The sequence below is a fragment of the Phragmites australis genome, chromosome 7 (genome assembly GCF_958298935.1).
Source record: "Phragmites australis chromosome 7, lpPhrAust1.1, whole genome shotgun sequence".
Taxonomy (NCBI): Eukaryota; Viridiplantae; Streptophyta; class Magnoliopsida; order Poales; family Poaceae; genus Phragmites; species Phragmites australis.
This window is the reverse complement of record NC_084927.1, coordinates 25,912,028-25,971,016: the sequence shown is the minus strand read 5'-3', so window position 1 is coordinate 25,971,016 and position 58,989 is coordinate 25,912,028. Positions and strand designations below refer to the sequence as shown.

The 58,989-nt window shown below is 44.6% G+C and overlaps 4 protein-coding genes and 1 non-coding gene across 5 annotated transcripts; 3 read left to right on the top strand and 2 right to left on the bottom strand.

The window, feature by feature from the left end:
- Window positions 1-19,240: 19,240 nt before the first annotated feature.
- LOC133923541 (cytochrome P450 724B1-like) lies at window positions 19,241-23,656 on the top strand. The gene is made up of 9 exons (XM_062368824.1): window positions 19,241-19,486; window positions 19,754-20,111; window positions 20,761-20,913; window positions 21,016-21,252; window positions 21,379-21,465; window positions 21,679-21,757; window positions 21,949-22,055; window positions 22,528-22,652; window positions 23,267-23,656. Exons 1-9 carry the CDS (start codon window positions 19,278-19,280, stop codon window positions 23,364-23,366), a joined length of 1,455 nt encoding a protein of 484 aa, XP_062224808.1. The 5' UTR covers window positions 19,241-19,277; the 3' UTR covers window positions 23,367-23,656.
- Window positions 23,657-23,953: 297 nt separating this feature from the next.
- On the bottom strand, window positions 23,954-24,027 carry TRNAI-AAU (transfer RNA isoleucine (anticodon AAU)). The gene has a single exon. It is a non-coding gene; the product is annotated as a tRNA-Ile (tRNA).
- Window positions 24,028-24,135: 108 nt separating this feature from the next.
- LOC133924396 (ATP-dependent 6-phosphofructokinase 2-like) lies at window positions 24,136-26,280 on the bottom strand. The gene is made up of 2 exons (XM_062369901.1): window positions 25,603-26,280; window positions 24,136-25,220 (listed from the first exon to the last, which is right to left on the bottom strand). Exons 1-2 carry the CDS (start codon window positions 26,197-26,199, stop codon window positions 24,393-24,395), a joined length of 1,425 nt encoding a protein of 474 aa, XP_062225885.1. The 5' UTR covers window positions 26,200-26,280; the 3' UTR covers window positions 24,136-24,392.
- A 4,711-nt stretch (window positions 26,281-30,991) lies between these two features.
- LOC133924394 (pentatricopeptide repeat-containing protein At3g63370, chloroplastic-like) lies at window positions 30,992-34,438 on the top strand. Its single transcript, XM_062369900.1, has one exon. It carries the CDS (start codon window positions 31,020-31,022, stop codon window positions 33,873-33,875), a length of 2,856 nt encoding a protein of 951 aa, XP_062225884.1. The 5' UTR covers window positions 30,992-31,019; the 3' UTR covers window positions 33,876-34,438.
- Window positions 34,439-49,019: 14,581 nt separating this feature from the next.
- LOC133924393 (heavy metal-associated isoprenylated plant protein 16-like) lies at window positions 49,020-49,857 on the top strand. The gene is made up of 3 exons (XM_062369899.1): window positions 49,020-49,188; window positions 49,297-49,375; window positions 49,488-49,857. Exons 1-3 carry the CDS (start codon window positions 49,183-49,185, stop codon window positions 49,742-49,744), a joined length of 342 nt encoding a protein of 113 aa, XP_062225883.1. The 5' UTR covers window positions 49,020-49,182; the 3' UTR covers window positions 49,745-49,857.
- Window positions 49,858-58,989: the final 9,132 nt, after the last annotated feature.

Here is a 58,989-nt window from a genome sequence, read left to right as displayed (position 1 = left end):
TGATCATTTATCTTTCACATTAATACTTGTATTCAACTTTAAAATATCATCTATTTTGAGATAGATGAAGTATTATTTTTTAGAAAATTACCACTACTGTAGAAACTGTCGGTGACACAAGAGCTAGGGTCCCCGAGTCCCGAGATCAGATCAGCAGTTTGCCACATGACGCCCTCCTGCGGAATCACCTCTGCAAGGTACAAGAAGACTAAGTCTCGGGAGAGGGTGCTCGTGGCCATGAACAGTGGTCCCTGAGTACCCGAGTTCCCCGATGATCCGAGAAGACCAAGTGCCGGGAAGGGGTACTCCGGGTTGCGAACAGTGGCCCCCCGAGCACCCGAGTACCCCGAGGACCCATGAGAAGTCAGTTCCGGGAGAGAGTGCTCGAGGCCGTGAACAGTGGCCCCTGAGCACTCGGTTCCTCGAGGACCAAGAAAGGGCATATCCGGGAGAGAGTGCTCGGGGCTGTGAACAGTGGCCCCCCGAACACTCGGTTCCTCGACGACCTCAGAAGTCCTTCGCCGGTGGCCCTACAGAGGTCCAGCGGTGAGGTGTCAACCAGTGAAAGGTCCGATGCTGCATTTAAGAGGGCGCGTGGCCTGTCACCTTCAACTGCTCCTCCACGCTTGCTGTCAGTCCCTGCCACGGCCTGGCAGGGAGGCATGGGGATATTTAATGCACGTGTCCCATCGCGGGACATCCGGCGCGCCTCGGGATAACATCGCGAGGCCCAAGGTGCCCCGCCTGCCGCCCTGCTGTGTCAGACTCGCTCTGACCGGGCCGGCATGCCGGGCTGCTCAGTGGCTGCCCGGTGGGCCCTCCTCGCGGCGCCTGTTGAAGAACGGCATGATGATGAACAAGACCAGACGGGGACGCATTTTTAACCTTCTCCGTCAGTTCGCACAGCAGCCTATGATGGTTGTTTTTCATTTATGGTGCATCGGAACTCGCGCCCTCCCTTTCTGGGCACGCTACCGCCCCGGCGGGTATTTAAGGAGGGGCGGGCTCCCCGGAGAAGACGGGTGAGAAAGGTGAAGACTAGTAGAGACAAGTTAGTTGAAGTACGGCTGAAGACCCGATTGAACCTTCGGTAGCCGGCGACTAGCACAGAAGCTCAGATCACCGAAGAACAAGGAGCCCGAAGCTCTAGGCTAGACAAATATTCTTGTAACCGAACAGAACCTCTGAGAGACATTCTCAGAGCATTTATAGCATATACACAGGAGTAGGGTGTTACGCTCAGTACGGCCCGAACCTGTCTAAAAACCTCCTGTGCATTTACTACTTCTACATCCGATCATTCCATTCCACCTTGCATCGCATTTACGCCCATTTATTTCACCCGCAAAACAGATTCAGAATCATCCCCGGTCGAATCTTAAAGGGGTCCCTCTGGATCTCTGCTTGAGAAGTTTATCCTCTGACAGAAACCTTAGTACAAATGGTACGAAAACCCTGGGCACATGACTTTTTTTAACCGTCTATACCAAAGAATATGTACAAATCATGATATATACAAATGGCTCGTGACCAGAGCCGTATGTGATATTAGATTAGTACAAACAACTTTAGATTGGAGTGACTGTTTAATTAGTATAGACTCGAGTCGTCTGTGATATTTGATTAGCATAGATGAAAATATTAAACTAGTACTTATGACTTTATTTTTAGAACCGTCTATACTGATAATTAGATAATATTAAATTTATATATATTGAATTTACACAGCCATACACAGACAATAGATTAAATATCTTCATTCATCAAGCGATGCAGCATATACAGGAGTCATATACGTAAAACTATGAACTATATAGGCCTTAATTTCATCAATGTTTTTGGCCACACTCCTCGCTGCTCCAGCTCCACCCTCCAACGTGTAGTAATCATGCAAATAAGTACAAGAAAGCAAATGAGTAGTGGTTTCTAGAGAAAGTGTAGAAGCTAGCATGAACTGCCCAAATATTTCTTTCTACACACGTCTCCGGATCACAGAAAACCTCAATATATTAAGCTTATACTTAGATCTAAAAAAATAAAGGAGCGTGCATTATCAGCTAAAATGAGCTCAAATTACTAGCACCTTTTTGCTAGAAACATCTCAATTATGAACACAACCAAGATCCAAAGGAATATGTTTCCCACATGCACTCAAAAACACAAACACAGCAGTGACAGAGCATAGTGTCGTAAACAAATCCCATCGATTACAATAATTAAACAGAAACTCGTCGAATGGAACTCTGCCACGTTGCCTTGCTGGGCTCAGGAAGCTGCCGCAGCTTTCTAGCCAGAGGCTAGGGCCATCACGTCGCACGTGCACCAAGGATTATTGGAGAGCAAATAGTAGTATACGTGATCTTTGATAGTTGAGGTCTGGTACAGTTGTAAGTAGTTTCCGGTTTAAATCAGGTGAGTTCTGTTAAATTACAGCTTTTAATTTTTAATTTTTTAAGTAAAATTTGTGAGAGTGGTTAAAATGAATTAGGAGTTGTAGAACTGAAAAAAAAAAAACAGTTTTCTCTAACTCACTTTCTGTACAGAATCACTTTCTTCATATATTTTATTTTAGAAAATCACTAAAAAATCATTTTCAGTCACATCATCACTTCCTCCAAAAAATCATTTCTCACAAAAAATATTTGGATCAGAAAAAATTCTACCAAACAGACCCTGAAACATACTTCATCATCGATCAAACACCAAAAGCAAAGATGACCATATGATTAAAATATATATAGTTGTAGCAATGCAAAAATGGTAGTTTTGCTGGCGGTTGTTGCATGGCGAGCCGATGCTAGCCTTGGATGACCACACACAGGACAAGCATAATTTCACTCTCTTTTGTCAAATTGGCGTGTCTTTTTGGTAGGTTTGAATGGACAACATGGTTGCCCGTACCACAATATTCCAGCAGCTAGGGGATTGTAAGATGGCATCTTTGATCGACCCATGCATCGATCGTATCCATACACATTGTTTTTTGGTGGTCCTTGACCTTCTTTTGCACCCTGATCAGAGAAGATATCCCTTTGGAAAAAGAGCTAAAACTTAGTAAGACCACTCACAATGTCTTGCCTCTTTGATGATACGACGAGAAAGTAAAAATTTGTTCTTAAGAAACAAGCTTATGATGTATGTATATGTATTATTAGTTTTTTAAGGATTACTTAGGTAATTTATTGTCTTATAATCATCTAGGATTAATAAAAGAGCTAGTTTACTTTCTTTTATAAGAAACAAATTTATTTTCTCACATCTTTAAATTACTTAGTATATCATCTTTTTACTTAGATGAATATCTAATTAATATTAAAAACTAGCATTGGTAGTGGCTAAGTAGCCATAGCACGTTAGAGACACAAGTGCTGGGTTAATCTACTTGTGTTGCAAATCAGATGTCCATACATACATGGTTGGTGACATGTCCAGCCACGATCGATCTACTCTTTACGTGTGGTGCAGTGGTAGTGGCGTTTGCTTGCCTTACACCATTTGTACGTGAGTGGGTTGACAATCATTTCTCCGTTGCTCGTAGAGAGGGAAGACGAGTCAAAATATTGAAATACCCCTGCCAGATAATCCGGGCCCCTCTTGATTAGGGATAGCAATCGGGTATGACGGATATATGACGGATATAAATAGTACTCATTCATATTCGTATTTGTTAATTTTTGCTTTGTCGTAGGTATATCTATGAACGTCCGCAGGCGAAGAGCGGGGACTAAACCCGTCTCCCACGGGTACCCATTGCTTATGGGTATACCCATTTACCCGCTGGCACAGGACAACGCTGGGGCGATGATGGTGTGGCTCGGGGTTGAGGCGGCGCTGCGCAACAGCATGGGACGGGGCTTGTGGTGGCAGCGGCATGGGGGTGGGGCTCGCAGCAGCACGGCTCGATTGGCTCATCTGACGGTCACTGGCCTCGTGGTGGATCTGATGCCACCTGCACGTAGGGCGTTGCAGACCGTGCAATTCCTTGCGGGGTGGCACCTTCTTGAATTGATCTGCCTCGACGGTCAATGCGGACGGGGAGATAAGCGTTGATGGCAAGGAGAAGGAAGAGGAGGAGGTGTTCTACAAGTTGCGGGATTGCATGCTCTCCTCCTCTTGCTCCTCCACCTCCACCTCGTACGACGACGACCACCCGCGATAGCATCGGGACGGGGCCACCTCCGCCGCCGCCGCTGCTGAGACAGCGGTGCTCGACATGTGGACGATCGAACTAACACTCGTGTAGGAGCCGGCAATAGCGACAACGTGGGGTGGGGCTCGTAGCAGTGTAGCTCGGGATGATGCTAGGCGGTGGCGATGCTCGAACAACAACAAACAGGCACATGGTGGTGCTCGGCGGTGGACAGTTGGCTTGGCGAGGCGCACGAAGAAGCAGCAGACGGGCGTGCAAATATATGAATGGCGGCGTAAGGGGTTGGAGTCAGAGTGCTGGTGCTTATGTCTTACCCATTTTCGTGTCCGTATACTAATCGGATAGTGATTTACGCCTATAAATATATCCACGAATAGAAAATAAGAAATGAACATGACCTTATTAAAATATTTATAAGTAAACAGATACATAGGTAAAACTAAAATCCCCGCTCTTGATCATTGGATGAGCTCGTCCTCTGCGTGGAAAGAAACATGCATAGACGCTAGATAACTAGTTCGCTCCTTCGTGTTGTTTTATAAATGTGGTCCTAGATAAGATCTACGCAGGTGGCACGTACGTGCTGTTTATTACAACATAGAGACAACAGACAAGGTTGCTATATACTCTATAGGTTCAACAATGTGACGTATTTTGCTTTGAAAAAATCAACTTTATAAGTTTTATTTGACAATTAGCTAAATTTTATGCATATTTAATATATAAAATTTGTTTAAATAGATTTATATTTTAAAATAATTTTAATATTATGTTGATTTTATAGTAATTGACAACACATTATAAAAGAAATTAATGATTAATGTTTATTTTTGATGGCTTTTTTAAAATAAAATATGTCTTATATTTTTAGATAGGAGGAGTAGCATATACTCTCTCCAATTGTAAATGTAAGTCGTTTTAGACTTGTGCACAAGAATTAAGAAAGTAGATCAAATAATTTTGCTGGCTTTCATTTATTTTGCATTGAAAAAAATAACTCATTTATTTGTAAGAGTTGTAGCATTTATTAAACAAGAGTAAAACGAAAATAAAAAAGAAAAAATAGTATAGAAGTCCAAGAATGACTTATATTTAAAGAAAAGTTGAAAAGGCTAAACCAACTTATATTTATAATTAGATGGAATAGCAATGTGGATGGCAAGTGATCGCCGATCTCCATAGATCCGATCCCGCTCACATGCATCATGGTCCCTTCCGTCGAATCATGTAAGTGGTGCGTGCATGTATATGCATAATTAATTATCTTAATGTGATGATAAGAATTAATAAAATATTTTTATAAAAAAGTATAAGTACAGTACACCCGCGTACGACACTCCGAATTGGAAGCCCGTACATTTCACAAACCAGGTTTATTGTCCTATATCATATCGGACTCGATATCTCGGGCGCCAATAAATGAGATTCATTTGCATCGATCGAGATTACACTCCTATTTGTCGGATTAGTCTAGACCTGACACGCGGATGAAAATATGGAATGGAAATGAACAGTTTCGCTATTTGACGGGAGAAAGTGACGTGGGATCGGTGCAGCGAGGACATGAGCACGATGGCTGAATCATGTGCTACGTACAGAGTAGTAACAGAGCTAGAATACATCCAAAAGCCACACTATATAGGAGCGGTGTGAAAGCAGTCGGACAAAATAAGAGCATTTCTGATAGACTAATTAAATTTCATTCTCTATATCTTATTTAACTATTTACTTAAAAAAATCTCTCTATATTTCTTTATACTCTAGTAGACTAATCAAATCCTATTTTACATATCTTATTGACCTATACTTTAGTCGTAACGGCTAGTTTTTTTGAACGACTATTTTTTTTAATGACTATTTTTTTGTAACGGCTATATACTAACGCAAATTTTTTCTAACGGCTATTTTTTTACAACGGCTATATTTCAAGAACTAATTTTTTGCAATAGCTATATTATAACGGCTATATTTCTCCTCTATATATGCACAACCAATTGGTCTGCCTCTACTGTATCATTCTTACTCTTCCTCTCTGGTTGCTCCTCCCACATCAAATTAGAAATGACTCATCGCGGATTAGGCATGCAATGTGTGTTGGATTCCTCGTCATCAAATGATGACGATGAAGCCATTCTTGTTGCCACGCACCTAGTTCACTGACAATACTAGCTCGGTAATGCTCGACGCCATGGAGGTTACATGCCTGGACGGTATGAACTTAATCGCGATAGAGTTGGAGGGAATGCAAAACTGTACCGAGACTATTTTTCAGATAACCCGACCTACAACCTAACTATCTTTCAGCGCAGGTTTGGACTTTGTCCATTTAGTTTTGTTCGCCTTGTTTGTTGATCCTCTTGTGCTCATTCTTCTTTTTCCCGCAGGTTTAGAATGTTGCAGCCTCTGTTTTTGCGCATTGTACAAGTCATAGAAGCACACTACCCATATTTTGTATAGAAAAGAAATGCTACTGGAAAACTTAGGTTATCTTATTTGCAGAAGATTAATGCAGCATTTATTTGGGTAACTTATGGAGTATCAGCGGATGATACGGATCAATATGTTTATATTGGAGAAAGTACTGCTATAGAGAGTTTTAAAATATTTGTCAAAACTATTGTTGAAGTCTTTGGAGATAAGTAACTGAGATCTTCAAATGAGAATGATACAGCTAGATTAGTTGCAATTGGAGAGCAGAGAGGTTTTCTTGGAATGCTAGGGAGCATAGATTGTAAGCACTGGAAGTGGAAACCACCTTTCAGCATGGTAAGATATGTATACTTAGCCATGTGCACAAGCCAACAATTATTCTTGAAGTTGTTGCTTTAGAAGATCTTTGGATGTGACATGTTTTCTTTGGTTTACTAGGGTCTCATAATAATATCAATGTTTGATTGTTCCCCACTCTTTGCAAAGCTAGATGAAGGGCAAGTTCCATAAGTGAATTATACTATATAGTGGTTGTAACGTGAAGACTAGAAAAGATGTCACACTAACTCGGTCCTTAATCGAGTCAAAGCAAACATCTCTACACTAAGCTTACCACACAGGCAACACTTAAACTCCCAAAGAATTTTCGGTAGGAATCCTGATTTGCCCCAGTTCTAACAGGTTACCTCTTATTAATATTATCCGATAAGCCTTCCTATCCCAACAACTCAGACAACACAAAGTACCGAGTTTCACTCATTTCGTGAAGCTAATTATGATTTAGCATGAAATGACAGTAAGACACACAGTCCTAAGCATACTGGTATCAAGGCATTGGTCCTAGCGTATTTAATATTTCCGTGAGGGAAATCCTAGGGATATAAAGGTTATATATGAAATGATAACAATCAGACTGGCTAATATACAATAGGACATAACTAGCTCAACAATTCAAATTATATCGATAAGTAATACTTCATGCAATTATTTGGTGTAAACGGCTACTACAAGTTGTGGTGATAAAATTGGGTTCAATATGATCAACGGGGGAAACTGTAGCGAAAATGACCATATTAGGTCATGATTGTGATTTTGGTGATTAATAATAACATAGTCATTGGGACTAACATGTTTGTCATGAATATATGTTAGTAGATCTTATGTATACAATATATGAAGAAGCCACTAAAACCGGGACAAAGTTTGGTTAAGTTAGAAAAAGTTCTAGGAGAAATGACTACACCGGATGGTCTGATGCTCCAGGTATTTGCACTCACCGGAGCATCTCTGTCAAAGGGGGACAGAGGCATAAAAGCCTCACCGGGCAACACACCAGACAATGAACAATGTAAAGATGATAAGAAGCAGAAGACCTCACCGGATAATCCGGTGATTGATTTGAACACACCGGAGGAATGCATTAGAGCATTATTGATAAAGGGGAGAATGCAGTGACCTCACCGGAAGGTCCGGTGCTTTGAAGATGTGTACACCGGAGCATATTTTTCAGATAGGGTTGCATTGGCTCGGCTGGCTGAGGATAACGTACCGGATGGTCCAGTGATGAAGTGATGAGCACCAAAGAATACACCAGAGCAATATACACAGAGAAGATGTTAGTTCAGATGACTAAGGTATACTCACCGAAAAGTCTGGTGATGAAGATGGAGTATACATCGGAGTATCCGGTATTCACAGAGGCTTGAGTTGGATTCCAACGGCTTGTTTGTGAGAGTGTACTCACCAGATGACCTGGTGTTAGTACTACTGTTCTCACCGAATTATCCGGTGTTAACAGACTTTTAGAGTTATTGGGTTAACAGCTACTGCACAAGTTTGAGGCTATAAATACCCCTCCACTTAGCCATTTGAGGGTGCTGGAATCCGGAGAAGTTCATATACAACTGAGAAGACATCTAAGCCACCAAAGTGCTTAAAGTGATCATCCAAGGCGATTAAGCATAAGATTAGTGAGTGATTAGTGCTTATAGGCCTAGAGAATGAGTTGCTAGGTGATTGCTGCCTAGAGAGTGCATCAAGAAGTGATCCAACAGTGTAACTCTTGGTACGCTGGTACCTTGGAGTCTTGGTGACTCGCCGGCTATCTTGTTGACCATCCGACTTGGTGTGGAGCGACGACAAGACGATTGTGCGGGGACACGGAGACCCTTGCCTTTGTGGCTCAAACCCCGAAATGATCACGGTGGCGAGAAACCAGAAGAGAGACTAGTGGTGAGATCTTGCCTTGGTAGCTTGGTGGCTCATCCGGGTGGAGGTCTTGTCTTTGTGACTCGATGGCTCAAAGGCCGTGACCGGGTGTCGACTGTAAGCATATCCTTTGTGGAGCTCCAACGTGGACTAGGGGTGGCATTCATTCCCTCGATACCACAGGAAAAATCCTTATGCTGAGTTTGCTCTCTCTACCTGATTTATGTTTCCGCATTACTTGAAATTTACCTTCTTAGATAGATTACAAGCGTTTTGATCGGTAGAGTAAACACACTAGATAAACCTAAAACACATTTAGATAGAAATTGAAATAGGTTTATCTTGTGTTATTTTTGGAGCTAAAATATTTTCAAGTGTCCTAATTCACCCCCCTCTTAGGATGTCACCGATCCCATCAGAAACAGATTGATACTTACCTCTGCTGAAGTCCTTGAGGGGGTCCTGCTCAAAGTCTTGCGCTCTTGGCTCCTTCTCATCCTCCTCAAACTCTCTAGTCTCTAAAACGCGGGTACACAGATTGTAACATCCTGAATTTTAGCTTTTTTTAGAATATAGCAAAATTCACTCTAATTTAAAAAATTGAAATTAATTAAACAAATATAAATCAGGGAAATATACATTTGAATACATATACTTATATGTGTATATTCAAATGTATTATTTTGGTATATTTATTTTTATGGCTCTTTGAGTGGAGATTTGAATTTGAATGTCTCTCAAATTCAAATCTATTCTTAGTTTTCCCTTCAGCTCAAATATATTGAATTCAAAACTTTTGAATTCAAATCCTCCCCCAAATCTCAAGGTCCAAATCCAAATCATAATTCAAGTATACTTACTTGAATTAATGTCAAGTCTAAAGTCAAATCCAAATTCCAATACTCCAATTGAATTTACCCCAACCAAATCCCAATTCATTTCCTTTCTCTCGTGCCACCTCCTTTCTTTTCTCTCTCAGTGCAGCCCGTCACCGCAACCCATACACCAGCCTAGCATGCTCTTTTCCCTCTCCTTGGGCGTGCGGGTTGCAACGCCGTTCTGACCCAGTAGTCTGCTCGCTCACTCAGGCCAGCCCACACGCACGAGCGCTAGCGCAGCCACCTCCCAGCTCTTTCCCCTCTCTGACAATGCAGCCCGCCGCTCACTGCTTCTAATCGCTACCGATTCCGGTGCCATTAAGATGCCAATGACTCTCTTCCCATCTCTCTCGCTCTCTCTCCCCTCTCTCAGCTCCCTCACACACTGCCCGAGGTGCCTGACACCCCGCGACTTCGTTTCCCGTCCCACGTGCGTGGCTGGTGCAGAGCGGCCATGCCACACGGTTTAAGGTGGGCGCCGCCTCGCCATCGTCCTACTCACCAGGGACAAGGCGAAGCCACACCGCACCGCCTCTCTCTCTCTCTCTCCCCCTGCTATAAATGGAGCGGTCGGCCACCCTTACTTTCTTTCTCCTTTCCCCCCCAAAACTCACCGTCTTCACCAAAATTCGACAAGCACAAGCACGATTCGACCGAGCCTGAGCTACGTGGAGCAAGGAAGGAGTCGTGCACAACTTCCCTGGCTGAATTGGCACATCTCCTGCACCGGGTTGAAGCTCGTGCTGCCTTCTTCCTCGTCTTCAGCCACCACCCAAACCAGACGCACGTCGTGCCACTGCTGCAGCACCCCTTCCAGCTAGACAAACACGTGGTCTGCTTCCCCTCACCCTTCTCCTTCTTTGCGCGCTTTACTTTTCCTTCGGTCCGACGCTGGGACAAGTCTCCGTAGTAACCGCACTCCATCGTGCCATGGCTGCAATCCACTAGTCAGGCCATGGCAGGCCATCAACCCCTAAACCCCCTGGCTAGACTTCACACATCGTGCCGCACCTGTAGGGGCCCTTAGACGGCCGAATCCCCCTCCCTTTCCTCTCCTCTGCTAACAACCAAGTAGTCGCCACCATGGCTGTCTTTGATTGTCGACTGGACCCGCTTTGGTGGCTGCTTGCCGTCATCACTCTGCCCTACCGGTGAGCTTGCACGCACACAAGCGCTTGGTTGGAGCCCGGCCTCGCCTGCATAGCCTGGCCGAGTAGGCCGTGGTTCGGCTCGCGCGTCACCAGCCTACAAGGCCTGCATAGCAGCCACGAGTTGTGTCCCAGTGGCGCGACCCAGCTTCCGTAGCCCATGACACTAGGCGATCCGACTCCAATGGGCCGGCTACTGCTCAACCCAAACCCAGACCCAAATTCAAAAACCCATCTCAACCCAATCCAAGTACTATGCAGTGGACCCCACCTGGTTACTGTTCAGTGGGCCCCACAATACTGTTCAGTGGGTACCAGCTATGTGCCCCATCCATGAACAATATAATTTCATAATTTCTCGATTTAATTTTAGATTAAATCTTTTATGAGCCCTAACTTCTCTGTTCTGACTCCGATTTTGGCAATTCTTTCGTCTAAATTCATCTAAATTTGAGATCTACCTTTCCATAACTATGTAATATACATTAGGGTTCTTTTGGTATTTCATTTGGTATTAACTGATCTTCTTTAGTGTAGGTCATCGTAATAGTGTTTGCAGAACCGAATAATTTTGCGATGAACCCGGAGGACCCTGACTTCGATCAAGGCTTAGATGAAGACTTCGGAGAAGGCAAGTCTTATCTCTTTAATCATATTGAACCCATATTTTTAATAATTTAATTGATTCACTTAAAATATGACTTATTATCGTATGTGCTATGTATTGTGCTATTTTCAAAACTACTTGCAGTAGTTAAATCGTATAAAAAAATTTGCCATGCCTTAAATGTCTTATATAGAATATATATCATCTTAGGATTAACCTATTATTAGCTATATTAACATCGGATGATTTCGTGATATCTAGCACGCTTATGATGGAATATACTCTCTTCAGAGATGTCGCTAGTGGAATACATCTCCTTAGAGATGTCGCTTCACTGTTTAATCTTTTCAACTCATATATTATGAATCCTTGATGATCCCAGAATCCTTGATATGGTGTGGGATATGACATGTGATGTGTAAAATGGTTACCTTTATGGTATTCATTGCCAATGGTAGATGTCTTCCCTAGCTGTATAAGCACCAAATCATTACGCTGTTATGCTAAACCACCCTGTGCAACCATGCATTCTGAATAGGCAGGACTTGACTTTTCTTCTCCCAACCGCGTTGGGCATCATACTTGGTGGCTGAGAGCAACATGGAGTCAAGTGACTATCTGATCCTCTATTTGGATATTCAAGGACCAGTAAAAGCTTAAAAATGGAGCTAACATTCATTACAAGACCTCTAGTACTTAGGGTGTCTCATAGAAAAGCCCGGTAAGGAAATGTGTTTGAAGGGTCTCAGTATGATTCGCTACTCTGCTTGCAACGGTTGGAGGCTGAGCATATCACATGGATACAGTGTACAACCTCTGTAGAGTTTAATTTATTCGAATAGTCGTGTCCACGGTCATGGACATACGAAAGCTGTAACCACATTACATAGACTCGGGATATGTGGATCCTTGATAAGTGAGTGCATAGAATAAATATCAGTGTGATAAGGTTGCTGGCTCAATCCGTCAGGAACTGCATGGTACTAGAGGTACACCAAACACAATGACAGAGACTGCAGAGCGATGTGTAGCCCCTCCCAGGACCGAAAAAACCTTTGATATACCTTGTTACCTTATCGATCAATTTCAAACTTTACAATATATAATACAATCAGATACTTGTGTAAAAATACTTTATGCTTAAAACTAAATCGTAAAGCCTTGTCATTGAGAAATATTTTATGCATCTATCAATATCTTGAAGTAGTATAACACTTGTTAAGTATCTTCCGTACTCACTCTTGCTATCATTCAGATGAGGAAGCAAGAGGGACGAGATGAAGGCACAGATGAGGAGTAGATGTAGTAGTCACGTTCGCACCCTAGCTACTTGTGGTTTTGGGTAGTCTTTCTGATGTGCTTTCGGTAGTCGTTAGGCCAGGTATGTAATATACAGTATGGTTTGAAGATCTTTTTGTACTCTATAGCCATAATACTTTTATGTTTGAGATATGACTGTAATATCATAATTATTTCTATACGTATTAGCTACTTAATCTAAGGACTGATATGGGAGGCATAGGAGATCCCGGGAATGGGGTCTTACATAAACACACAAATAAATACAAACAGAATAAAATTCAAATTCCAAAATTTATGAAACTGATGAGAGTTGATAGAATTTGAATTTAGATGAATATCAGTGAAAGAATCGTCAAAATTGGAGTTGAAACGAAGAAGATATGGGCTTCCAAAGTTGGTCGGCAAAATAAATTTAGGAAACAGAAAATGGGAGAATACTCTTCAAAAAGTTTTTAAGAATAAAAGAAAAGTTTTACGATTCTATAGACTAGGTTCATGGGCATGTGGGCCGGAGGGACTCTAGTTGATGGTCTATGGTGCTCCGGGGGTGTGGCCGGGTAACATGACGACTACCTAGATTAAGGGGTGGGGCTGATGTTTATGTGGTGTTGAGGTGGCGGCCAACATGGAGGGACACGTGTTAGCATGTGGTGGTAGCCAGGGTGACGTTGGGACGGTGGTGGTGGAGAGCTCGCGGCGGGGCTCACTGGAGAACACGCCATTGGTGGCTCCTGGCCTCGAATTGTACTGAGAGCCGGTCCACGAGGGCGAACACAGCACGACGAAGCCGATGGCGGGCACCTCGACGGTGGTCGGCGGCCGGAATGGCGTTAGCAGCATGTTGAAGCTAGGGAAGGTGGCAACCGAAAGGGGAAACAGGCGGGGAGGCGTTGGGCAAGGGTTAGGGCATCAGGAGCTTGCTTGGGGTGTGAGGGAGTGTATTTCGTGCTTGGCTTGGCCGATGGGGCATCAATGGCGCCTAGTGATAGAGACAAAGGCGGATGGCCACTACAGTTTGATGGAGGCTCGGAAGAGAGGGGTCAGGCCAGGGAGGTGGTGTAGGGTCGGTTGAAGCTCGCCACAGTGTCTAATTAGCTTGCGGCGGCTTTGGGCGTTAGATCGATGGTGGCAGCTATCAGAGAGGAAGACATTGAGAGAGGGAGGGGGGAATAGCGTCGGAGCTTGCCTTAGCATGCTTGGTGGAAGGTGGTGAGGAGCGGAAGAGCGAGCGACTAGGCTTTTATAGCCAGATTGATTGGGTAACAGTGCCGGCGGTGGGTGTCCAACGGTTGAGCTCCATGTGCGGTACGATGTGTGCGTTTGTCAACGACAACATAATGCTAGCAGTGTAGTGGCTTGGACGCATGTGGCAGTCGAGGTGGTGTTGCTCTTTTCTTCGCGTGCGCTTGCACGAGCGAGGTTCCCGTGCGTGGGCCGCGGTGTGCGATGACCACGAGAGAGGAGCGACGGAGTAGTGGATGTGTGAACGGTGACTCCGTTGGCGGTATGGTGTGGCGGAGGCGGAGTTAGGCAGGCGGCGGTGTCGTGACTAGGCAGCGGGGTCTAGTGGCTGGCGAGCTCGACACACACATGAGTGTCGGGAGCGCGAGGAAGAAGAAGGGGAAAGGCGACATGCCGACTGGGCTGCAGAAAAAAGAAAAAGATAAGGTGAAGAGAAAGATGGGTTACAAGATATGAGCCGAGGGCTGAGATTGAGCCCGAGGTGAGGGATGGAAGGGAAAAGGTTTTAAATCTTTGTTTTCTTTTGAAATGATTTTTGATTTCGAATTTTCCTGAAATTAGGATGTTACAACAAGTGAGTTTACACATAGTCCGAAACTAAAGGACACACTACCTACGGTGATTCAGGTATACATGACAATCCTCCTCGATATAAATAAAATGCAAAGGAGCGAACGGCTCGTTGCCTGGGTGGTTGTGGCACTCGATAGCTATTGAAGAAACTCGAGTTCGAGTCTGTTGGCAGGGCGTGAGTGGCAGCGCCTCCACCCGCCCTGGGTGCGAGTTTTAGTAACTCAGGGTTTGCACTAAAAATAAAATGCAAGGGAAGGGGTGCACGTACGTCTCCACCACTCCACGTACATACGCTTTGACCCGTAGCTCTGCTCTGCTGCTCTCTATACGGACACTGGATGAGCCGAGGACATATCATTGCATAGACAGATACGGGGGCACTGGATCTCTACTGCAGCAGGCAGGCTTGGGTGCGAATGTGCGATCGATGAACGATGGAGATTTCGATGCTATCTGTCCCCACCTGTCAGTGACCTAGGCGAAAAATGTCTTGCATTCAGAGCTGGGACGGGGAGGGAAAACTGGCGTTGGTCCGACCGAGAAGATGAGACGAAATGAATGCGGCCCTCGTGCGGGTGCACGCACGGGTGGTCACTGGTCAAAGGGCGCTTCTGCGCGGCGCGAATCCCTGCGCACCGATCACAGCCACGCGCGCGCGGGCACGGCCTCCGAGGCGCCTCGTGCGAGACCGAGACCACGCATGCAGGTCGGGGCGGAGAGACAGGGGGGGTCAGGGAGCATGCTGCCCGTGAGGAGAGGGCGCGCACGTCTCGAGCTCGCGACCGCCGACCGACGGTTGATTGGTTCGGCGCCGCTGCATGCAGGTGCCTACCTCGTCAATCAAACTGCAAAGGCCAGCCATGGCGCCATCGCCGCTTGCCTCTCTTCTCTTCTCTTCTCTTTCTGTACAAGTATCATTTTATCTGTGGTTTCGGAGTTGGCAGGTAGATGGCAACATGAGGTTTCGAAGTAAGTGGAGATTTGGCCTGCCATCAGCAACAATACAATTCCACCTAATTCCTTCCCAAAAAACTATAGACACTGACGTCCAAGGAACCTACGTCAGGGCAAACTCAAGGTCTCAAGGACAAGAGCATGCATGAGGCGGCAGAATATAACGAGGCGAGACGGTCCAATGGAGGCTCGCCGCTGCAAATCCACAGGAAGATACGGGGCAGGGGCAAAAGGACAAGGGGGCGCACGAGGGGGCATCTCGCTTGGGCGGCGAGGGAAGACGGGTTGGCCTATGGGGCTACAGTTCGTCAACAATGCCCTAGCTAGCAGCTAGCCGCCCCCACATGCAATCGATCGATCGCTTCACTTCCGATCTGGTAGCTCCCGTGCTCGTGCCTTACAGTCCAGCAGATAAACATTTCATGATTTTTTTAAAAAAAAACTGAGCTCGCTCCCGCTTTGGAAGATCTCTCTCTCTCTCTCTCTCTCTCTCTCTCTCTCTCTCTCTCTCTCTCTCTCTCTCTCTCTCTCTCTCTCTCTCTCTCTCTCTTGCCAGTCATCTGCTAATAGTGAACACGATCTGTGCCTGGTGGTTGGATAGATCGAACAACAGATACATGACAGCAATAATACTAGTAACGTGATACGACATAGTAGTATGTTTACGTGAACAGCCTGGGATCGACAGATTAGGGTTTAACAGTGACCATGCAAAAGTGAAAGGAATGTGCAACAGAGCACCACTGTGTATAGTGTATATATGACAGGATCCAAGGCTAATATATAATCTTTCCCTAGTCGAATTAGGCCAGCCGCCATTCCCAGCAGCGAAGAAGTGGAGAATAACACTGCACAGAATACATTCTGGGCAGATCACAAACAAACTCGTCTCCATTACTCCAGGCTACGTAATAATCAGACACCCGAGCATCAACAGGTCCAGGGCCTAGCCCAATCGCAATTCTGAAGCAAACAGAGGCCTTTGGTTGCTGCATCAACAGAGGCTTCAGCAGAATTCACCCCAAATTTGGCGAATAGTATATATTTAAGATTAATTGCACGCACTTCGTCATCGCCCACTGTTTTGGACAAATTAAAGCGCCATCTCTTTGCCAGTTAAGCAAAGCAGATCACGATCGGAACCGAACCGAGCAAAGCGAAAAGGTGTAGTGACTAGCAGTGTAACACGAGGGAAGGCGATCTCACATTCTGACCCATCCGTATAGGAACGAAAAGAAGAAAAAGAGAGGGAAACAAAAGGGTAAATACGGGATTAACCATTCTATACAACGGCGCTACAAACGTTTTCTTCTGCAACTATCACATACCTCCAATATAGATCTTAAAACAATAGATCTTATCAAAATAGAAAATTATTATACATGTTCATTACTACTTACATACTAAATCTATCTCAAAATAGATGACACTTTAGTCTCTTTTACAATGTTTAAAATACATAATATTCTACAATTTTGATGTAATTTTAGATCAAATTTTTTAATCTTACCCCTCCATTAAGTTACTTTTCTTCCTAATGCAACGCTTATTTTCTACACAATAAATAATATTAAAAAGATAAGATGATCATTTTATTGTCCCTTTTAATATTGTGTACAGCTTTAAAGGGTCGTCTATTTTGAAAAAAAAAAGTGTCCACCGATTTTTTCCGTAGGCACCCCTATCGATGAGGCCAAAATGGACCTATCTGTACTGCAAGCGCTGCCGCTCGTGCGGCTCCTTAAATATGCCACCCACCACCTCTCGCTCTCATCAGGGAATATTTTTTCCTGCACAGCACAGTTGCTCGTGTCTTGCTTGGTCTCCTTCGGGTCAAGTGCGACAAGTACATCCAGTAGATGTGCTCGTGCGACTGTACAGCCCGGTGAAAGATCACGGAAACTTTGCTTTGACTTGGGTTATTTTGCATGCAACTTAAATTGCGCGTTTGCCTAGTTCTCGTACTCCAAATTTATATTTGAATATGCACAGGGACCGTTCTCCAAGTTCCGTGGTACTCTTCAGTAAAAAATGCATAATCTTTAGACATGAGACGGTATGTGATGTGTAGCTGAATAAAATAAGTAGTAAAAAAAACCCTGAAACTAGCAGAGAGACGTACATTTACCATCCTAACATCACTATGTAACAAGTGAGAATCCAACCCTGACAAGTTAGGAGACAGCCATCCTATTTGGCTGGTTGAGTACCTCTACGTGTAAATACATTTGGTGCTTTTACAGAGACGTGGAATTGTTTGATGTTTATATACGTGCAATTAATGTTTGGGTTATACAATATTTACGTGACTGTTTGGGTTATACAACGCCGTATTCTGGTAAGATTTTAAATTTAAGAAAATGATTCAATTTGTGAGGCCCCGATTTGCCTTTCCAGGGCTAAGATTCACGAAAGTGCAGGTTATTATTGGTGCTTGGTTGGGTACATTTGGGCGGCCATTGTCGGAGTAGGTCAAATAATTGCCAAACACCGGCAGGTTACTCAGGATGAGCCTGGGCATTAGTGATTGTCGGAGTTTCAGTGATACCAAAAACACTTGACCCTCTCTGTTTTTTTTTCCTTCCCTGTGAAATGTAATCTTAGGTAAAGTTACAATAATGAGAATAATTTACTTTTATACGCTTTTTAGATATTTGTTTACATAAAAATTCCGTAAAGGATATGTCCAAGTGGTTAGCCAGTTGGACTACCATTTCTCTCGATGCTCCCATGGCTGACAGTTTTAGAAAGCAAGTATGTAAAGTCAACTACAGTCAATTGTAAATAAGATAAATTATTATTTTTCTCCTGGTAGATGATTACCAGCAACGGAGAGGTACACGTTGACCTAGGATGATGGGTTTGTACTTGCACAAGGTGTGGTTTGACCGTCATACTGACATAATAGGGGGAATAAGGTAATCAAAAGAAAAAAAAATATTTTCTAAAAAAGTACTTTAGGAACAGTCCCTGCGTCCCTGCCGACGCGTCCAATTTGACAACGATTAAGGCAGGCCATCGCCCCGATGTCTGTACTGTAGCGCCAAGGATTAGAAGTCACCGATCATAATTTTTAACAGCGGCTTACGTGCTGCGCCTCCTGAGATTACTAGTTGTAAATCTCTTCACGTTTGCTTAACCTTGTTCAGAGGTCACGAGGACATACGCCTTATCATGATCGTTGTACATTATAATTTATATTAAAAATATAAGTAAACAATTATAAATTTAATTTAAAAATTAACAAATATATAAATATTAGATCAAAGGTAGAAAATCAAAAAAAATTATATGTACACAGAGCTGCATTTACCCACTACAGCCCTATGCACTGCACTTGGCTGCATGGACCCCGATACATTTTCTCTCTCTACCTGCGTGTTTGACTGCACCTTGAGCACAGCAGCAGCTGCTGCAGCCTAGATGCTACTCTACTCTACACAGGACCATCTTCTTAATCCTAGCTCTACCCCTCCTTGATAAAAGCTACACTTATGTTACTGTACTGTGCTACATCATGGAGGTAATTTCACTGCAGTAAAAACAGAGATTATACAAGTATACTACTCCATGGGAAGAACACGAAATAAATAAAAAGTAATATAAAAAGAAAGCCAAAGCAAGGAAACAAAAGGCAGCCTTATTTCTCCCTCTCCTTTTCCCTCTCTCCCTTTGCCAAGATCCTTACTGCCTTGCTTCGGCTATTATATATAGCCTCCCTTCGCCTTCCATTCTAGAGAGGCAGGCAGGCTCCATGCTTGTGAGATGAAACTAGGAGGTGTGGTATGATGGTGGCGGAGCTTGTGCTGGCCGCTCTGGTCATCCTGGTCGCCTCGCTCCTAGCCCTGGTGCTGAGCCACTTCCTGCCCGTGCTCCTGAATCCCAAGGCCCCCAGGGGCAGCTTCGGATGGCCGCTCCTCGGTGAGACCCTGAGGTTCCTCAGCCCTCATGCTTCCAACATGCTGGGCAGCTTCTTGGAGGATCGCTGCTCCAGGTAATCCAGCGTTTTCTTTTTTTTTACCACCGTGCATGCACAGCAGGCACAGATCTTCATACCGCACAATTAACTATTGCGTCATTATTTCATGTGGCTGCAAAAGGTGCTGCTGCTGTCCTGTCGAACCAGCTTTATCATTCATGTTTTTTTTGCCCCTCTTGTTCTGAGAATAGTGTTGCTTCTGGTTGTGGAGAGAGAGAGAGAGGTGAGACGCTGATTAACACTGTGGTAAATGGTAAGAACATTGTTGTCTGTGATTTGCAGGTATGGGAGGGTGTTCAAGTCCCACCTGTTCTGCACCCCCACGGTGGTGTCCTGCGATCAGGACCTGAACCACTTCATCCTGCAGAACGAGGAGCGGCTGTTCCAGTGCAGCTACCCCAGGTCCATCCATGGCATCCTGGGCAAGTCCTCCATGCTGGTGGTCCTCGGCGAGGACCACAAGCGGCTCAGGAACCTGTCCCTCGCCCTCGTCACCTCCACCAAGCTCAAGTCCAGCTACCTCGGCGACGTTGAGAAGATCGCGCTGCACGTCGTCGGCGCATGGCGCCACGGCAAGAGCAATGACGACGGGAGCGGCGCCAGGGTCAAGGTAGTCGCCTTCTGTGAGGAGGCAAGAAAGGTTAGCAACTGTACTGACTGTTTGAACCAGAGTCATCTATCACTAGAGGGGCTTGGACATGAGTCCTTGAAACACGGAGAGAAAACTCTGCACATGTTACCTACACTACAGTACTACACGCATCATCATGTTGTTACTTGACTAGTTAATAGTACTTGCTGCTGCATGAATCTTTTTCCAAGGTGGCTTTGACTTACCAGGGTCAAGGAAAAATTTATCGATAAAATTTTTTTATCGGAGATTAGCGATAACCAGGATTATCGGATTTATCGGAATTCTATCAACGATAGACAAAATATTTCAGACAAAATTTGAAAAAAAAAGCTTAATTTATCTAGAAAATCACATAGATTGCATCCAAATCATTTGACTAAATAATAACACATAAATAAATTAGAATTGAAGGGGGTGGTCTAGCGGCCTGCGGACCCACGTTTTTTTGCTCGCGTGTTGGATTCGGAAATCAAAAGATACCAAATTCAAAAATTACCGATATTTTTGGCCGATAAGTAAATTTACCGGCCCTCGCCGATAAACAGGATTATCGGGTTTATCGATTTTTTTTCGGCGATAATTTTTTCACTGACCAGGGTCTTTTTCTCTTTCTTTATTTTTTTTGGGGTGTGTTCTCTTTCCTTGAGAAGCATAGTTTGCATTCAGTGTGATAGTGAAGCAGGTGCTGGGGCTGTCAACAGAGGAGCCGGTCACTGCCAGTATACTGGAGGACTTCCTTGCCTTCATGAAGGGGCTCATCTCCTTCCCTCTCTACATCCCAGGGACCTCATACGCCAAGGCTGTCCAGGTAATTAATTCAACATCTCTTTCAGTATACTTAATATGCTTGCACTAAAGATGTGTTATGAACATAACAGTGCTTCTTTTGTCTGCTGCTCCTCACTCACAGGCCAGAGAGAGGATATCAAACACTGTGAAGGGCATCATTGAGGAGAGGAGGAGTGCTGGCTCATGCAAGAAGGGTGATTTCCTTGATGTGCTCCTGGCAAGCAATGAGCTCTCTGATGAGGAGAAAGTGAGCTTTGTGCTGGACTCCCTGCTCGGAGGATACGAGACCACCTCGCTCTTGATCTCCATGGTTGTGTATTTCCTTGGGCAGTCAGCTAAAGATCTGGACCTGGTGAAGGTAACATACATCAACATGCTTTTCACTGTGATGGCACAGGGTGATTGGTACTTGGTAGTCTGGTGGACATCACTAGACTATATCTGAACATTCACTAGACTATATCTGAACATGCTATGCATGCAGAGGGAGCACGACATCATAAGATCCAGCAAAGGGAAGGAGGAATGCTTGACTTCTGACGACTACAAGAAGATGGAATATACCCAACAGGTAAGATGATCATTCAATGCATGCTATAGGATTTGTTAGTAAATATGAATGAGATTTTATTAATATTCAGACATACTTGTGTATGTGCTTGGCTATATGCGGAATTTTGAGCAGACAAAAAACTCTCTACAAATCAGTGCAAAGGGGGAAATGACCTGTGCTGTAATAATGTATGGAAATGGTGCAGTGACGCTTATGTGCATGTCCTTTCAGGTTATCAACGAGGCGCTGAGATGCGGCAACATTGTCAAGTTTGTCCACAGGAAGGCTCTCAAAGATGTCAGATACAAAGGTAACTAACCCTCCTGCACTGAGGCCTTCGTTGCAGATTCCATTTGTGCTCATCACATGATAATGGATCAGGAAGAGGGGATGGTCGCACCTTTAAACTTGATTTTTAAGCACTGTTATTCCTAGAATACATAACTTTTGATAGGCGAAGATGCTCAAAAGCAAGTGGCTCTTTCTTTTGTTCTGTTGCAGAGTATCTGATTCCATCTGGTTGGAAGGTCCTACCTGTTTTTAGTGCTGTTCATTTGAACCCCTCGCTTCATGGAAATGCCCAACAATTTCAGCCTTGTAGATGGGAGGTATGCTCTTTTCTTTTTTTCATAGAGACTCCTCAGTACTTTTGTACTTGCCATCTATATTGCTAATGGACCAATGATTCATATTTCATACCAATCAGGACATAAGGTTAGCTTTGCGATAATATGCTACTTAATTCTAAACTGAAATATACAATTACAAGTATAGAGCACCTATCAAAGGAGCTTATCTAGGAGCATTTAGAGAATCTTCTTTAAAGTATGTTCTCTAACTAATTGCTACCTTTAATTAGTGAGTGTCCACCTGTGACATAATTACTCGCAACTATTCTGGTATCTTCAGATGTCAAGCAAAGCTACCTGAGCCTGTAGTACTTGTTGTCAATGGTCCTAACCATGATTCCTCTAATTCAAAGCCAGCATTCCTGGCTTTGTTTCATTTTCTAAATTTATTTGATAATGTTGATGGCTTGATTCATGCGCATGCCTTTGCCTTATGTGATTGATGTACCAGGGCTCAAGCCAAGGGACAAGCAAGAAGTTTACGCCGTTCGGCGGTGGCCCTCGTCTCTGCCCTGGATCAGAGCTTGCCAAAGTAGAGGCTGCTTTCTTCCTCCATCACCTTGTGCTCAATTATAGGTAAAGCAAAGGAGAATATCTGTCCTACCTGAGTTGGAGATGCGTACATAAACCACTGAGCAACAAAATTGACAGCTCAAAAAAGCACATGAACATTATACAAATTTTTATAACCAACATAAGAAACTAATGCAGTGGGCACAGCGTTAAATATGGGAATCGATGAGGCAAACATGAACATGAAAGCAGAATAATGCAGCTATCAGTGCATTGATACTAGTAACACAAACTAGTGAGTAATGGCAAGAAGGTTATGACAACAACTGGCTTCTCTTATTTATGTTTTTATCGACAGGGACCACAAGTCTTAAATTAAATCTTATGTATTTCGGATCTGGAACTCTAGATCATAGCATCAGCCGACAAAACACTGTACAAACATGGTAGCATGAAGTTTTCGACAAGTAGGCTATGCAAGTTGAGTGGTACCATACAAGATAAAGAACACTGTTGTGTGATCAATGCCAAATCCGGTCTATATTAATCTTGAACCATCTCTGAATGTGACAGAAAGACTTGCCATTATTTTTCCAGAGTACTAGAATTACTAAAGTTACCGAAGAACTGTTAACTGATCATTCATTTTCGTTTCCTGAAAATTTGGCTCCTTGCAGATGGAGAATCGATGGCGATGACATTCCGATGGCATACCCGTATGTGGAGTTCCAGAGAGGTCTGCCAATAGAAATCGAGCCACTCTGCCCTGAATCTTGACTGTTCTGAAGTTCCAGTCATGGTGAGTTCATCAGTTAGAGCCCAAGAGAGGGGAAGGTGCACGGGGCATCCGTGAATAGTCAGTCAGCGAGAAATTTCATGGCGTGAGGAAACACTGAGCACTCGCTAGTAGCTAGCACGAGGCAACTGAGACTGTAATTTGCTGTACATGGTGTAGATATATTTTGTCCATGGCGATTGCTTGAGGTGGTTGGTTCACTTCACCCTGTAACATTCTCCACTGGTCCAACTACTATTCTATACGAAAACTGGGCTCCTGGGATTCAGAATGCTTTTATCATCTAAGTTTCTAAAACTCGATCAGATATCTTTAGCAACTGAGCATATTGAACTTCAAAGAGCACTGCTGTTCTCAACGCCTGTTCTTGTTCCGAACTGGGTTAGAAACTTTCACAATAGGTCGATATAGAGCAAAGGACGCCAAGATTTGTGGCGAAATTGTAAGACTTCGCATACTGGAAAGCAAAATTAACAGATTCAGAGTCCAGAGATGCCTGAAGGTTTTTGGAGAGAAAAGGTCTCTCTGGCAATCCAGAAATGAAAAAAAAAACTCAAAAAACATCATTTGGCCCATGCAGGTCTCGAACCTGCGACCTTCGCGTTATTAGCACGACGCTCTAACCAACTGAGCTAATAGGCCGTTTTGAATGTTGTCTATTATACTATTTTTCATTGTCTTGATGTGCAGATGACATAACATTCCGCTGCTTAGGGAAAACAATCTTTCATTCGAATCAAGAGCATAGTTAATATCATTTCATCCTAGTATATCATTTATTCATGGGAATGCTAATGTCAACATATGTACAAGTACACCAATTGCTGCCGACATACTCAGAGGTGTTCCACAACCACAAGCACACAAACTGGAGAGTACAGCTGCAACCATCTTATTGAACAGAAAAATAACTAAAGGAACATCCGTATCAGAGGAATTCCATTTTAACATTGTCTAGAGCGGAGCAAGTCATCTAGCCATCCGGTGACACCACTGAACTTAATGTCTTATTCTTGTGACTTCAGGAAATCCGGCTGATTTGTGACTGATCTAACCCATGCCCATTTGTGATCATTCACATCAACAGGGTTCTTCGCCACAGCAACATCTTCCAACGGTATGTAACTGTAGGTCCCATTTATTGGACCAGGTACAAAGCCAGTAAACCCAGCCATGACCCCATGGATTGCTGAATGCGCCAGCAAGGTGCAATACACATTATCGGTAGCATTTGCCGGAACCGCTCGAATCATGTATGTAGGATCAATGTATTTCACAGTGAACAGTTCATTGGGGTGTTCTCTCTTCCACCATTTACCAAACTCAGACTTCAGCCAGAGGCCTACATCAAGGGACACAATGTTGCCTGACTCATCCTGCTCTTGCTTCTGATCATCAGTCCGGGGAATCAATTCCTGACCAGCACCTTCAGCAACCACAACGACAGCATGCCCCTTCTGTTTTATCCTTTCATATAGAAACTCAAACAGGCCCCCGTTACCTTCCAGGTTGAAATAAACCTCTGGAATCAAGCAGCAGTCAACATCACGGCTGCTCAGAGTGGCATGAAGGGCAATGTGGCCCGTGCTCCTGCCCATAAGTTTGACAAGACCTATGCCATTGACGGCGCTAACAGCCTCCACATGTGCTGCGTTGATCGCCTGCTGAGCAATATCCACCGCAGTTTGGAAACCAAATGACCTGTCTATGATGCCAATGTCATTGTCCACAGTTTTCGGGATACCAGCAATGGATATGTTCAAACCACGGCGTTTGAACTCTTGAGAGATTGCCACGGCTCCTCTCATGGTTCCATCCCCGCCGATTGCATATATCTTTGGTAAAAAGAAAGATTTGAATGTGATCAGTTTATGACAAGCCCAGACATTTGCATGTAAGAAGAAAAACAATTGGCATGCTGAACCAACACTATTTGACCCCATTGTGAATAAAAAGTATAATAACGCGTAGCATACTTACTCTGAAGTATCGAACTAATAGGACTACTACTGATCCACATCAGATTTGTTCCGTAAGACCCGAGGACTGCTAACTAAGATTCAGAATAGATACCCATCTCAAGGAATTTTAGCATTTAAACTGTAAACAGATTGGAATAAGTCTACATGATTCCAATTTTACATTGCTTAGACCATGTTCGTAGCACCTAAAAAATGGCTACCAAATCTCACCATATATTCCTAGTTTTGTTCTTACCTGCGTATACCCGCGAGCGACGATGCCGTCGACGATCTTACTCAGATCGAAGCCGCCCCGCGTGGTCTTGAGCATGGAGCCGCCCTTCTTGTGCCAGTCGTCGACGGCGGTCGGGTCCAGCCGCAGGTGGTCCGCGTCGGCGCCGTAGAACCCTCGGTACCCCGCGGCGATGCCGAAGACGTCGCGGACGCCGTAGAGCCCGTGGAGCCCGACGACGAGCTCCCGCAGCACGGTGTTGAGCCCCGGGCAGAGCCCCCCGCAGGTGACGAGCGCGGCGCGCGCGCGCGCCGGGTCGACGGCGAGGTCCTTCCGCGGGCCCGCGCGGCGGTAGGCGACTAGCGGGGACGGCGAGGCGGATGCGAGGTCGAAGAAGGCGTAGCGGAGGGAGACGTCCCCCGGGGAGATGTAGAAGGTGGACGGCGGGTGGAAGTCGGGGCGGCTGGAGATGGGGTTCGGGATCGCCGGGGGCGGGGAGGCGAGCGCGGCGTGGAGGCGGGGCACGTCGCGGAGGGTGAGCGGCGGGAGGGTCACGGTGGTGTTGGTCGGGGCGGTGGCGTCGGCGTGGTCGCCGCCGGAGTTGGGGGCGGTGGGGTCCATGTGTCGGTGAGCGCGGTGGGTGGGGCTGCGCGGAATGGAGTGAGACGCGGGGGTTTTAATTGGGCGACGAGTGGCGGTTTCAGCGGACAGCTTGAGCTACCAGAAGCTGTGGAGGCGCGGTGTCGAGGTCCACCTCATCGGCATCGGCCGTGACTTCAAAAAAAGGGCCACGTAAACAGTGTCACGACGCGGCCTAGAACCGGGACACGGGTCGACACGTCGTGTATCCTTTTCTCTTATGCTCTCGAGCAGGGTTAACAAATACGAAGAAAATCGTTTGACATACGTGGTTTTTGATTGATTTGGTTTGGTTTGTATTTAGAAACTGAGCGTGTTTCGATCAAATATAATTTAAAATTCGAAAATTTGATGAAATTCGATTAAATTTGATAGAATTTTGACTGAATTCTTCAGTTTTCGAAGAATGCGCTGGGGTTGGTTTTCGGTCCTAGGTCCCATTTGTTAACCCGGTTTTGATGTGCCGAACTTTTTTAACGGGTGATTGGTTTAATTTTTTTTAAATATTACTTCAAATGCTCTAAAATTCAAAGTATCTTCTACACTATATATTTTTTTAAAAATTTGTCATAGCTATTTCGATAGTGATTTGAATTTTGAGAGCATTAATTTTTTTTTTCTATTTGCCAAAATAGACACAAATATTTGCAATTTTTTATTTAAAAGTATAAAAATAAATTTTGTTGAGGTGTTTGCGCCACGAAAAGTTGGTGCACGGTAGCCATGAATGCATCGACACCGCGCTCCACTTAGAGTTTTTTTTTACATTTTTTAACTTAAAAAATTAAATAAATAGCTTCCAGATGAAAAAATTTATAGGAATAGACGCCTGCCGCACTCTCAAATACTGCAGCTACTCTCATCCGCGATGAACAGTACTCAGCGCTCAATTTTCTCTCTTCATCTCATCTGTTCAAAATAGTGGTCTTCTGTTGCTGCAAAAATCTTATTTTTTTTATATGTTCCATAATCCATGTGCAACCTATTTTAATTGTATTCACTTAAAAATCATGTGTATAATTTAAACTAAAATTCTCAAAAAAAAATACTTTTATAACTTCTAAAAATTGTTAGGACATCAAATAAATTACCAAAAATTTAAAAAAATTCACTAATATTTTTCTTATATGATAGATTAATTTCTAAAATTCACCATCGATATGCTTCTATCATCGAGCATCCTCAAATTTGGCTGAACCTCCTTCACATGCACAACACAACCAAATGTACGGAAGAAATGGACTAGTGGAGTCTTGTCATACCATGCTTCGTACGATGTTTTGTCAGGGACGCTCTTGGTCACCGCATGATTCAAGATGAAGTTGGCAGTGGTCACCGCCTCACCCCATAAGCACCCTGGCATTGCCTTGGCCTTCATCATGCACTGCACCGTGGCAAACACAGTCTCATTTTGGCATTCCACCACGCCATTCTATCGCAGATAATACGACATGATGAGTTGATGATGAATACCCTCACCCACGCAGTACTCATCAAACTCCTTCACCGTGAACTCACCATCACAGTTCGTGCGGAGAGCGCCGAGCTTCTGGCCAAATCCTGCTTTTGCACGAGCTTGGAATTGCTTGATTGTTGTTGACACTTGGTCCTTCGTGGTGAGCAAGGTGAACCACTAGTAGTGACTCAAATCATCAACTAGGAGAAGAAAATATCGTTTCTCGCTTGGTGTCGGTGGCATAATGGGACCACACAAATCCCCATGTACAAACTATGGAACATGCTTGTCTCGGTAGTGTGCTTTGCTTGGGAACTTGGTGCGGCATTGCTTCCCTGTGAGGCAGTTGTCGCACATCTGCTCAACATGTTTGATGTGTGGCAGCCCACAAACCAAGTTCTTCTGAGCCAACTCCTAGAGTCCCCTGAAGCTTAGGTGACCAAATCTTGCATGCCAGCGCCAAGCAACATCTTCGTATCGCGCCAATAAGCAAATAGATCACACGATTTGCAATGTGAGTATATACAGCCTGGAGGGGGATCTCTTCACCTTCGCCAAGAGTCGATGTTGCTCATCACGAACCCCGTAGAATCCCGTCCTCGATCATGACTTGATACCTCGGCTCATCGAGTTGGCCGAGGCTAATATTGTTGGTTGTCAACCGCATATAAAGTAGACTCCTGATAGTGCACGGTGTTCACCATCCTTGTAGGCGCACAAGACGATGCCACACCATTCAATGTTCACCGTCGAGCCATCTCCGAACTGCACGATCCCCTGGATGCCGGTGTCCAGCTCAGAGAAGGCATCACGGGAGCCTAACATGTGATTTATGGCTGCAGTGTCCAGCACCCATCTTTTGTTATCATGGTCCTCCTCTTGTCCTAGCTAGGCAAAAATCAAGGCTTCATTCAGTCGAAGTGGCTCAAGGCTGCTTGGAGCATGAACTGATGCAAATTGATCAATGGTTGCCGACGCCATCAACAGGGATGTCTCATCGTTGTTGGTTTGAGTCACGTGCGGTTGCTCATGGTTTCGAGCTTGCTTCGACACTCCTTGGACCAATGACCATACTTACCGCAATTGCGACACTTGTCGGTGGGGGCTTCCTCTGGTTTTGGCGTCACGTGTTCCAGCTACATGGCCGTGCCCTATGCCCTGGCACTTGCCATGCCTGCCATTTCTCGAGCCACCTTGATCGCCACCTTGCTAGCGACAATTCATGCACGCGAGCCATTCTTCTTCAGTGAGTAGGAGACAATCGCCTTTTTGCCGTTGCCTCCAAGTTGGTAGTGCTCCTCAACAGCCCTCAGTCACCCGGTGACCTCCTCCGCTAACAGCGTGTTGAGATCTAGCAGCGTTTCGATAGAGATGGCCACTTGTGAGAGGCGATCTTGGACAACCTACAAAAACTTTCAGACGAGCTCACCATCCGTGATGTTGTCGCCAAGCACACGCAGGTTGCTTGCAAGCCCGATGATGCGCATGGAGAAGGCATCAACAGACTCACCCGGTTTGAAGGTGATTTCACCAAACTCGTGATGAAGCTTTTGCGTGTTGGCCCCCGCACGCGTTGGACACCCATACATATTGTCTTCATGGCCTCCCACGCTTCCTTCATCGTGGTCTTGACCGCTAAGGATGGCAGCATCTCCTGCGACATAGCACGAAGAATTGCCAAGAGCGCTAGCCAATCTTCTCGATAGTTGCCGTCGCCAAGTTCGATCACCTCCCAAAGCCCTTGAGCCTGGAGGTTCACCCTCATCACTAGTGACCACTCTTGATGGTGCTGGTGAGCATTCGATACGTGACAATGCCATACGCTTCTCTCACCACGCGCAGCACCGCCAGCTCCCCCCAGCCCTGTTGGCCTGACGGTCCCAGTTCTGGACATTGCCAAGCCGAGGAGGGGATTTTGACCCGACACGCGTTGGGGAGCTCGAGGACTCGACCGAGTGGATGGACATGTTACCAGGAAAGCTTACTTAAGCTCTGATGCCAATTGTTAGCGATCAGGAACTCATATCACTCACCAATCGCTCCCCCCTCTCTCTGACGCACTTCTGCTCATTGCTGAAAAGATGGGCTACAATATCTGAACTTCAGCAGTTTCAGAGACCGAGTATTCAGAGTGTGTTTTTATGCTGCAAGGCTGCAACGTTTTCTCATATCTTTATTACTTAAATAGACTGCAAACAAGTAGTGGCCAATGAGGCCGATATGTGCGCCATGATCGCCACGATCTCCATGACTCGTGCCATCCCACAAGGCAATCTTGCCGCGCATGGACCAACTGGAAGAAGGGAAAGAACAACAGACTCTGACTGACTCTAACTGAACGATACCTGACGCTACTAACAAACTAAAGCTAAATCAGCTTGAGACTCGGTCAGGAGAGAAATGGGCAAGGATTACACCCTGTCACCGTAAGGGCTTTTTTGAAGTGTGGCCCGTATCTGCGATCCAATTTCTGAGTGGGCGTTCACCTCTCTCTCAAGACAAAAATAGTGGGCCTCTCCTTCATCTAGGCAGGGTTCAAAAAATGCGTCGAAAATCCGCTCGAATATCGTGAATATCAGTCGACTCGGTGGGGTACGAATTTGAAATCCAACCAGTTTTCGTATTTGGATTCAAAAAATTCAAATCGAATTTAAAAAAATAAGAAAAATCCATAAAAACTAGAGATAATTCTAAGAGTATATGTGATTTTTTTTTAAAAAAAAATATCATTTGTATCAGGAAATATATGCTCAAATATTTGTAGTTTGAAAAAAGATGAAAAATAGAAAAGATCAAAATAGTTGAATATACAGTGCAAACGGTCCACTTTGGCCCAACTCTATGGGATAAGGGCAGAATGACAAATTTCCCCTATGTATGATATATGCATGTAAGTAGATGATATGATTAAACAAACACTAGCAAATCTCATACCATATTTTTTTTTTGATTTTTTCGATTATCCTTGAACCAATTAAATTCGATAAATGCGTTCGGTAAATTGGTAAATTCGACCAGTTTTCGATAAAATTGTTCAAAATGCGGACAATATCGATAATACGAAAAATTCGGTGGTTTTCGGTACAATTCGATCGGTTTTCGATTCAAATCGAACGGTTACCGAATGTCGATTCAATCGGATTTTTTCTCCGATTTACAAATTTGACAAAGTGAAATTTGAGAGAATTTTCACCAAATTTTGAGTGAATTTTTATTCGCAAATTTCGAAAATTCGTTGGGCAGCAATTTTTAGTGGTCGATCGATTTAAACCCTGCACCTGGGACATACGAAGAACAGAAGCCTATCCAATCCACACACATCTTCGCCTGCCGCGATGCTACTGGCATGAGCATCCGGCTCCACGGGGCCTCCAAGCCCGCCACCGCCATGGCCACCGCCGCGCTCTCCCTCCCACCAATCCCCTGTCGAATCCCTCCTTCCGCCCCACCCTCCGTCTCCCTGAAGCGGCTCTGCAAGGAAGGCAACCTGCGGGAAGCCCTCCACCTGCTCACCGCCCGGGCGCCGGGGCAGGGGCGGACCCCTCCTCGAGAGCACTACGGCTGGGTGCTCGACCTCGTCGCCGCCAGGAGGGCCTCCGCGGAGGGCAGGCAGATCCACGCGTACGCCCTGGCCACCGGTTCTTTGGACGAAGACGATGACGGGTTTCTTGCGACCAAGCTGGTGTTCATGTATGGCAGGTGCGGGTGCGTGGACGACGCGCGGCGCCTGTTCAACGGAATGCCCGCGCGGACCGTGTTCTCCTGGAATGCGCTCGTCGGGGCGTACCTCTTGTCCGGGAGCGCCGGAGAGGCCATGCGGGTCTACCGGGCCATGCGGGCGTCGGCGGCGCCGGGGGTGACGCCCGACGGGTGCACGCTCGCGTCGGTGCTCAAGGCGTGCGGGGTGGAGGGGGACGGGCGCTGCGGGCTCGAGGTGCATGGGCTGGCGGTGAAGAGCGGGCTTGACAGGAGCACCCTTGTGGCCAATGCGCTCATCGGGATGTATGCCAAGTGCGGCATGCTGGATTCAGCGTTGCGGGTGTTTGAGTGGCTGCACGACGGGAGGGATATTGCGTCCTGGAACTCGGTTATAACTGGCTGTGTGCAGAACGGGAGGATCATGGAAGCTCTGGGACTGTTTCGAGGGATGCAGAGCGCCGGATTTGGTATGAATTCTTACACGGCTGTCGGGTTGCTGCAAGTTTGTGCAGAGCTAACTCTGCTGAGTCTGGGCAGGGAGTTACATGCAGCACTTCTCAAATGTGGCAGCGAGTTCAATATTCAGTGCAATGCTTTGCTTGTCATGTATGCGAAATGTGGCCGGGTGGATAGTGCTCTTAGAGTATTCCGTCAGATTGATGAGAAAGACTGCATATCATGGAATTCGATGCTCTCCTGTTATGTGCAAAACTGTTTATATGCTGAGGCCATCGAGTTTTTCAGTGAAATGCTTCAACATGGTTTTCAGCCTGATCACGCCTGTGTTGTAAGCTTGTCCTCTGCATTGGGACATTTGGGTAGGCTAAACAATGGCAGAGAGGTTCATGCGTATGCCATAAAGCAGATGCTTCATACTGATTTGCAGGTTGGGAATACGTTGATGGACATGTACATAAAGTGTGATTCCATAGAGTGTTCTGCACGAGTATTTGAAAGCTTGAGTATTAGAGATCACATATCATGGACAACCATCCTTGCTTGTTTTGCTCAGAGTTCTCGGCATTTAGAAGCACTGGGAATGTTTAGAGAAGTGCAGAAAAAAGGGATTAAGGTGGATTCTATGATGATTGGAAGCATTTTAGAAACATGTAGTGGTTTGAAAAGCATCCCACTGCTAAAGCAAGTGCATTCTTATGCTATTAGAAATGGGTTGCTTGATTTGATACTGAAGAATAGAATGATAGATATATATGGGGAGTGCGGAGAGGTTTGTCATTCACTAAATATATTTCAGAGGGTAGAGAACAAGGACATCGTTACTTGGACTAGTATGATAAACTGCTGTGCAAATAATGGGATGCTAAATGAAGCTGTTTCCCTATTTGCTGAGATGCAAAAGGCTAATATTCAACCTGATTCTGTAGCACTAGTAAGTATTTTGGTGGCTATTTCTTGTTTGTCATCCTTGACAAAAGGAAAACAAGTTCATGGCTTTCTTATCAGAAGGAACTTTCCTATGGAAGGTCCTGTGGTTAGTTCCCTCGTGGACATGTATTCTGGTTGCGGAAGCATGAACTACGCTCTCAGAGTATTCGATGGGGCGAAATTTAAAGATGTGGTTCTTTGGACAGCAATGATTAATGCTACTGGGATGCATGGACATGGCAAGCAAGCCATAGATCTTTTTGAGAAAATGCTACAGACCGGTCTAGCTCCTGATCATGTTTCTTTTCTTGCTCTGCTGCATGCTTGTAGTCATTCGAAGCTTGTCGATGAAGGTAAATATTATCTGGATATGATGACGAACAAGTACAGGCTAAAACCATGGCAGGAGCACTACGCCTGTGTGGTTGATATTCTTGGCCGCTCAGGCCGGACTGAGGAGGCTTACAAGTTCATCAAGTCTATTCCTATGGAACCAAAATCTGTGGTGTGGTGTGCACTCCTTGGGGCATGTCGTGTCCACAAGAACCATGAGCTTGCTGTGGTTGCAGCCAATAAGCTTCTTGAGCTGGAACCAGACAACCCAGGCAATTATATTCTTGTATCAAATGTTTTCGCTGAGATGGGCAAGTGGAACAATGTCAGGGGGGTTAGAGCCAGGATGACAGAACGGGGGTTGAGAAAAGATCCGGCATGCAGCTGGATTGAGATTGGGAATAATGTCCACACTTTCACCGCAAGAGACCACTCTCATAGAGACTCAGAGGCAATCCATTCCAAGCTTGCCGAAATAACAGAAAAACTGAGGAAAGAAGGCGGGTATGCTGAGGACACAAGGTTTGTTCTTCATGATGTGAGCGAAGAAGAGAAGATAGATATGTTGCATAAACATAGTGAGAGGCTCGCAATAGCATTGGGCTTGATCAGCACTAGTCCAGGTACACCTCTTAGGATAGCCAAGAACCTCAGGGTGTGTGGCGACTGCCACGAGTTCACGAAGCTAGTATCCAAACTGTTTGAAAGGGAGATCGTGGTCCGAGATGCCAACAGATTCCATCATTTCAGTAGTGGTTCTTGTTCTTGTGGAGACTTCTGGTGAATGTGACTTAAACCATACAACTACAGAACATTCGTATCCTGTTGGCTGAGAGAACACACCAGAGACCAGAGTCAAGATTAATGAATTGGGTAAGCATGGTTAAGACCAGAAATGGTCTGTCCTGCCAAGTGCTGAAGATGCAGCATGCACTTCTGATCTGCAGAGGCAGCAACAGAGAAAGAAACCACTCGTCATTAGCAGTTCAGTAGGGCTGTTTCCTAAAGGATTGAGGCAATGCAATGTAACTGATTCTCCTTTTTCTTTCAGTCTTTAATATAGTTAGCTTCTGTTCATAAAGTTGTGAGGTCAATAGTTTCTGGATACCATACCAGCAAAAGAACTACTCCTTGTAATTTTTTTTTTTGAACCAAAATGGATTAGCTGTATTTGTCTGGCCATCCCAAGTGAACCAAAAGAGGCAACTTGGTGGCTGTCACTGGATACTATGGGGGCGGCCTTGCCATGATCGCCATCGTGAAATTGGGATGGCCAGACGAACAATGAATATGGCAGAACTACTGGTGAACTGGATGGAATCTTCTCCTATCTAATTGCGCCATATTGGTGGCGAGACCAGACCAAGAAATAGTCTGACATTTTACCGAATATATAGAGATTTAATTGATGATAACAAAACAATATCATTATTTTAACATATATTCGTTCTTAAAAAAGGACCATCGAGGGACAAAATGTAAATAAATCCACATCTAGTGTAGTCTTTAATTATTCTGGACGACTCCCAATGCGATCCACGAAGAGCACCAGCTACAATGCACCATCCTCCATCCCCTGTATAGTCCTCAAACTCCTCCTGACGGAGCAACATAGGTTTTAGGTAAGTATGAGTACATATCGTACTTTGTAAATTATTATAAAAATACAAATAGAGCTTGAACACAAGAATAAGGCCAACAGAGGTATATTTGCATAAAAATATAATTTATTTAAAAATAGTAATTAGAAGCGAGTAATTAAATATGAACAATAAAACAAGAGCCTCGATTCTAACCGTCTTGATTTAACCACGGGTTTCAACCACCCGACCAAACCAAAGGTTCCAATCACCCTTCCATAACCAAGTGAAATCTAATCATGTGAGGGTTCCTATCACGTTCCAAAAGTGCCAATTACGAAATTAAGCATGCATAATCATCATCTCATGTGTTTATATGTATTTGTCTATTAAATTTAGTTAAAAGTGTTTTAAAAGTGATTAGGGATGGTCTAGAGCTCATTAAGAAAGCCCAAATAACTTGGAGAGAATGAAGAAAGGAAACAGGGAAGACTTAGGAAAATTTTGGCAAAAGAAACTCCCTCATGATCTGACCGGGGTCACCTGCGGTCTGACCACCAGGTGCGCTGCCACGTGGGCTGCCCACGATCTGACCGCCCCAGCTTGCGGTCTGATCGCCAAAACACAGAGACTCAGATTAAGTAGATCGATCACTTTCTTTTTTTTTTCTCTCCCTCTCACTTTTCTCTCACTCTCCCTCTCTCCACCCAACCCTAGAGAGAGAAAGAGAGCTTTACTCGGCGCATTGAAGGCTGGAGATCGAAGGTGGGAATCTTCCCAAGCTTCCGGAGGACTTCCCCTAGTATTTCCCCTCTTTTCCTTGCCGGTAAAGCGTTCCTCGGGCGTTTCTTCCTTTGCGAGCTTCACCACCACTTTGGGAGTTGATCCGCGAATCAGAGCCTCCCCGAAGCATTCCAATCTAACAGAAAGTTTCCATAAGCTGAGGTGGACTTTCCCCTACCATTGCCCCCTAATTTCCGAGCTCCAATCGATCCTCATATCATTCGGTCCAAACCCAACCCTAGCCTAGATCCTCATCGTGGAGCTTTTCAAGTTTTGATCGGTGAATGTTGTCCAACTCACTTTAGGAGCACTCCACTAGTCCCATAGAGTATTTTGGTACCCTTCATCGTCGAAGGTTTCACCAGAGTCCTTGCCGGTGACCCTGCAAAGACGTTGCCGGCAAGGTCTGGTGGTCTGACCGCCGCTAAGGCCGCTCTAACCGCCAGTTGGGAACGAAGAATCCGAGTTGAAAACTTATACAGGAGTCTGATCGTCACTAGGGCCGGTATGATTGTTGGTGGGCGATCTGACCGCCACCATGCATACGGTCAGATCATTAGAGGCTAAAACTCTCTGCTAGCCACCGGTCAGACTGCCACCTCTATGTCGGTCTGATCGCCTGTCTGTTAAAGATAGGTATACTTAGATTACCTTGTCCGGGGTTTCAAACTTAGGTTACCTTGCCAGCCTGTCCAGTGGTGTTAGGGTACCTTTTACCCTAGAGGATATTCCTGGGGTAGGTCAGGAGAAGAGCCCAGGTGTTGTAGACTGCTTTCATCATTTAAGCACCGTACGTCGGTGCAGTTAGCTTTAGCACTTTTCATACTTACTACATGCTGTATTATGGGAGCAACAAGCCAAATACCTTTGTAGATGTGGCCTTTTGGCGTGCGAGTCGATGGTGTCGTGGGTATAATAGGCTTGTAGGGGCATCTAGTTTGCTCCAGGAGTAGTTATGGATGACCCCCGTACCTATCGATGCATGATCAAATGGTTGAGGCTTATTGGGAAAGGTTGACACGAGTACCTCCTCGCGTGGGCCTATGTGTACACATGAGCCATATGGTCCTCAAGTCATGTAGGTGAAGGAGTACACTGCTGCAGGGTGTAAAAATAATTCGAATTGCCGCACTCTCGGTCATGAGCATGCTTCTGTCCATTTGCATCGGTTGTAGGGTTATGAATGTGAAATGGTGGTATGGATGGTATGTTGGGAAATATTGATGACTGGCTATTGATGTATTACTATGATTTCATTTACATTTATGTGTAAGTTGGTAGTTAAAGGTTTGGAAGAGTATGTTGGTTAAGTTTAGATGCTCACACATAAGTGTCTAGGTTGCGGAAGCATATGTTTTAGTCAACCTTGTAACCTTTTTTCTTGCTAATAGCCCAATGCATAATCCTTAGAGTCGGGTTATTTATATGTACGCTATATGAATTAAGTCTTGCGAGTACCTTTGTACTTATCTGCTCTACAAGTTTTGCAGGTGAGGAAGAAGCGGTGTTTAGCTACTTCACGTCTGTCGATGCTAGCGGCGAGAATGAGTAGGCAACTGCTCGGAGATCGCGCTTTTAGGGTGGATCCTAAGGGCATACAACTTCACCCATCTTTTGCTGTTTTTAGCTTTTGTTTCTGCTACGTAGTTTCTCTTTTTTGCTAGGAGTTGATTAATTTTAGTATCCTCCTAGATCTTTTTTTACTGTAAATTGTTAAACTTATAAATGCTTAAGAACTTGTAATATAATTTAATTACTCGCTCTTTATTAAGCTTAGTTGTAATTACTTATGTTGAAAAGGCATGTGTTGCGATCTTAGGTACAAAACACGTGCCGGGACTACCGGGATGATATTCTGGTTAATCATTGAAGTTGTGATTATGTAAATGATTAATTTGATGATTAACTAGAATATTATTTGGACGGTCCCCCACAACTGGTATCAGAGCCTACTTTAATGAAGTAGCCTAAAAACACTTAGAATGTGGGTTAGTAAAGTGTCAAATATACTAAGCAACCCACTAAAGTTTCTTTGATGCCTCCTCATGATTAATAGATATGAACTTGCCATATTATACCCCTAAGTGTAATGCATTGTTGTGTGCGACGCTTATGTCGTTAAGTTTCGTATGTGGTGTTTCTTTTCATGAATCATGTTGCATTGACGAAAAAGGTAAGGAACGCATCCCGATGGCGGTAAATATCGGAGGCTCAACTAGTGCGAGGTAGGGGCCTGGTGTGTCCCGTATGGTGATGGTACGAGAAATGAATACGTTAGCAATAATGTATGAGCATCCACCAGACGATGGTAGATATGGTCGTCTATCCATGTGGCGATTACAAGGGGTGTCCTGTAAGATGATGGTACAGGACGTGAATACGTTGGCAACAACATATGAAACGATGCTTGTGCAACTCGCACCGTACGCACAAGAAATAAAAGGTAGTGCGAAGGGTGATGATTGAAAACTATTGTATGTATGAATGCATGTGATCTTGATGTTGTTGCGAAGAGACGCGTACGAGCAAGAAATGTGTAGATAGGAATCAAGCATACTTTTATTTTATATAGCTCATATGCATGCATTTTTCCAAATACACAGTGTTATGGGTCCAAGTAAATGATGTCCGACTAATGCTATTATACTAAGTCAGAATTTGACTTTTCCCTCTTCATTTTATCGTGACAACAAGATGAGAACCCGCCAAAATCCCAGAGACCTTCCTAAGGGTTCCAATGAGAACAACCCTCCACCACCTCCACTGCTGAGTATGGCGGATGTTCTGATGCAGATCGAACAAAACTGCAGATGACGCTCCTTGAGGCTCTCGTACGCAACACGAATGTCATATTGGGAATGAATTGGCTTGCCAAGAATAAAACCGTTATTGATTGTGCTCGTAGGACTGTCACTCTTAATGACATGTCCGACACCCAAGTCCATTTGAAGTTTAAGGAGATCCATCCTTGCTTTTATGCCCTGAATGTCATCTTAGCCACGGATCTTCTGAGTATCCCGGTCATTTGCGAATTTCCCAAGGTCTTCTCAGAAGAATTGCCAGGAATGCCATCTGACAGAGCTGAAGAATTCTCTATTGATCTTTTGCCCGGAACAACCCCAATTTTAAAGAGGTTTTACTGGATGTCTCTCAATGAGTTGGCAGAGTTGAAGAAGCAGATTTAGGAGTTGCTTGCAAAGGGATTTATTCGTCCGAGCTCCTCACCTTGAGGATGCCCGATGCTCTTTGTGAAGAAGAAGGATGGTACTCTGTGGATGTGTGTTGATTACCGTCCGCTGAATGAAGTCACTGTCAAGAACAAGTATCCAATCCCTAGGATTGGTATCCTGTTTGACCAACTGACCGGTGCTCGAGTTTTCTCGAAGATTGACTTGAGATTAGGCTACCATCAAATCAATGTCCGATCAGAGGATATTCCAAGGACGATATTCTCGACTCATTACGGGCTCTATGAGTTTATCATCATGTCCTTTGGCTTGACGAATGCCCTATTATTCTTCATTTATTTAATGAACATTGTGTTTATGGAGGAACTTGACAAGTTTGTTGTGGTTTTCATCGACGAGAAAGAGCATGCAGAGCGCCTCCGTGTTGTACTTGGCCACCTTCGAGATCACCAACTATATGCCAAGTTCAGCAAGGGCGAAATCTGACTCAGGGAAGTCACTTTTCTGGGTCATGTGTTGTATGAAAATGGTGTCACAGTTGACCTGAGTAAGGTGCAGGATGTGCTTAATTAGGTTCAACCTAAGAATGTCACTGATATCCGAAGTTTTCTTGGACTTGCGGGCTATTACCGCTAGTTCATCAAAAATTTCTCCAAGATTACCAAGCTAATGACTGAGCTGTTGAAACAAGGAAATGTGTTTGAGTGGTTGAGTGAATGTGAGTCAGCTTTCTAAACCTTGAAGAAACAGCTCACAACTGCTCCTATTCTCGCTCAGCCTGAAGTGGACCAAGGTTTCGACATCTATTGCGATGCCTCCCGCATAAGCCTTAGATATGTCCTTATGCAAAGTTGTGGCTTATGCCTCACGTCAGTTGAAGCACCATGAAGAGAACTACTCAACCCACGACTTAGAGCTTGCGGCAGTGGTGCACGCTCTGAAGATTTGGTGCCATTATCTGTTGAGCAATTTGTGCCATATTTATATGGATCATAAGAGTCTGAAATACATTTTCACTCAAGCCGATCTGAATATGAGATAGAGAAGATGGCTCGAGCTGATCAAAGACTATGAGCTGGAAGTGCATTATCACCGAGGCAAGGTGAATGTGGTCACCGATGCACTGAGTCGAAAGACTTGATGCAATTGCCTCTCGCTCCAGCCCAGGGTCACCTCACTTTGTGACGATTTCCGACGGTTGGACTCGAAATGGTTTCAGAGGGATTTCTTGCAAATTTGGAGATAAAATCCACCCTCTTGGATGAAATCAAAGAAACTCATAAGGTTGACAAGGGCATGGCCTGAATCTAGGATAAAATGAAGGAAGGCAAAACAACATGCTTTTCTGAAGATGGTCAAGGTCTTCTGTGGGTTGGGGACCGGCTAGTGGTCCCGAAGGTTGGGGTCTTGAGGAAGAAGATTCTGGATGAAACTCACGACTCGTTGATATACATCCATCTCGAGAGCACAAAGATGTACCAAGACCTCAAACCCAGATTTTGGTGGACTCGCATGAAGCGGGAGATCACTCGATTTGTTGCTGAGTGTGATGTCTACTGAAGGACGAAGGCCGAACATCTCAAGTCAGTCGGTACACTCTAGTCTTTGCCTATTCCCTCCTGGAAGTGGGAGGAGATTGAAATAGATTTTATTACTGGATTGCCAAAGATCTCAAATGGATATGACTTGATTTGGGTCATTGTGGACCGATTGACAAAGTCCGCTTATTTTCTTCCTGTCAAGACCACATATTCGGTCAAACAATATGCGGAACTGTACCTCACTCGAATTGTTTGCCTGCATGGCATTCCGAAGAAGATCATTTTTTTCCAAGGCACTCTTCTCATTTCTAGAGAAGTCTTCATGAGGCCATGGGAACCGAGCTGTTTCATAGCACCGCTTACCAACCCTAGACTGATGGTCAAACTGAATGGGTGAACCAAATTCTAGAAGATATGCCCTGAGCTTGTGTGCTCATGTATGGAAAGAAGTGGGAGATTTGCTTACCATTCACTGAGTTCTCATACAATAGTAGCTATGAATCAAGTATTGAGATGTCCCCGTTTGAAGCTCTCTATGGCCGTAGATGCCAAACACCATTGAATTGGTTCGAATTCAGTGAGAGAGCTTTTCTAGGCTCGAACTTGGTCAAGGAGGCAGAAGGGCATGTTCTGATTATTCAAAAGTGTCTCCTCACGACTCAGTCAGGACAGAAGAGCTATGTGGATCGCCGCTGATGAGAACTTATGTGCGAGATTGGAGATTTTATGTATCTCAAGGTTTCTCCACTCAAAGGAGTTTGACGCTTTCAAGTCAGAGGAAAGCTAGCACCTCGATATATGGGACCATTCCAGATTGTTGCCTAGCGTGGAGATGTGGCCTATCAATTAGACTTGCCTCCGTCCCTCTCCGCTATCCACGACGTGTTCCACGTGTCGCAACTGTAGAAATGCCTTCGAGTTTCAACCGAAGTGATTGAAGTTGCAAATCAAGAGTTGCAGCCGGATCTTTCGTATTGTGAGCCACCAATCTGAATCTTAGATGAAGTGGAACACAAAACTCGACGATAATCCATAAAGTTCATCAAAGTCCAATGGAGCAACCGCATCGAGGACGAAGCGACTTAGGAGCGCGAGGATAAAATCTGCTCCGAATATCACAAACTTTTTGAGAACTTGTCAATACCGTTGTAATTTTTGCACATTGAAACATCTCACATATCTAAATTCATCGCTATGTAGAATGGAAGTTTTGTTCCAAAGGTTTGTGTTGCTGTTGGTCTGCCAGTCTGACCACCCAACCGGGAGAGTCATGCTCCTAGCGGTCTAATCGTTGTTGGTTTGCCAGTCTGACCGCCAGTGTTGTTCAGAACTCAAAACTCTCTGCTCCCTGGCGGTCTGACCACCCAAGGCCTGCGGTCTGACTGTTGGTTGGCAGTCTAACCGTCACCACACTATCAGTCTAACTGTAGGAGCTCAAAACTCTATGTATATATTTCGGTCTATCCACCATTTCTGCGGTCTAACCGCCAATTCACAGAGAGGCCCGATGGCTTTCTTTTCGTTCCGTCAATGAAAATTAACGTGATTCTTTCCCAATTGTGGAGAATTCTTTTCCATTTCATCGCTAGCACATTCTCCCTAAGTCTACCAAATCTTGGGATGAGATTCTTCTTAAGGAGGGGCGAAGGTTTGTCACGTCCCAAAAGTGCTAATTACGAAATTAATCATGCATAATCATCATCGCATGTGTTTATACGTATTTTTCTTTTAAATTTAGTTAAAAGTGTTCCAAAAGTGCTTAGGGATGGTCTATATCTCTTTAGAAAAGCCCAAATACCTTGGAGAGAATGAGGAAAGGAAAGAGGGGAGACTTAGAAAATTTTCGACAAAAAAAACCCCCTCATGATCTAACCAGGGTCACCCGCAGTCTGACTGCCAGGTGCGCTACCACGTGGGTTGTCATGTGGATTTATCGCGGTATGACCGCCCCAGCTTGCAGTCTGATCGCCAGCACACAGAGGCTCGGGTTAAGTAGATCGATCACTTTCTTTTGCTCTCTCTCTCTCTCTCTCACTTCTCTCTCATTCTCCCTCGCTCCACCTAACCCTAGAGAGAGAAAGAGAGCTCTACTCGGCATGTTGAAGGCCGGAGATCAAAGGTGGGAATCTCCCCAAGCTTCTGGAGGACTTCCCCAAGTCTTTCCCCTCTTTTTCTCACTGGTGTTACTCAGGCGTTTCTTCCTCCGTGAGCTTCATCACCACTCTGGGAGCCGATCCGCGAATTAGAGCCTTCCCGAAGCATTCCAATCCAATAGAAAGCTTCCATAAGCTAAGGTGAGCTTTACCCTACCATTGCCCCCTCATTTCTGAGCTCCAATCGATCCTTATGTCATTAGGCCAAAATCTTACCCTAGCCTAGATCCCCACTGTGGAGATTTCCAAGTTTTGCTCGGTGAATGTTGTCCAAATCACTTTAGTAGCACTCCACTAGTCCCATAGAGAATTTTGGTACCCTTTGTCATTGAAGGTTTTGCTAGAGTCCTCGCTGGCGACCTCGCAAAGGCGCTGCTGGCAAGGTCTGGCGGTCTGACCACTGCTAGGGCCGGTTTGGCCGCACGTTGGGATCGGAGAATCTGAGTTGAAAACTTATACATGAGTCTGACTGTCACTAGGGCCGGTCTAACTATTGGTGGGAGGTTTGATCGTCACCATGCCTGCGGTCAGACCGCTAGAGGCCAAAACTCTTTGCTAGCCGATGGTTAGACTAGCACCTCTACATCGGTCTGACTGCCAGCCTGTTAAAGCTAGGTATACTTAGGTTACCTTGTCTAGGATTTCAAACTTCAAAACCCTAATCACTTAGTGGTCTTTTGAAAATATTTTTGAAACATGACGTTCTATTATTTCAAGCATGCATCATTTGTACATTTTCTTTTATCGTTCATTTGTTTATGCAATTCATTTTGATTCGTTTAGAGGGCATTGCGCCAATGGTCCAAGCGAGTAAAGGTGACAACAACCTTTCAGAGTTTTGAGAGTGTTGTGTGGGAAGTATTAGGCAAACCCCAGAGCAGCAAGACAAGTATCTAATCATATTGCACCCTTGATTTGAATTGTGGAGTCTAAAATTGATAAATTATGCTTTATGTAAGTTTGCATATTCAATGAGGCAATGTTGAGCTTATATGAGTAGAACCTATGTGATGCATTATCCTACCTTGGTTATTTGATGATCCATGTCCTTATAGCTTAAGTATGATCATGACAATGTCTAACTTAAAATGTGATACAAGCTGTTTAGCATTGCATTGGTCTACAGTAGAAGTCGAGCGGTGAAATATTTCATTATTCGTTAGCATAGGCTTAATTACTTGCACAATGATTACGAAGATGATGCTGATGGTTGGATGAGTGGTGAGGATGAGACGAGATGTGAGTGGTGTTAGGGGTACCTTCTACCCTAGAGGATGTTCCTAGGGTAGGTCAGGAGAGGAGCTCGGGTGCCGTAGACCGCTTGCATCGCTTAAACACTGTATGTTAGTGTAGTTGGCTTTAACACTTTTCGTACTTACTGCATGTTGTATTATAGGAACGATAAGACTAATACCTTTGTAGCTGTGGCCTTTTGGCGTGCGAGTTGATGGTGTCATGAGTATAATAGACTTGTAGGGGTATCCAGTTTGCTCCAGGAGTAGTTCTGGATGATCCTCACACCTATCGGCGCATGATCAAACGGTTGGGGCTTATTGGGAAAGGTTAACATGAGTACTCCTTGCGTAGGCCTGTGTGGACACGCGAGCTGTATGATCCTCGAGTCATGTAGGTAAAGGAGTACCCCCTGCAGGATGTAAAAATAATTTGAATTGCTGCGCTCTCGATCATGAGCATTCTTCTATCCATTTGCATCGGTCGTAGGGTTAGGAATACGGAATGGTGGTATGGATGGTATGTTGGGAAATATTGATGACTGGCTATTGATGTATTACTATGGTTCCATTTACATTTATGTGTAGGTTGGTAGTTACAGGTTTAGGGTTTGTTGGTTAAGTTTAGATGCTCACACATAGGTGTCTAGGTTGCGGGCTCATATGTTTTAATCAATCTTGTAGCATTTTCCCTTGATAATTGCTTAATGTATAATTCTTAGAGTCGAGTTATTTATATATACCCTATATGGATTAAGTCTTGCGAGTACCTTCGTACTCAGCTGCTCTACATATTTTGCAGGTGAGGAAGAGGCAGTGTTTGGCTACTTCACGCCCGCCGATGCTAGCGGTGGGAATGAGTAGGCAACTGCTCGGAGATTGCGCTTTTGGGGTGGAGGCTAAGGGCATATGACTTCACCCATCTTTTGTTGTCTTTAGCTTTTGTTCCCGCTGCGTAGTTTATCTTTTGGCAAGGAGTTGATTAATTTTAGTATTCTCTTAGATCTCTTTTGCTGTAAATTATTAAATTTGTAAATGCTTAAAAATTTGTAATATAATTTAATTAGTCACACTATTAAGTTTGGTTGTGATTGCTTATGTTGGAAATGTATGTGTTCCGATCTTGGGTACAAAATAAGTGCCGGAACTACCTGGATGCTATTCATGTTAATCGTCGAAGTCGTGATTATGCAAATGGTTGATTTGGTGATTAACTAGAATATCATTTGGACGGTTCCCCTACAGTTTCTAGCTGCTATTGACCGTGAGCATAGCTGATTAATCAATTATACACTCCATAGTGGTTATACACTTTAGCCATAAGTCATGATTTTTTGTTTTGTTCGTGTTGATCAAACATTTACATACTTCCGAGGTATGCGGCTAGAAATCACTACAAAACCTTTACAAATTCCATCTCAATACATGTCTACCCGCTAAGGTTTCGCCAACGTGGGAGTACACCCTTCACCCAAGAATCCCCCTCTTGAGCCAGATAGTTCTAGGAAAGTACACCCTTCCAACCCTACACTATCTGGCCTACATTATGTTGGGAAGAATGCTAATTAATTAGTCAGGCCATGCCCGTAACTTGGCTTGTGGTTGTAATATAAATCTCAAATTGGTCGCTGCATAAATCGGTCCTTAAATTGATTCGAGCAAGTCTACCACCAACCCAATCCGTGCAACCCGCACCAGTCACAACCATCTCTTGCTCAAATCCTAAGCTTCCTGTTGCTAATAAAATTATTCCACATATTTTATCACAGTTGCATAATACCATTATCAATTTCAGTTGAATGATTATAATCACCAATATCCCAAAGCAGGCCAAGCATAATCTACCCTTCCCATAATTTCCACTAAATTGGGGTGACAAGTAAAATATGGAATTCTAAGGTATAGCCTAATGGAAAAAGTCCAAATTACTCACCTAAACAATTCCCAGTGTACGGATAACCCCTCGAACTTTAAAACCATCTATTTAACCCCCGAACTTGAAATACCGATTCACATAACCTCCTGGAGTGATTTTTCTCGATGGTTTGGATGATGTGGCAGCGGTTTCACTGACGTGGCAGCCCATGATGTCATTTTCACTGACATGGTAGTGCACACGTGGCAAGCATGCCCACATGTCATATTTTTCTCGCTCACCCCTCTCCTGCCATCCTCTCTCTCCCTCCGGTTAGCCTCTCTCTGCCTCTCCTCCCTCCGGTCAGCTTCTCTCTCTCTCTCTCTCTCTCTCTCTCTCTCTCTCTCTCTCTCTCTCTCTCTCTCTCTCTCAGGCTGGACGACTTAGGCCATATGTTACGAGCTCCGCCAGTGCCCAAGCTAACTCGGTTCCAAAACACGCACACGAGAGAGATCACGTGATAGCCATGTGGCAACAATAGGTGATGTGGCAGCCACATCATCAAAACCGCTGTTGCAAACTACTCCATAGGGTTATGTGATCTGATATTTAAAGTTCAAGGGGTTAAATGAACAATTTTAAAGTGGGGGGGGGGGGGTATTCGAACGCCTAGCCTAATTTTGGGTTTTTCCCGATAGATTATCAGCACACAATTTTGTAAACAAAACATTTACAATAATAGATACAAAATGCTTCAAGGACATTTTGCCTTCCTAGATTTTAGCTGGGTCTTTGAATTCCTGGTCTTGAAATCCTCCTAGCTCCTCCTTCGAGATGTCGTCTTCTAATCAAAAAAATAAAACAAGGCAAATAAACATAAAGAGCCAAAAGAACAAAATAAACTCAATTTAGCTTAACTAGTTGAATTACATTTTTTGTTGAATTTTTTATGAAGGAATCGATCGAACAGAGTTACAATGGATGAAAATGGGCTCTCGAAATATTAATTCAAGAGAAAAGGAAAAAGATAGGATGATATAAGGGAATACGAATTCCATAGGATTTTCCAGAGCCTTTTGGGATTTTTCAAGAGTTATTAGGGCTATTAGGAATTATTAGGGATTTAACATAGTTTATTAGGATTTATTACGAGTCATTAGGAATTAATTTCGAATTATTGGGAGTTATACATGAATTAAAAAAATAAGATGAATTAACATAAATTGTTTTACTAGGGAAAACTCTATTTATGGCATTAGCAATTTATTTAACTATTTTCGTATTTTAGCCAAGTTTTTTAATTACAAAAACCTACTTATTGTGTCAGCATGACCTAATGGTGACATCGGATTAACAAATAAAGGTTTTGCTGACTCGGCGGTTGGCTGTATTGTCACGTGTGTAGAAGTGACAGTGTGGCGTTGAGGTGGAGGCTTATGTGGCGGTGAGGTGGCGATGACTAGGCAGGCTAACTGGGATTATACATATTTAAATCTAAAACGCTAATTTTGAAATGGCTGACTAAAAATCAACCCACACTGAAGAGGTACACCACATCTAATCTTAAATGTGGAATCGGATCGTGGATATTTACCTGGCTCAGCTTTGACGGTCTTTGAAGGCGGCGATGGTTGGGTTACGGTGGAATTTTATCAGTGTGTTGTTGAAATCATGCTAGAGGGCTTGACATTCTCCAATGAACGACGGAGTAGCACTAGGGGGTGAAGGCGAACTCGGATGACACAGTTGTGGGCATCGGGTGGCTTCACAAAGCACGGGTGATGGCGTGGTGAGGTGGAGTGCTCCGGTGAGCATGGAACTCGTTGCATGGGCTCTCAGGCAGGGCTTGAGAAGTGATGAGGCACATAAGCAAATGCGTGGGGTTTTAGGGTGCTCTAGAGGGTCTTGAGGTGTCCATTTATAGCGTGAGGAGGAAAGCTGCTATTGTCTAGGGTTTAAGGCGCGAGCGATGTTGCTGGCATCGGTTTCCAAGTTTCTCTTCTGAATTCGTTGAGCATTTGGTTGAGATTTGATGGCACGATGTTGCGGTTTCCATTTCCATCATCAATTGATGATTTAATTCATTAACCCTATCAGGAAGAAGAAAGGAATGGGGGCAACGGGAAAAGGGGGAGGGCAACAGGCAGAGGGAGGCAGACATCGATTTGGAGGGTGTGGCATCGCACGCGTGGCCCAGGTGTAGAAGGGAGTCAGCCCACAAGAGGAGGAGAGAGGAAAGGAAACGGACGATGGGTAGTATAAAACTACCATATCTGAATACCATAGGTTTCCTTACATTCTTGGGGTATATCTCGATCTCAGGGAAAGTAATCCCTGGACGTATGAAAACTACCTGTATATACCCGAGATATCTCATAAATAGGGAAGTTTATCTCCAAGAATAATAAGAAAAGACTCCAGAAGTCGTACAACGACCCCTCTATATATACGGGGCCAAGGGACCTTGCGGAGGACAAGCCATTAGAACTCCATTGACGCCATTCAAGCCTACGGAAGCTTTGCACCCTTGAGCCTCTGCAACTTAGATCTATATTAACTTATCTCCCCGACTACATACAAAAGAGCCATCCGATTAAATTTAGATCTATCTAGACTAGCAAAACATCCAATTATAAACAGTTCTGGAGATTAATACAAAGATCAACAGAAAGTGGGGCTATTATCTAAAAAATGCCTAAACCTGCATAAGATCATGTATGCACTATGTGATTCATCTATTCGAAGTATCTACTACTATTTCTATAAGTTCGTATTGCACTAATCATTGATAGTGACAGTGACATAAATGTAGGCAGGCCGAGGGAGTAAAATGGGCCAAGAGAAGAAAGAAAAGTGGTGGGAGAAGAAAGGATTTTGCGCTAGGGAGGTTTGATGGGTTTTCTATTTTTGTTTTTCTTTTATTCCTTTCCTTTTCTTTATAATTTCAATTACCTTTTCATCAATTATCTTCTGCATATTATTTTAATTAATTGGTTTAGGGAAAAACCGAAAACACCCATAGAAGGACAGGAACCTAACTAAAAGAAACAAAAAGCACTAACACAAGAATTAAATCTAGGCCAATTTTTATTCAATTTATTTATTCATTTTCTTCCGTGATATTGTATTCTCCAATTTCTGAAAAGTGGGTGTTACAGTTGACCACTTGACCTGCACTAGTGTAAGTACTTGTATTTCTCTCAACTTTTCAGCATTTGAAGACTATGCCCGAGCTCGTTAGGCGATGACCGATGACTGCTGACTTCACCGGGGCGCGAGAAAGGTCCAAGCTTGTCGGCAAGGCCAAGGCGACTCTGGTACCGAGTCGGTCCACGTCGCAGCCGCGGCTGCGGCTTCTCCGAAGCGCACACTTCCGCAAGTGGCCCACTAGAACTAGAACTGGCTCGGCTCGGGTCTCGTCTCCTCAAGTCATTTTCTATGTCTAAAAGAGTAATCGGTACGAACCTGCAGACCAGCTCGTGAGAACGCGTTAGTCCGTCAGCTAGTGGCACTTGTTTGATTGGGAGGGAGCTTACCTGCTACGAATGCTCTTGAGCAACTTTTTCGCTTCTTCTTTGTTTGGTCTTCACCGGCTAGTCGCACTCTGCTCCATTGCGGCTTACTATATAAGAGCCCGCGAGCATGGCTATCTCCTTCACAAGGCAGCGCTTTGTTGCACCAGCGAAACATCGATCAGAGTAGCTTCCACCGACCGCAGTTCTTTCCCCAGTTTCTCCATAAACCAGCAGCAAGCACCCGATGAAGGTAACTAACTAAGCAACCGCCTCGATTTCTGCTCCTCTTGTTGGGCTTCTTTCGTCCCCTCTGTTTCGCGATGCCCGATGCTGGTCGCTTTGCCTCTGGTTGTTGCAGCAAAAGATTGTGATCCAGGTGACCATGCCGTGCGAGAAGAGCCGGTCCAAGGCCATGGCGCTGGTCGCCAGAGCAGATGGTACGCATCCATCTCAGATCACGCTCGAACGTGGGGTCCACGTGGATTGGTTCTACATTTCTACCGTGCTGTGCGTTGGTCGGTACTAATGCCGGCGTGTGTCGTCGTGTAGGGGTGAGCTCGATGGGGGTCACCGGTGACAGCAAGGACCGGCTGGAGGTGGTCGGCGACGGCATCGACACCATCTGCTTGGTCAGATGCCTGCGCAAGAAGCTCGGCCACGCCAATATCGTGCTGGTGGAGGAAGTGAAGGAGAAGAAACCAGAGGAAAAGAAGCCGGAAGAGCCCAAGGTCGTGCCCCCGCCGCCGTATTGCTACCCCGGTTACTACTACCATTATCACCATAACCTGTCACAGCCGTGGTGGTGACAAGTGCTGTGAAATCATGCCAATCTTTTACATTTTATTCATATTTGTTCCGTATTTGTAATCAATATTATTGTGTAATGAAAAAAAATTACAGAACAAACAGTTTTGCTATTGCCCAGTTGTTTGGAGATTTTATTTATTTCACTCCACGTTACGTGACATGTGCTGGGCTATGAGATTCGTGGGCTTAGCATCTCAGAGTGTGCGTATAAATCAGGGAAAAGATTATTGGTGAAACGATTATGATATTATCGATGAAACAAATATGATATTTCCATTTTACCGGTTAGGTTCGGTAAATTTCTTTACTGTCCAATTTTTTTTAATTTCCGTCTAATGGCACACTAGTACACCACTATCATTATATCTTTGAATCAGTGATACTAATATTATTATATGTACTTTTTTATGTTAAATGATTTAGAGACAAACATGGTTATTTTCAAGAGAAATTGAGCCATTTTTCTCGTCAATCGCCGATAGAATTCTGATAAATCACAAAATCCCGTTTATCAGTGACCATCGATAAATTTCTGCTATCGGTAAATAAAACTCTGGTACAAATTGAGTGGATATACTGCATCCAGTGTAAATTTGTTTGATTTTAGTCGATTGTTCAATATTCGGACCTTGGGGGAAAATGTATAAAGCTATTATTTTTTTCGTGACGGCTATGGCCTAATGAGGTTTATTTTTGTTCTTATTTTATTTTCACTTGGATCCCAAGATTGCAGCAGGTGGCCAGGTTAGTAAATCCTGGAGATCCGATGAAGGAGAGGCAAAATTTCAAAATTCTCAAGAAAAATATACAAAACGAAATTTAGAAAATATGAGAAAATCCATAAACGTGATATATGTCATGGTCAAGGCGCAATGGCGCCAAGCTCGCGACCAGGTTCGATCTCCGGTGTGAGCAAGGGTTCAATTTCTCCTGGTCTCATTTCTGATTAGAGTTCCGGTCGGGATGGCCGACGCAAGCAGCAGCGGGCGGTCCACGGTAGGGTCGTTAAACGCTCGTGCAGCAGTGGAAGTGACCTGCACGATACCCCCTACCCGCCCTCAACTTGAAGATGCAGGATCAGCTGTTCGCACACGAGTTCACCGACTTCAACAAGTTGGTGAGCACATCTCTCATGGTGGAGTTCAAACTCAAGAACCACCAAGAGGAAAAGAAGCGCAAGAGGGGTCTGTCGCCTTCCATGAGTGGGAGCTCTCAACATGCCCTTACGAAGAGACAATCTCCACCATCTCACATGTCGGCCTCGACAGCCTCACGGCTGATGTGGATGGTGCGGCGCCTGTCTTTCTTCGCTCCAAAAGGGCAACTTGCAAAACCCGTTGGCTCTCAAGTGAGCATGACCGGTGGCCTCGGCAACCCGTGTTACAATTGCGGTCGTGTCGGCCACTATGCTCGGGATTGCGCATATCTAAAGCCAGTAGTCGTGGTGATCGCTCCAAGGCCACCACCAACTCAGTCTGCACCTCAATCCTCTCAGGCGACCCACGTCCCCAAGCGTGGCCGAGCACGCCACACCACCACTAAGGACGTTCACGAGAGTGACACCGTCCTGATGGGTACGTTATCTGTGCATTCACATTCTGTCATAGCTCCAGTAGTTGTTCTTTTCGATTCTAGAGCTTCTCACTACTTCATAGCGGCAAGTTATATTCGGCGTCATGGGTTGACAATCAGCACCACCCCTACGCCCTATCTTATAGATGCACCTGGAGCCAAGGTCATTATTAAGCAATACGTGCCCAACGCCTCGGTAATCATTAATGGGATATCTTTTGGTGTGAATTTGTTAGTGATGGACTCCAAGAGGATAAACATCATATTAGAGATGAACCGGCTCACCAAGAATAAGGCGGTCTTAGATTGTGCTCAGCGGACGGCTACCCTAAATGGTCCATCCGGCATCCGTATTTAATTGAAGTTTGAGGGTGTTGAGTCTTGTTACTTTGCTTTGAAGGCTATCCCCATCATAGAACTGTTAAGTGTTCCTGTGGTGTGGAAATTCCCGTATGAAGTGCTAGGAATATCACCCGACCGATCAGTGGAGTTCTCTATTGATCTCATGCCCGGAGCGGCCCCAATATCAAAAGGGTCTTATAGGATTTCACCAAACGAGTTGGCGGAACTGAAGAAGCAGTTGGAGGAGTTACTAGAGAAGGGGTTCATTCGTTTGAGCTTCTCATCTTGGAGATGCTCGGCACTCTTTGTGAAAAAGAAAGACGGATCTCTTCGGATGTGTGTTGATTACCATCCGTTGAATGAGATTACTATCAAGAACAAATATCCTCTCCCTAGGATTGATATTCTGTTTGATCAATTGACCGGAGCCTCAGTCTTCTCGAAGATCGACTTGAGACTGGGCTATCATTAGATTAAGGTCCGGCCAGAGGATATTCCAAAGACGGCTTTCTCGACCTGCTACGAGCTATATGAATTCACCGTCATGTCCTTCGGATTGACGAATGCGCCGACATTCTTTATGTATTTGATGAACACTATGTTCGTAGAGGAATTGGATAAGTTTGTCGTGGTTTTTATCGACGACATTCTCATATACTCCAAGACTGATGCAGAGCATGTTGAGCACCTCCGTATTGTTCTTGGCCGACTCAGAGATCATCAACTTTATGCTAAGTTCAGCAAGTGTGAGTTCTGGCTCAGGGAGGAAGCTTTTCTGGGTCATATTCTGTCAGAAAACGGTGTTGCAGTTGACCCAAGCAAGGTGCAGGATGTGCTTAAATGGGTACAACCCAAGAATGTCACAGACATCCAGAATTTTTTTGGATTTGCGGGCTATTACCGCTAGTTCATCGAGAATTTCTCCAAGGTTGCCAAGCCAATGACCGAGTTATTGAAGCAGGGCAACAAGTTCGAGTGGTCAAGTGAGTGTGAGTCTGCTTTCTAGACCTTGAAGAAGTTGCTCACGATCGCTCTAGTTCTCACTCAGCCAGATATAAGCAAGGGTTTCAATGTCTATTGCGACGATTCTCGCATGGGCCTCGGATGTGTCCTCATGCAAGAAGGCAGGGTTGTCGCTTATACCTCATGTCAGTTGAAGCGCCACGGGGAGAATTATCCGACGCATGACTTAGAGCTGGCTGCAGTCGTGCACGCTTTAAAGATCTGGTGTCATTATCTGATGGGGAACTTGTTCCGTATCTATACGGATCACAAGAGTTTGAAGTACATTTTCACTCAAGCCGATCTGAACATGAGGCAGCGAAGATAGCTCGAGTTGATCAAAGATTACGAACTTGAGGTTCATTATCATCCAGGCAAAGCGAATGTGATCGCCGATGCACTAAGCCGAAAGGCTCATTGTCATTGCCTTAGAGTCGAGCCCGGGAATGCCACACTTTGTGATGATTTTCGCCGGCTTGGGCTCAAAATGGTTCCGGATGGCTTCCTTTCCAATTTGGATATCAAATCCACTCTCCTGGACGATATCAAAGTGGCTCAAAAGGATGATAAGGGCATGGCCCGAATCTGGGATAAGAAGAAGATTGGCAAGGCCGTATGCTTTTCTGAGGATGATCAGGGTGTTCTGTGGTTTGGGAACCGACTAGTGTTCCAAGGGTCGAAGCACCGAGGAAGAAGATTCTTGATAAGGCTCATGACTCTTTGTTATCCATTCCAAGTAGCACAGAAATGTATGAAGACCTCAAGCCACATTTTTGGTGGACTCGCATGAAGCGAGAGATCGCTTTATATGTAGCTGAGTGTGATGTCTGCCGAAGAGTGAAGGCTGAGAATCTCAAGCCAGCTGGAACACTTCAACCTTTGCCTATTCCTTCCTGGAAGTGGGAGGAGATTGGAATGGATTTTATTACTGGTTTGCCGAAGACCTCGAATGGGTATGACTCTATATGGGTGATTGTGGACCGATTGACGAAGTCTGCTCATTTTTTGCTCGTCAAGACCACATTCTCGGCCAAACAATATGCAGAGTTGTATCTCACCAGAATTGTGTGCCTACCTGGGGTCCTAAAGAAGATCATTTCTGATAGAGGCACACAATTCACTTCTCACTTCTGGAGGAGTTTTCAAGAGGCTATGCAAACCAAGCTCTTTCATAGCACGGCTTACCATCCTCAGACCGATGACCAAACCGAGAGGGTGAATAAAATTTTGGAAGACATGCTTCGAGCTTGTGTTCTCACTTATGGGAAGATGTGGGACCTATGTTTGCCTTTCACGGAGTTCTCATACAACAATAACTTCCAAGCGAGTATTGAGATGTCACCGTTTGAAGCTCTATATGGCCGAAGGTGCCGAACGCCGCTGAATTCGTTCGAATCCAGCGAACAGGCTTTCCTAGGTTTGGATTTGGTCAAGGAGGCAGAAGATCATGTTCTGAATATCCGCAAGAGCCTTCCCATGGCTCAATCCTGGCAAAAGAGCTATGCGGATCATCACTGCCGAGACCTCGAGTTCGTGATTGGAGATCATGTGTATCTCCAGGTTTCACTGCTCAAGGGTGTTCGCCGATTCCAAGTCCGAGGCAAGTTAGCGCCTCGATACGTGGGACCATTCCAGATTTTTGCTCGATGTGGAGAGGTGGCATATCAACTGGGCTTGCCTCCGTCTCTCTCCGCCGTGCATAACGTCTTCCACGTGTCGCAACTTAAGAAATGCCCCCGAGTTCCAACCAAAATCATTGATGTTGCACCACAAGAGTTGCAGCCGAATCTTACATATTGTGAGTGACCTATCCGGATATTGGATATAGCGGAATGCAAAACTCGACGTCATTCTATAAAATTCATCAAAGTCCAATGGAGCAACCACACCGAGGATGAGGCAACTTGGCAGCGTGAGGATAAAATCCGCTCTGAGTATCCTGAGCTCTTTGCGAGCTTGTAAACATCGTGAAAATTTTACAAAATTGGGGCCTCTTGCGTGTCTATACTCATCACTATGTAGAATAAACGTATTGCATTAGATTCCATAACTCATCGCGTGATAGTTCCCCACAGCGTGGTATCTCTCACAGCGTGGTTCCTAGCGTCATTGTCCTCTCCCCGACTCCTGCCGAATCTCGGGACGAGATTCTTCTTAGGCGGGGGGGGGGGGGAGGAGGTTTGTCACGTCCCAAATTCTTAATCACACATTTAAGCAAAATCATGTTTATTAAGCATTATACTTAATTTTCCGTAATGGTAATTCGGAGCGCTAATGCATTTTGTTAAAAATCATTTGGATAAGAGAAAGAAAATTGGGGGAGAAAAGAATAGAAATGGCATTGGAAATACCCATTTTCTCTAATATGTGGACCCCACATGTGGCCCCACCATCTCACCCACTCCCTCTCTCAAGTGGGCAGCACCCCACCTGCCCTCTCTCTCTCTCTCCTCTCCTCACTCCCCACGTTTCCCCCAAGCTGCTGCAGCAGCAGCAGCCCTCCCTCTCTCCCTCTCCCACTCAAGCACTCTCTCTTTTCTTCCAAAATCCGAGCTCAAGTAGAGGATTCAAGGTATGCATGTGGTACCATTGCATTCTCTAGCTCATGAGCTACCCATCTATCCAATCCATTTTTGTTTTCGTGTAAGAGTCAAGTAGTTCTTAAAGTTCTTGGTGTTCTTGAGCTTTTTGAAGCAAAAATGGAGTTTTGGTCAAAAATGAGCTCTAGAGTCGCGTTGTAGTTGATAGTGACTTTTAGTACCCTTGGTCTATCCCTAATATGTCTCCTTTAGGCTTGGAAAAGATCACAACTCGAATCAACCAAAAATCCACTCGAGAACAACTTTTCTGGGCTGACTTGGATACTCCGGGCTCACCCAGATACTCCGGGTTCAGTAGAAATAATCCGTTGAATTGTGTTCAAATTTGGTTAGGGTTTAGGGTGCGAGTTTGGTATAGGATCCATTGTTCGCGTGCATAGGATTATGATTACATACACTTGTCGAGGTTGAGATGGTTGTATGAGTGGTGAGTATGAGAAGATGTGTGTGAGGTACTAGGATGGTGTTTTGTCCTGCCCGGATGTGGAGTTCCCCTGAGTAGGTCGGTCGAGGAAAACCAGACACCATAGACCACTTTGCGCCGGTTAAGCACCGATCGTCGGTGTTATTGGCTTTAGCACTTACCTTACTCACCACATGCCTATCTAATGGTAAGGCGAGTCGAATACCTTCGTAGCTGTGGCGTTTTGGGCTTGGACATCAACGGTGTGAGCGGGCGGGCTTGTAGCGGTACTAGTTTTCTTCAGGAGTAGTTCTAGTACCACCGTACCGAGCGATGCAAGATCCAAACGGTTGGGGCTGGTTGGGAAAGATTATCACGAGTACCCCCTTGTGTGCACTTTGGCCGGTGGCACAAGCCGAATGGTCTTCATATCGTGTGGGTCTAGGAGTATCCCTCTGCAGGGTGTGTAAACAGTTCGAACTGTCGCGCTCTCGGTCATGAGCATGCTTCTGTCCATCTGCATCGGTCATTGAGTTTCGAGTATGCTTTGTGGTTCGGTATGTGGGATATGGTGATGTTGGTACTCGTTACTTATTGATATACATGTTGTTTACAGTTACTTTTGTTCAGTTGTTAGTTGCAGGGTAGTTTTCATATACTTTGGTAAGGTTTCAGTCGCTCTCACAAATGTTTAGGTGCTTAGTGTTTATGTTTTACCTAACCTGTGGTTCATCCTTGCTAATGTTCAATGCATAATCCTTGGATTCGAGCTATGTATATGTGCTTTATATGGTTTAAGTCTTGCGAGTACCTTCGTACTCATGCCTGCGCTTTCAGGTACTCCTGTTGTTGGAGAAGAGGCTATTTTTGGCTACTTCGTGCCTGCCGATCAGGGTGGCGGGAAAGAGTAGTGCATCATACTCTAAAGGTGGCGTGTTGAGACGGTGCTCAAGGGCATGCGGAGGCGTTCTCTTTTGTTGTTCATAAGTTTAGCTTTCCGTTGTGTGGTTCTTTTGTGGTTAGGAGTTGAGGGGTTTTGTCTCCTAGCTTGTTTTTGTTGTAAATTATTGAAATCAGTTGCATACTTAATACTTGTAATATAAATATTTATTACTCGCTCTTTATTAAGCTATGCTGTAATGTACATATTGGAAGGCATATGTTCCGATCCTTAGGCACAAAATACATGCCGGGACTACCGGGATGATATTCTGGTTAATCATCGAGATGGTGATTATGAATAATGATCCTCCTGGTGATTAATTAGAATATTATTTAGAGATTCCTCATAGTTTATCTGAAAAAATGATAAGGAAAGACTCCACGAGTCATACAACGACCCCCTATATATACGGGGCCAAGGAACCCTGTGGAGGACAAGCCATTAGAAATCAACACAACTTCATTGACACCATTCAAGCCTATGGAAGCTCTGCAGACTTGAGCCTCTGCAACTTAGATCTGTATTAATTTCTCTCACTAACTACATACAAGAGAACCATCCGATTAGGTTTAGATCTATCTAGTCTAGCCAAACACCATATTATAAACAGTTTGAGAGATTAATACAAGATCAACAGGACATAAGGCTATTATCCTAAGGGAGTTCTAAACCTGTATAAAATCATATATGCACTATGTGATTTATCTACTCGAAGTATCCTCTACTATTTCTATAAGTCTGAAAGATTGATGGTCTACTAATCGTTGACAGTGACAGTGACAAATGCAAGCAGGCTGAGGGAGTAAAATGGGCCAAGAGACAAATGCAGGCAGGCGGAGTGGAGAAGTGGCGGTTGCTCCCGCGGAGCGGCGGAAGTGGAGCTGACGAGCCCGTGCGGCGGCGATTCAGGTGGCTTCGGACTCCGGCGGAAGCGAGCACCATCCGGGTACTCGGAAGACTCCGCATCGTCCCCCACGGCGGACGACTGGTGCGACGCAGATCCGGCGACGGCGCTCGAATCTTCCCCACCGTCCGTGTGCTCGGCGGCAGTACCTGGAGCGAAGTCGTCAGCAAGGTTGTGGTACGTACTCCGGGCTCAGATCCATGTATGGGTGTGACCGACGGCCAGAGCATGGGCTACTCGGCGGTGGGACTAATTAAGGGATTGGTTGTGTTGTGAGCGTGGGTTGCTCGCCGGCCGGAGTGAATTAGCGATTTGGCGTCCTAGATCCATGTAGTTTGTAGTGTATGCCCAAATGTCTGTTCCGGCTTCAAGAACCAGAGATTGAGATTTCGGTTTGATAGGAATGAGCCTTATTTATTTGGTAGATCTACGATTACATCAATGCATGATGCTTGTTGAATATGCAATCTTTGAGCTGAAATATAGTTCCTCAGTGGGTTGTCAAATGGATTGTCAATTAGTGTGGAGTTGGGGTTTGAAGGGATGTGATGAACTAGTTGACAGAATTGTGCCAATGTGATTGTATGAGCTTGTAGTCCATCTGAGTGCAGCTTGTAGGTCTGCAAAACATGCAAAAAACTATGACTGAATGTTGTTACTTTGCCCTAGGTGCATAGAGTTTGATAACAGGAATGTAGGCATGAACTTTGCTGAGGCCTGTAGGTACTGGACAATCTACTGTCGAATTGAATGTATGTGTATGTTTCATTGCAGCAAATGTTCAGATAGTTGGCATGGCTATGGTCTTTGTATGCCTATATTTTTAGGAGATGCATCTCTGTCCAACAGAATGTAGGATTCTTTTGTGGCACGGTTCTTTTGATAGGATTGTTGTATGCCACTTCGACTGAATCAGCACCAACTGAACCTAGATGTCCATGATCAATGTATTCAAATCGTGCTGCAGTGTTTGTTCAGTTTGTAGGAATTGTAATTGAGCTTTGTATGGCTGTAATTGAGCTTTGTATGGCTGTAATTGAGCTATGGTCTTTGTATGGCTGGTAGGATTGCTTGTCGGCAAAGGTTGGGTCCATAGGAATGTTGTGCTCCTAGGAGGGAAATTGTGCCAATTGCTGAAATGTAGATGTGTGTACACGGTTTGGTTATGATAGGAAGCTGTGATGCATTGGAAGATCAATATATTTGCCACATTGTGTTAGGTCATGAACTGGATGCCCTTAATTCTGTACATGTTTGAAGAAAATTTGGTTATGTAGAGGAAGCAACATGGTTCCTTCTTCCTAGGATGATAAACTGTCGTGCTTACCTGTTACCTATAGTGGGGGCTCGGGTTTTTGCAAATAAGCCGGCAATTTAGTTGCTCATCAACCTGTACTGATCTTTGACAACGACATGTACATAACATATCCTTGGTTTACATAACATATCCTTAGTTTCTCAGTTTAGGCATCCCTGTC

Bases quoted from the DNA above. Each gene is read 5' to 3' on its own strand.
- LOC133924393 (XM_062369899.1), top strand. The intron at 49,376-49,487 runs GTACGCATCCAT...GTCGTCGTGTAG, and splicing joins GCTGGTCGCCAGAGCAGATG to GGGTGAGCTCGATGGGGGTC.
- LOC133923541 (XM_062368824.1), top strand. From the start codon at position 19,278: ATGATGGTGGCGGAGCTTGTGCTGGCCGCTCTGGTCATCCTGGTCGCC. The intron at 20,914-21,015 runs GTAATTAATTCA...CCTCACTCACAG, and splicing joins CATACGCCAAGGCTGTCCAG to GCCAGAGAGAGGATATCAAA. The intron at 22,653-23,266 runs GTAAAGCAAAGG...GGCTCCTTGCAG, and splicing joins CACCTTGTGCTCAATTATAG to ATGGAGAATCGATGGCGATG.
- LOC133924394 (XM_062369900.1), top strand. From the start codon at position 31,020: ATGAGCATCCGGCTCCACGGGGCCTCCAAGCCCGCCACCGCCATGGCC.
- LOC133924396 (XM_062369901.1), bottom strand. From the start codon at position 26,199: ATGGACCCCACCGCCCCCAACTCCGGCGGCGACCACGCCGACGCCACC. The intron at 25,221-25,602 runs GTAAGAACAAAA...TTTTTACCAAAG, and splicing joins TCGCTCGCGGGTATACGCAG to ATATATGCAATCGGCGGGGA.